We start from the raw sequence: 65826 nt of genomic DNA, 5'->3' as shown, positions 1-65826 counted from the left end.
TCTGACCTTGGAACCATACACACCTCTCCTGGATATGTCCTGAGCAACATTCCTCCTTGGACCTGCAAGGGACTGGGTGGAGGCTTCCAAGTTTCCTTCCAACCTACCCGCCTCTATGAACAGGTGAGGCACTCAGACTTACTCTGACAATTAAAATCCATGTCACCATTTCTAAATTTAAATTATTTCATGTTTTTCATCTCATCTTTGTTAACACCATACAGATTCCTGGTCTACAAGCAGTCTTCAGACTCTAGGAATGGAAGAGCAAATTGCACTGGGGGCATCTTCTGCTCTTCCCTGTTACCTTGGGCCTATTCTGTTTGAATGACCACTGGGCCATTCTGAGGCAAACTACTTGGACCTGTCTTAAAAACAAATGGATCTGGGGTCCTACAACTCACCTCAGTTTCTTCCCACAGATTTTGCAGCAGAAGCATGAGTTGTGTAAACAGACTTTGTCTGGGAAAACATGCTCCATAGAGTAGACAGGCTGGAGGCATGAGGCACACACCTCTTTCGACATGGGCTGAAGAAGGAGAAATTGAAGTTAAAAAACTGCAAATGGTGACCACTTGGAAATATGTGTGCAAGCTGATCTGCAGAATCTGCTGCTTGTGTTGGATTTTCTTGATGTTTTTTAGAGATTTGTTGGAAGAGTTCAGGCTTCTGGCTGAGCTAGTAATCTTGGGTAGGTCAGCATTAATGTTCAGTTGGGACAAAAATACAAGACAGCCTTGTAACACTCATGAGAGAAGTGATTTATTTGATCTGGAGCAAATGGTTCACTCAACTGAGTCATTTAAAAGACTGACTGAGCTAAGAAATACTGTTCAGAGGCTCTGACTTAAAATTCTGGATGGGCAGCTCCTGAAATCAAGATACCATATCTAGCTGCTCACATGAACGACATAATCCAAACCCTAAAAAGATCACAGGTCCCAGTGTTAAAGCTCCAACTGCTCCATAAACCATGTGGTTTACTCCTGTATGTTGACTTGTGCACGTATTTTCTGCCATGACCTGACGGTTCAAACACCACTTTGTGTAAAGAGCCCAAAGAATCTCTCTGGAAAGCATTGACTACATCAGCTACATTATTAATGGAGGGAGAAAGGGAATAAAGAAGCGTGGATATCAACCTATCTGCAAAAATAGCTCCAGGCTTCCTGCATGGCCAGAGGCTGCTGGCAGCATTGTAGTTATCTCTGTGGGCTGCATTTTGCTGTGGTGCAAAGCAGAGGCTCAGAAATGCATCCGATTTTATTGTAACTCTAATTAGGTCAGTGCTCCAGGTACAGATATTTCCTCATACAAGGCTCTCTCTGCCTTTTTCTTGGGTCTGTTTTGCCTCAGTTTGATGTGATAGGGTTTTACTGGTGTTCTCTTATCCCTTTGACTTTTCATTCAGCGTGTGCTCATCCTGAGTTTCTGCATTGTCAACTCAGAGAATAGACAAGTTTAATTTTGGCTGTTACGTGGTGTGGGCTGATGGCCAGATTTTAGACTTGAGTAGAAGAAGCATCAGAAATATATGGTGTGTCTCAAGATGAGTTGACAAGGGAACTGGAACCTTTAATTTGCAGCAGACAACTGGTGTTTGTGCAAATGATTTAATTACCTTTCTTTTTTTTTTTTTTTGGCTGAACATATCGGTAATGTCAAGTCCTATTTGTTTCTCTATGACAACGCTTCTGAGAAGAGTTTAATGTCCTTTGGTTTTCTTCCCTGTGCCTAGATGGATGTATCCAAACAAAAGCCCCATCTTCCCTGCAGTCTTCAGTGATCTCAACACAGCTCTGCTTTTTAAAGTCCTCTGCAGAGTGGATAGCATAGTCCTGTAAGTATGTATGTATGTAATGGTTGTCTACACTCTCAGTATGCACAGTGGTCCAGGTAAGGGAAAATAGGTGATACATCTACCCTAAACCAGGCCTACGTAACTGGACATGAATAGCCAGTTAGGCAAGATGAATTTCACCAATGTGACTACAGAACTGGGCTGGTGCCAATGGGAGAGCAGTGCTGGTGAGGCTGAAGCTGAGACACACTTTTGTTCAAAGATAAGAGCTAGATCTTCCAAGTGGAAAACGGTAGCAGAAACCACGTTATTGTGTTTCTCAAAGAAAAATTGAAGCTCTGCATCTTTGGCATAGATGTTGGCTAACTAGAGGAAATGAGCAGGCTGTCTGGCAAAGAATGGTGAAAGGTGATGGGCAGCTGCACGAACACAGCATCACTTGTGATAATGGGGCAAAATGCCAATCCTGGCTGTAAGAAATCTCTATCACTAGATTGACTTTGTATTCACTTACTTTGATGTATTTTGTGGTATGGATCATGGTACCTCTTGGTACTCCTGCAGGCATTTTCTTTGACAGTGATGAGCTCTCAGACCAAACAAAGTTTTTATTTTGACAGAAAAGAAACTACTGATGTGATTCTGCTGTGTAAGAAAAACACTTTCCTTTAATTGTGACTGAGGAAGGAAACAGTTGTTTAGCAAACAAAGAGTATCTTTCTACTCTTTTTTTTGGGGGGGGGTGGAATGAATGTATGTACTCCTGGACTGAGTTCCAAGTGTAGGGTAATCTTTTCTAGGGGATGCAGGCTCTATCTTTTATAGGGGAAGCACCAGGGTGTATGTTAAATGCTCACTCTGATGATGCATGACAAATAGATTTAGTTTTCAGAGGTATTTTTACCAGCCCCAGGAATAAGCATTGCTAATATTTAGGAAGACAGAGAGGTGATTAGCAGCCATTAAATGCCACTGTGGGCAAGGAAATTATCTTAAGATTTCTTTGAAAACATTTATGGAGTGTTGCTGGAAGGCTCCTTCAGTGCACTGCTGATTACTGCTGTGCTAAAGGTTGCAGCTGGCATATGCCTTATCATCTGCTGTTTGCTTGTTTGCGTTCTAGATGCATAAAAATTTTTAAGGTAGGGAAGATTAGCCTGAAAATGCTGTATCATGCATTGTGTTATCAATGGATGGAGAAGACAGCCAGCTCAAAGCTTTCATACCTAAGATTAAGCATCTTAACAGGGACATGTGGCTGAAGTAGATTTGGGACAGGTCATACTTGATGTAGGCACCTCAAGTGTAGCATGTTTCATGGTTACTGCTTTGGGAGAACTGGGTCTGCACTGAATTTCTCCTGTGACCACTCAAGGAGTTATAGCGAAGGCAAGATCATCTGTCTCTTGTCTGCTGGTACAAATAGTTTTCCCAGCCAATTTGCTCTTGAAAATATCTACCTAATGCTGTGTGAGAATGCAGTGATTCACTAGGATAAAGAATGGTGAACAATATCATGTCTTGTATCCAAAGATCCTAGAAAACTATGACAACTCATTTGGGATTTGGAAGTTTGTATGTACTCTACTTGTTTATTATTGCAAGGTCTGAAGAATGGAGCTTGCAAGCTTCAGATTGTACTTGAGTTTCAAATCTCTGCATCTGTTTTTTCTTCAACTCTTTCAGCAGTTCAAGAAGCCATGTATGATACTGAAATAATGCAGCATCTGTGCCCTCATGGTATCCTGACTAATGAAAATACCATGAAAGAAATACATCCCAAATGAGCTTAGCCTCATAAATGGCTCCTTGAGACATTTAGAAACACTGTAAAACCCAAAGTACAAACAATAGAATCACTATTTTTAAGCACTGGCAGTGCAGGATATTTGGGTTTATTTGAGTTCCTGTGGAATCATTTTCTTTGCCCAAGGAACCTGTTTGCAAACCAGTAAAAGTGTTCTAAAAAGAGATGAAACAAACCTGGTACTGGCATCGTGAGACAAGCTAAGGGTAGAAACAAGCAAGTATAAGAAGGTTGTGTTGGATAAAAATCAGGAGAACCTCTGAATTGCTGACTCTGCCATTTCTATTAGCAATCCTACTAAAACAATTGGGAAGGTCTAAGCAGTTATTTGATCTGGTTCCCTGAAACCAGATACATTCAGTTTATGATGATCTGCTCTTTTACCTCAAACTTTGGTGTATTCTTTGGTGGAACTGAAAACCACATTCTTAGTTTTCTTTCGGCATATGCTACTTTCCAGCTTTTGGGGTCCTAGAAGCATATTAAAGTGCCCTGGGTATATGCCTGCATTCTTGGAGGAGAGCAGAAATTCTACAGATCACACCTTTTTTTTCTTTATTATTCTCAGGAACGTTTCTGTGGGCCAAGAATTTTCTGACAAAACGACCAGGAACACGTTAGGAATATGTCATCAGCCACTTCCATTCAAGGTTTATCGCTCTCAAACCCGGACTCTATAAGAACGATGATAGAACTTCTCTATTTCCTTCAGTTACCAATGCCAAAGCATCAACAGAGAGGTATTATTTCTCATTTTCCATGATTTCCAGGGAGGTTGAAGGGGCGCTGTATTATTTAGCTTTAATCTACCTGCCTGGTCTACCACACCCTGAGCAAGATATGGCGTGGGATAATATCTGCTATTTAAAAACATAGCTGTGAACTGAGTGGTATGAAGTGGTACACTCTGAAACTGTTGTCAGTCATCAGTGTGAGAAAGCACTTCTTGGGGTGTACATCGAACCCCGTCTCAACTTCACTATGCTCCTGGATGGGGTGGTGTGTGTTATATTGTACTCAACTCAGTTTTTAGATGTGAATACAGACACTGCTTGCCGCAGAGCTGAGAGTCCACCCATATTGTAAAGAAGACATAGATTTGTGATTTAGATTTAGTGATTTGGAATGGCCTTACTGTGCGATTTGACTGGCTCATTTAAGTGTTTAATTTCAGGGGACTTTGAAAGGAATCGAGCACTCAAGAAAAGAAAGCCAACCAGACAAAAGTATTTTTAGAGGTAATGTTTACCTTCAGAATGCAGCAATAAAAGTTAAAAAAAAAAAAAAAAAAAAAAAGCCACGAAAAAAATCTAAAATCATGAGTTGTGAATGTACAAAACAAAGTCATAATAAAAAGAAAATTGCTTTACAAGGTTGCAAAAAGAACTTAAACAGTAAACAGGTATGAAAGCATGGAAAATCTAAAATAAGTTTTTTTTTTTTTTTTTGTATATATCGAATAATAAATAACAATTCTGAAAATAAAGGAAAGCAACAACCATTCTTTCTCACCTGGAGCATCTTTCTTTGAATCTTTCTTTGGAGAAACAGCACTGATAATAGCTGTGGGGTTTGATGCAACAATTTTCAATAGCATCAAGTAGTTCTAGGAAACGTACTCTGCTAAATTCCTCCCCCACCAATAACAGTGTCAGCCATTTGAATTTTTTAATTTATTGTCTAAGAAAAAACCCATCCAACCCACCCATCAATGTCAATATGTGTACTTATACATATTTGTGTGTTTATGATGCCCTTCCTGGCAACTCTGTACTGAAATTAAATGCAGAAGATAATACCAAGTGTTTGTTTGCCAACGACCAGATTGATCTCTTCTTGAACTGATTCTATCTATCTTTTCTTGTCAATTAGTTCAGAGAAGCCTAATGTAGCCCCTCCCATGCCCCAAATCATACTGCTGGGGAAGGAACTGCCCAAGATGCCCATGGATGGATGTTTCCCTTGTGCTTCTGGCAGTGTCAAGGCTCTGGGTTGTGGTGCAGCAGCAAGTCTGCTGGGTTGTTCAGGTGAGGGCTGTTGTTGAGGCAGACTGCATTTGTCCTGTCTGTACAAGAACACCAAGACAAAGACCCTGAGAAGTCTTTAGGGTGAAGATGATTCCCTGTGTATAATGTAGATAAACCAAGGAGAATTTTTTTTTATTGCAGACTGTCTTTTTCTTTTTTATATAGTTCTCTCTTGCTCTTCAGGATCTCCTATTTATTTAGCCTGGAGTTACCAAAGGTGACAAAGACCACTCCTGTCTCCTGGAAAATGCCATTGTGGATGTTTTCACTTGGGCTCTTCAGGTAACTTGGAAACACGGGTGATGCAGATACTTCATACTGGGGATGCAAGGCCACACCACACGTGGAGGATGTTTGTGTCTCAGATTGCTTGGTGACTGTGGTAGATGAAGTGATGATTTTATTTCCAAACTGGTCCATTTCCTCATACTGCTCTGTGACAGTCCGGGTGGCTCCATAGAGCTTGGACCCATCGGGCCCTGTCTTCAGCTCCAAGATGCTTTTCTGCCTCCGTGGGTTCTGTGGGCTGGGGGTGCTCAGGGAGCAATAGCCTGGAAAGCCTCCTTTCACCCCACACTGGCAGCTCCCTTTGGAGGCATCTGGAGGACACTTCTCTTTCTCATTGACCTGATTGTTGGTGTTAGCAGGGGTGTGCTGTTTCACTGAGCTCTCCCCAGCATTTGTTTGGGTGGGCTCCGGTCTCTTCTCAAAGGGAGACGAGTCGTGCCCAGGTGATCCAGCTGATGGATGGTTAGTGGAGTTAGAACTCTCCTGAGCTAAAGCATCCTTCTTTCCTGGAGTGTCCGGACGATCTGGGGAAGGGATGTCTCGTGGAGAATGTGCTGTCCTGGGTGATTCTGCTGGTTTCCTGGCAGCAGACTCAATGGTGATGTAGGAAGGTGAGGAGGGAGAACTGACACGAGGATGAACTTGACGGGGGACCTCCAGCTCTGACTTGGTTACCTCAGCCTTTTCTGCCACCTTTGCACTTTCTGCAGATGCTGCCTCCCCTGTCTCCACCATGGTTTCCTCCTGCCTGGCTTTGCTTGAGACAATACTGATTTTGCGGATATTGCTGCTGCTTGTAGAGCTCTGGGTGCTCCCCAGAGATTCTTTGAACAGACCAGAGAGCCCAGCGATGTCTGACTCAGACTTGAGACTAGAGACAGAATAAAGAGCTTTCTTGATAGCCTCCTCAATGTCTAAGAGTCGGGCAAGTGTCTGCTCCTTCAGGTGGATAATCTCAGCACTTGCTCGCTCCAGGTCCCCAAAAACCATCTCTACTGAGGAGACACTGTCAGTGTCATCCTTGGCCTGTGCCTCAGCCCCATCTTGTTGTTTGGCCTGGAGGGCCTTCTGACGAACCACCCAATCAGGGATCTTCTCAAAAAGGCTCCTCAGCGATTTCACATCCACTTTGCTTGTTTCCTCTTCAAACTCCTTCACCCTAGTCAAGATCTCTTGCAGCTCCTCTTGTCTCCTGAGATTTTCAAAGATCTCCATAGCCTCCTTGACATTGCCTTTCATTATCTCCTCTTTGTGTACCGACAGCCTCTTCCGACGTTCATCTTCTGTTTCTCTCTTGGATTTTTCTCTCATAATAACTGCTGGCTTCTCCTGAGCAGGTGCCTCTGCCTCCACATCAGGACATTTTGGTTGCTCACTATTTCCCTGTTGCTCCTCCTTGGAAGCGTTCTTTGGCTGCTGATGGAAGGACACTGAATGACTTGTTTGTTTCCTTTCATTCACTTGCTGCATGACTCTCTGACTTTCCCATGATGAATAAGCATTATACACACATTCCCTTTCCACCTTGGTTGAGGCATTTTTTGCAATGTCATCTCCTCTCTTTGGAGGAGTGACATGGTCCACAGAGGAGGTGCTTGGCTCAGTCTGTCCTGGCATTTTAGGTGTCTGTGCTCTACCAGGACAGGCTGGATATGATACTGAAGAGAATCTCTCCTCTTGCTGGCACATCTCAGAATGCCTCTGAACTACTTCATGGGAGCAGCTTATTGGAGCTGCTGCTTTCCCATTCAACATTCCTTGCTTGGCTTCAGAACCAACCTCTCTATTTTTCACTGGCTTTGAAGGCTTAGCTGTGTCCAGTTCAAACTTGCCTTGTCTTCCTTTGCTTGCCTTGTACCTTTCCTCTGCCATCTGAAGAGGGGTTTTGATAGGATATTTAGGCAGCTTTCTCTCAGGGCCCTGAACTGTGATAGATTTGTCCACGGATGACTCCAAAGTGCAGCATTTTTCTTGACTCTCCCTGTGGTCTGATTGTTCACATACTTCTGTGCAACTGAACTTCAGCTCTGCAGGGGGAGGCTTTGGCTTGCTGATCTCCCTCAAGCCTGGAGGTTTTGGAGGCACGGGTGGAGGGATAGATTTGGTTGATCTGTTTGTGCTGTTATTTGTAGAAGCAGAATATGCCTCATGTAAGAGGTGCTCGGGTTTTGGTGGGGGGACAGGTTTTTTTCTCAGTGGGGCAGTAATTTCTGGTTTTGGAGGAATCTTAGGCTTCTCTGCAGAATTCTGGTCGCTGGGTTTGCAGGACAGAGAAGGGAGGGAAGGAAGAGGGGTCTGGAGTGGTGAAAAACATCCTGGGGCTTCATCTTTGCTGGTTAATAATGGAAGGGCACCTTCTCTTGTTGCTTTGGTTGAAGGTGGATAATGTTCTGCTTTCATCACAGCAACTGGGGGAGGAGGAGGAAAGTCATTATCAGCTTGTGACCCTGAAGCCACTACAGCTGTCTGGTTATTATTGACTTGAGTCTCACTTTTCTTTTTACACACAGAATAGGACTGCCCTGCATTTCTGTATATCATAGCAGCTTTAAAATCCCCTTTGGAGACATTAACGTTAGACTTTTCCAGTGACTGAAGTGTGGCTTTTAAATTACCACGGACAACGTCCTCCTTTTCTACCAGGCGCTGTTCTGTGGCGGCACTTTGCAGTGCTCTGATAGCTGTCTGTACATCCCCTCTGACAACAACATCTCTTTCTTCTTGCACTGATTGCTCTTTGTAATCAGACTCAACGAAAGGGTTTAAATAGGTTTTCACAGGTGTGGCAGTATAAAGGCCATCCTTAATGCTAACATCTCTACTAGGCACAACTTGGTTTTCCTGGCTCAATAGTTGTCCTCCCTGTACTTCCTCTGAAGCACTGACCTTTTTATGTGATGCTATACTCTTCTGAGACACACTTGTGTGGGTCTGGGATGCCTCCTGGACTCTAGTGGTGGTGGTCCTGATGGCTGTGCTGGTGTTCTCCCGCATGGTAGATGCAGACTCTTGTTGATGTACGGTTGACTGAAGGGTCTTTGTCTCCTGCTTACTAGCTACCTGCTGTCTGCAGGCCGTGTGGACTTCCTCCCTGTTCCTTTGTAGCTTGCTTTGAACGTGGTGTTGAATGTTTCTCGCTTCTGCTGTTGCTAGCCTCAGGCTTTGCATTGCAGCCTGAAGATCATTCCCAAGGGCCTTCTCTTCTGACTGCTTCTGGCTGGCTTGCTCGGTCACCAAACTCCGCTGTTCTCCAACCACTTCACTCCTCTCAGCTGTCACTTTGGTCTGGGCTATGCCTTGCATCGTGGCTTTGTGTTCCTTCAGACGTGCAGAGGTGGACTCTTCTTTCTCTGTATTCTTGCTGACATCTGCAACCCTTTGAATTGACTTTGTAGTTACTTTAAGGCCCCCTGACATGATTTCTTCCTTTTCCATCCCCGTGGGCAGGTTCTGGGGCTTCCCAAGACTTTGCACAGTGGTGCCTGTCACACCCACTGCACGCACAACCTCTCTCTCTAATGAACCCTCCTTGCCTGTGCTTTCACATGCAAATACCTTTTTTGCTCCCTCCAGAGCCCCTGTCTTTGCCTCTGCCATTACTTTCTCTACTTGTTCTTTGTTTGCTAACACATGTGTATTGGTCCCCTGCAAAACCCTCAGGGCACTTTCAGCTGTCCCTTGCTCTGCTTGGGCAGAGATGAGGGACTGTATCTCTGACTCCTGCTGAAGGTTCTTCAGATAGTCCAGATCTCCCTTCTCAATGCAGCTCGCAAAAAGCTGGACGTTCCCCTTCTCGTTGTCCTCACGCTTAACAGTTACTGTAGCCTTCTGCTCCTGAGAAGAAGCCATCAGGTTCCCTATCGTTGACTTTACATCCCCCTTGACAACTTTTTGCTGGACAGAATGGAACAGGAGGGAGTAGAGGGTCATCTTCACTGATTCTGACTTTGTCTCTTGTATGACCATCCCCTTTTTGATGGAAGCATCTTGACTAAGGAGGCCCTGGAGAGCCTTAGCTACATTTCCACTCAAGTCCTCTTTGCCTTTAATAGCTTCACTCTGGTCCAGAAGCTGCAATGAGCTTACTTTGATCTTGCCTTCTCTGTCCTCCTCCACCAGCACACTCTGTGGTTCCATGTTGGTTCTGTGCAGGAGCTGCAGCATGATCCCTTGTAAATGGCCTCTCACAATCTCTTCTTTCAGGATTTCTGGAGCACCTGGGCTACTAAGCTGGTACTTCACCATCTTTACACTCTCCATATCATTGGCTTCAATGAGGATCCCATCGTGCTGAATAGCCTGGCAAGTACAGAGTGTCTCCAAAGTCTCCCTCATAGTTCTTTCTTTCAGTTCTGTTTCCCTGCTGCATTCAGAAGCACTGAATTTATCCAAGGGCGTGCTCTCAAAGAGCCATGTTGTGCTTTTCACATCTGCACGAGGGATTGGTTCTTGGGTCTCAGTACTGACTGTCACCTCTGGGTCCTTAAGAGTGTCCATGGGCTGGGTTTCAAACAACCAGGTGCAGCGTTTGACATCTCCTTTCTGGCTGTCCTCTCTCTGCACTGTATTGATAGATGAGCTTCTGTCTGCATCCCCATAAAGGGAGTCCACAGGCTGGTTTTCAAAAAGCCAGGTAGATGTCCTCACATCACCCCGCTGAACATCACTGACACTGACCATCCTTACATACTTCTTCTGGCCCACTTGCTGGGACTCAAAGAGCTGCTTGTTGGTCTGAACATCTCCCTTCTGCACATCATCTACTGTTCTGGGCACAGAAATCTTTCCTCCAGGGAAAGAGTCAAGAGGCTCTGTTTCAAACCTCCACCGGGCAGCCTGGACATCTCCTTTCTTGATGTCCTCTTGGGTGACAGCCCTAATCACAAACACTTCTTCTTCCTTTTTGATCTGATCCAGGGGCTTAGTTTCAAACAACCACCGTGCACCTTTCACATCGCCTTTCATGATTTCTTCTTTCTGCACTGAAGTGACCTCATGATACCCCCCCTCTTTGTCCTGGATAGCATATAAGGGTTGGCTTTCAAAGAGCATTGTGCAGGACTTGACGTTTGCTTTGCTCATGGTATCTTTCTGGATCTTATGGAGCTCCGTCTCATCTACTTTGTCATGGATTTGGTCAAGGGAGTAGGTCTCAAATATGAACCTTTTGCCTCCAACATCTCCACCCTTAATATCCTTCTCTGGAGGGATTTCCTGGATGCCTTCAGAGCTGTCCTTCAGGGTGTCCATGGGGTAATTCTCAAAGAGCCAAGTGAATTTGTGCACTGATCCAGCTTCAATCGTCCCATCGTCCTTGATGACCGCTGTTGGTTTTGTTGTTGTATCTAAGGGCTTAGCCTCGAAGAATTCCTTCACTCTGGACACTTCCCCAGACTGTATCTCCACACGGCTAGAGTATCGCAGGGTTTTCTTTTGGTCAGCTTCACTGAAAGCACTGCTGCCCAAAGGTTCAGTCTCAAATAGATGCCGGACAGTTTTGACATCAACTCCCTGTAATTCATCCTGACTGTATGCTTTACTGACTCTCAAATACTGCTCCTCTTGACCTTTCAGGGAGTCCAGGGGTTGAGTCTCAAACATCCACGTGTATGATTTCACATCAGCTTGGGGCACACTGACATCCTCTTCTTGCTTCTTTTCAGCCTTCTCATACAGGGTGTGCATGGGCTGGGTCTCAAAAAGCCACCTACATGTCTTCACATCCCCCCGCTGGGAGATTTCCCGCTTCACTGAGGGGTATTCCTCACCTTGCGTGGCTTTGTGATGAATGACATCCATAGGTTGAGTTTCAAAGAGCCACTTGGCTGTTCTGACATCACCAGCCACCACCTCCTGTTTTGTGATCCCCCGTATTATATCCACTTTCTTGGTGCTTTCATCAAACTGGTCCAGTGGCCTGGTTTCAAACATCCATTTGTACTTCTTGACGTCACCACTAATGACTTGTTCTCTGCTTACAGATGTGACTTCGTGAAAATTGCCAAAGCTATCCTTGATGGCATAGAGGGGCGTAGTTTCAAATAGGATTTGATTAGCTTTGACATTGCCAGGTGGAATCTTCTCTTCTTCCTTGGTGACGGGCTCAGCATCAACCTCCTTGATGCTATCTAGGGGGAGAGTCTCAAATAGGGTCTTGAAAGATTTCACATCCCCTTTAACCACTTCTTCTGTGCTGGCAGCTGAAACTTCTTCCTCGAATGCCTTAGAGATACTGCCAAGGGGACAGGTCTCAAACACGTGTTTTCGTTGTTTCACATCTCCCTTCTCCTCTGCTGAAAGCTCTACTTTTTTCAAATGACCCACCTCAAAATTGTCTTTCAGGGTTTCCATCGGTTGAGTTTCGAATAGCCAGAGTGTAGATTTCACATCACCTCCAATGACTTGTTCTTTGGCTGCAACACTCTCTGAAGCTTCTCCTTTCAAAGAATCAAGGGCCTGGGTCTCAAAGAGTAATCGCTGTTTACTGACATCTGCCCCTGTAACAAAATCTGTTGAAGCTTTGAAATCCTGTTCTTCAACAGTTATCTCTCTGATGGCATCCAGAGGCTGAGTTTCAAATATCCACCTTGCTCCACTGACATCTGGCCTTGCTATTTCTTCCAATGAGATCCCACGGATTATTTGTACTTTAGAAGTGTCCTTGTTGATGGTATCCAATGGCTGAGTCTCAAACAGCCAGCGGGCTGTTCTGACTGCATTGCTCTGAATTTCTTCTCGGCAAACAGACTTGATTTCATGGATGTTTCCCGTTTTGTCCCTAATTGCACAGAGGGGCTCTGTTTGGAAGAGCCTGATAGTCTTCTTGACATCACCTTTTAGCTCCTGGATTTCTGACTTGAGCTGCAGGATGCTCTTCTCCTCCACGGAGCAGCAGCGTCCTATAGCATCCAAGGACTGGGCTTCAAAGAGTTCTTTGGCACCTTTCACATCACCTCCCTGGACCGGCTCCTTGAGAACTGCCTCTTGCACTTCAGTTTCATCTGAGTACAGTTTGTTTAATGAGTCCAAAGGCTGGGTTTCAAAGAGCCACCGGGCAGTATGCACATCCCCTCTGGCAAGGTCTGTCTCTGATAACTTTGCTGCTGTTGACAGATAGTCCCCGTTGACTGACTGGTTTTCAAACCTCAGAGATGTACTTTTCACATCCCCACCAGGAATTATCTCGTCTTCCATCATCTTCTTTGTGCCTTGATGGTCCCCAATAGAGTCAAGTGCCCAGTTCTCAAAGATCCAGCGCATGGACTGAACCTCTCCGGGAAGAACTTTATCCAGGTTCACAGATCCCTGTGCATTGGGATCTTCAGTATTAAGCATTTCTGCCAGGTCCTCAGTCACAGCTTCTTCCAAGTTCTTCCTGAGCTCAGGATGCATGTGTCTGTAGAGCCTCTTTAGCTCGTTTACTTGTCGCTGCTGGTAGAACTTGGAGAAAGCTTGCTTAGGAGGAGGCACAGGGAGTGGGTTGGGATCCTGGCTCCCCGGAGCGATGACTTGGACTGAGCCAGGGATGGGAGGGGGAGGTAAGTCATCTTCCATTTTCTTGATGGCAACTTTAGATGATTTCTGTGTCTCTGCCATCTTTAGGGAAACAGTTTTGAAGGTCAGAATCATCTCTTAACATCCCAGCCCATTGGCTGTTAGTAGTGTGAATGCCAAAAGAAAAGACAGCCCAACAAGGGAACTCCATGCACCTACTGAGCTCCATACCTTTAGTTCAGTAGCACACAGCACTCCAAAGCATCATATCACTGCACACACTCCAGACTTGGTGTTAGCTCTGGTTCCACAGCAACGTGCTCTAAAGCAAGGCCTCTTATCCAGGCATGTGCGGTGGTTAGTCTACAGTCTCAGGTGTCAATCCAGCTACAGCGTAACAGGGAGGCCTGATTTGGACTGTCAGCAAGAGAGACAGACCACAAGAATGACATAAAGAAGGCTTATCATCAAGTAGCAAGATAAGAGTTAATTTCTGCCTCCTAATTCCAAGTGTGGGGCAGTGAGGGAACTTGAAAAGAGTTGCAAACAAAGGTTATACTCCAGGAGAAAGTCAATGAGGTATTTATGAGGAGACCTTGAGAGTAAAAACGGTGAGAGAGAACCAAATAAAAGTGTGAGAGTGAGCTGGTGAGGACATCCCATTTTTGGGTAGGCAGCTAGCATGATGGGTTTTTGGTACTGCCATGGGCTGCCCATGGAACAGGACTGTGGACTTTGGAAAGGATGTTTGATTCCCCGTTGGACTCACACATGTACCCCACATCATCACTTGCATAGGAGTAGGTGTACAGTTCCACAGTGAGAGATTTAAAATAAAACTTTTTTTAATTTCAGACTTGTAGAGGAGTGAGGCTAACTCCTGTGCCCTCAAACCCGCTCACATTTAGGCCGTTCTGTAAAAATGAGCAATTCACTTGCTACAGAGCCAGAAGCCAGTATATCACTGCTACATCACATCACAGTGCAATGGCTTTTAGCTCACATTCTTACGAGCCTTCCTTCTGGGGGTGATTCTTTGTGAGTTCTGGCCCCTGTGCCTATGAACTGTCCCAATTTACATTTAGACTCACTCAAACTGAATTCAGCTGGATTTCTCAGCAACGTAGGTACAGCAGAAAAGAGAAGGTGCAGTCATGACAGTTGTTCTGACTGCCATTGAGCCTCACTTTCAGCATTTTTCTCCTTATCTTGGGAATTTTGAGCACAGAACAGCCGAACTGAGTACCTGTGGACTGCACTGGATTGGCGTTTTTCCAAAGGGAAGGTATTTGAAGCCTATAATCATTATCTAAAAAGAACCATAATCCTGGTGGCTTTCCTTTCAGTAAACAGATCTGCTGATCCTTGGCATGCCTTTGGAGTTACGTCTGTAGAGTTATGCCTGGAATATTATTAGTTGTTGCTCAAAGCAATGGCGCGCAATGTTATTTTGCTCTGTTAACACACAGATTGTTCTCGCTAAAAATAAGTGCTGAACATTAGTAAAAAAAGAAAAGAAAAAAAAAACAACAACCGAAAACAAACAAACAAACAAAAAGACCCCAAATCAAACAAACCCAAACAAACCAGAACACCAAAACCAGCAGCAAATGTAAAACGCAAATTAACTGTACAAGCCAATGTACTTTGAATCATCAAAGGTGCTTTTTTTGCTGTTTTTTTTTTTTTTTTCTTTTTTTAATCTATAATCTTCTAAACATGGGGAAGGGCTGAGCAGCTGGTAGCTATATTCAGTGTGGAAGCACTCCTCACTGCCTGGCGTGGGTATGTCAATTGCACTCCACCACTATCCGCAAATATTTGGTTAGATAAGGGTGCTTATCTCTAACATTTCTTACCTTGCTTGTTTTCTGGCTGTTGAGAGATTGAGTGGAGCTGTCCTTCACAGTTCTCTGGAAAAGATAGGGAGAAATGACATCAAACTGCATAGGCAGACACATACGACAACTGGATATTTATATGTGTGTGCCTACTACAGAGAACTGGAAACCAATGGCATTTTGTTTTTGTGGGTTTTTTTGGTTCGTTGACAGCTCTCAGCTGGGAAAAATCAATCTTACCCCAGGTTGAACAGACATTTTTCCAAAAGCCTCAGTCAACAAAAGAAACCCAAACACATTTGTTCAGAGTCAGGGGCAAAAAACCAAAACAAGCACTGATTTCTCCAAAGCTTGATTTGCCTTATAGTTCTGTTGGTACGCCAAGATTTTTAAGACAAAACCAATTTACATTGCAATGGCATTACAAATCAAAATTCATTGAAAAATTTTTTTTGAAATTATTACTGGAAGGTTGGACTAGAAGACCTCCGGAGGTCCCTCCCAACCCCTACGGATTCTCTGGTTGTGTGTGATTCTGTGATTATTTTTCTCAGACTTTTCTTTCTCTTTCCTGAACACTTCACGGCAATGCAGATTTCTTAGAAAATTTTAATTAGTGCAGATTCTGGTGAAGAAATATTTCTTATCACCCTGTATGGCCCATCACATCTTGCTGCTGGACAGGACGCGTGGTTCTTGCGCAAACCCGGTCCAATATGAGTGCAGGTCATGGAACAGCCTTTAAAAGAAGTCTGAACCTGCTTCATTGCAGCTGTAATTCCCCACTGATGGTCTATACTTAATTATTTTCAGAGGGGAGTGCTTCAGTCTGGGCTCTTCCAGTTCAGAGCTCTTATACTTGTTGAAGAGACTACAATTCCAGTCAAGGACCCTGCAGATGGCTGGGAGTGGAAAGGAGTTATGAATGAACCTGCACAAGTCCAGGAGAGAAAATGGATCTCCTATCACCCCTGAATGACCAACAGAGCCAGGCAGGAGAGAAAAATATAGCTTAGTGCCTCATAACACGTACAGCATGAATTATCCTATGATCCTGTTATTAGGCAGGTCATTGCATCCCCTGCTGATGTTTCCTTTTTCTACTATATAAAGTGAATCTGGGATCCACTTATGTATGTTAGAATGGGTATAAAAGAGGGATGTACATGTTGCTGCGTGCTGAATATTTCCTAATGGATGTAATTGTGCTTATACATGCAGATATTAGATATCTTATTCATGAATACACTGTAAGCAGGAGCTATTGGATATAACGTGTGTATGTGCAACATGAATATCACGTGCATATCAGCAATGCAATTAATATCAGGATGATAATGTGGTATTTTTATATGGTACATTAATATGACATTTAGATGGCATATTCCATGTTATAGTCATTCTTGGAAAAGAAATGCTGTGTTCCTGCAGCACTGTGAACCCAGGCGTGTATTCCCTCACCCTCCCACAGCCTCTGGAAGGGATGGGACACTGTTTGGATGCCGTGGTTCTTACCGGTGATGTGGTGCTGCCTTGAGAAGCAGCAGCAGCAGCTGCCTGGGAGAGATAATGAGCTGACAGCTCCTTCACAGACAGAGAAGAGGACCTCCCTTGTCGGTGGTGAAGTAAGCGCCTAGTGCTGTCTGATATGTCTAAAAATGACCGCGTCCTCTCATCTGAAACAGAGACAGGTAGGCATAGTGAGCTGTGTGAAGCACTGGTGATGGCATGGTGAGAGGCAGGACATTTCTAAGTGGGTCCTGCTTTCTGCACACCCCTTCTTTCTGGAGTCCCCAGCAAGGTGACTGTCCCTCTCCCCGAATTTAACATCATACTGTTTTTGGTTTAGGGAGAAAATGTGGACATCTGCACTCCTCTCATGACTGAAATGGTTGGTGAGACTTGAGAGCAACCCAGCAGGCACACACCTGGTGCTACTGTCCTACCGTGGAGCTCCCCTGGCACACATCCTGCACCCATCCCTGCATCCCCAGCCAAGGCCATCACCAAGACAGAAGTGATGTGAAGGATGTGAAGAAACTACAGGTGTTAAACTTGAATCAACTTCTACTTCTTTTCTCCTTGACCACTTCACTCTCCCAGCAGCATGCCTTGCAGGCAGCTGTACCCATTCATCTTCACCCCTTCTCCTTTCAGGAAACCAAGAGATGATGAGATTACAAGATTTGCCCATGGCCGTAGCATGGAACGAGCTCTTATTTTAGAGTGGTGATGATCTGAGCTAGCCCCCATAGAGCCCCACTAGAGCCCAGCATGACATTCCTGACATATCCAAGATATCTGGCATTCCCCCTACTTTTGTTCAGATGCCTGCCATGGAGATGACTCCAGCTGGGGATGTCTCTATCTGGTTCATGGAGGAATTGACTATTTTGAGAAGAGGTGATCTATCAGGCAGACAACCTGAGAGGTATGCAAGGGGGACCACTTGCTGCTGTGCTCACACACACTTGGATGATACTCAGCCCAAGCTCACCCAGTGCACTCCCTCCCATGGCCTTTATCCCCTAAACAGCAGGAATTTCCCCCCTGTACGTATATGCTGCACCTCAGTCCTCTGGGTTAGTAGGGGCTGCCATTTCTCTGTTACTACTGCAAAAACACCAGAAGGTTCTCCCTTTATTTGCAGGCTTGCACTGATGCGTTTGGATTTAGTGTGGTATTTGCAATGCTTTCTGTTTGAACAATGGGCTCTCTCTCCACAAATCCAACTTTTGCACAGCCAGGGAAAGGCTGATGTACTTGTTAATATGTGCACATTGAAAACACTGTAGCAATTCTGGCATTCTTTGCCCTCAAATCTCAGTCCCTAAAATCATGAGATTTTGTAAATAACCGACTTAAGGACTCCTTTCTTTGTTTTCTGGGTTTTGAATTCAGATTTTCCAGCTTTTCTCTGAAATACTGAAGGACATTTGCTTTGCCTTCATTTTGAGGTCACAACACGTAACATCGTGCACTAACAGGATCCTGGGAGCTGGTGCTTCAAAAGAGACACTAATTCCTATGGGTCAGACACATCAGTCCTTAGCACTGAACAAACACTGAGATAAGAGCAGAAGGACTCCACTGAGATGCTCAGACACCTGCAGGTGTCTCTTCTGTCCTTGCTTCCAGCTGCTCCTGCAGATGCCAAGGCATTTTGATGCAAAGCTGAGGCTGGATCCATGTGGAAGCAGCTGGAAGCAGTGCAGATGTTGGTGCTCAGTTCTGCCAAAAGGGCACGGCGGCACAAGGAGAGGAAACAGAAGAGATTTCCTTAATATATTTTTTTTCTTTCTAACTAAGTCACAGTGTCAATATGGGACTTCTTTCCCTGATTTCTACTGTCGGTGGGTCAGACTGTGAATCAAAATGAATTATTCAGCTATAGCCAGTGGAGACAGTGGCACAGCTGGTCCCAGTCTGGTACATCTTCAGATAGGCAGCGAGGCTGCAAAATGAATTAGTCTCTGATTATGTCAGTTCTTCTTCACTCTGGTCAAGAATTTAACTGGGTCTCTGACTTTTCAAGATGTTGAGCACTCTGGAAAAGGGGAGGAGAGGCATTACTGTGACACCCACTTTTAGAGGAGCTGGTGCTGATACCTCTAACACTTGCCTTTCTACCTGCTGTAGAAGACTTCCCCCTTCACTAGGAGATTTGAGGCACACATTTCCCTCTGTGAAAAACAAAAATGAAGCAATAGCAAGCAAAGGTACCCGGGATTTCATGGTCTTTCCTTGCCATGGCCATTCCCTATGAGAATAGCACTGAAACGTGTGCTGGATTAGAGATTAGAATCATAGAATCATTTGAGTTGGAAGGCACCTTTGAGCTGCAACTCCCTTGCAATTAACAGGGATGCCTACAGCTAGATCAGGGTGTTCAGAGCCTCATCCAAACTGACCTTGAGTGTCCCCAGGGATGGGGCAGTTAGCTGCCATGAATAGGTCTTTGAAAAATCATGCCAGAGAATCTGTTTTCTCCTACAGTTCTGAATTTCCTACCGAAGAGGTAAAAGGGATCCAATCCACTGGGAAATCAGAAGCTTTCTTCCTTGCAAGGTGATGAGGTTTGGTGAAACTTCTCAGTAAGAGCAATGGGACGAGCTGCAAGAGACAGCCTTCCTAGCTTCAAAGCAGAAAGAAAACCAAGCATAGTTTTGCAGCCTCACTGCAAAACTAGGGAAATGAGCATAAGCCCTCAGCAAAGCCATGGTCAAAGTGAAAAAGCTCCTAAAGGCTCCCTGTAAGAGCTGGGAGCTCTTCACAGCAAGGCTGGGACCCTATATTTAACCACTTTAGTGCTGAAAACTTTGCAAAAGCTTCTCCATATCCTAGATCTGGGCTGGTAATGTTCTGCAAGCTGGTCTGTGATGGTTATGGTGACTGATGTTATTTGTGTTGGCCCATGGGAGGGAGGAGGGGGGATGCTGCACAAAGCACAGCAATGTGCCCTCCAGCCAAGAGCAGGTGATGGAGCTGGATGCAGCTCTCTGACTACACAATGGAAAACTGCTTCAGATCTGCTTCTTCCTTCATCCTTTGGCTCAGATGGATGAAAAGCCACAGGACTTCTGTTTTAATGATGGATATAATTAGCTGCGCCGCTTCAGAAGGCTCTGCCCGATGAAACAGGCTGCTGCCACCCTCCAAAGTACTAATTATAGATAGCAGAGGAAGAACAACACTTAATCTCACTAACAAGAGAGCCAGGCTGTTGTCTCAAGAGTTTCCCAGCAAAGGATGCTAAAGGGTGTTGTGAAAACAGGGTAAGGGTGACACTGTCTGAATTGTTGTGTGGGAGACTGAGAGCATGGAGACCCAGTATGAGAACCGTGTTGGGCTCCATGTTTCTGTTCTGTTGGACAAAAGGGCTCTGTTGGCACCTTGAGTATTCCCTCCAGTCCATCAGCTGTGCCCAAGGGTGAGCAGGGAGGGATGGAGGTGGTTTCTGGGGAGAAAAAGAGCTCCCCGCAGCTAAAGGTGTGGAGGAAGAGCCTGACCCTCCTGGCAACAGACTGGTTTTCAGAGATATTCAGCCCCGCAATGGGGAAAAACCATTCCTCATCTCCACTTTTTCTCCCTGACCTTCCTAGACGCAAGAGGAAGAAAGGGAAAGGAAAGAGAATGGGGGAAAAGATTCACAAATTAATCCAAATATTCAATCACTTCCTCTTTGGCTATTACCCATAAGTCACCAACAGCTCTGTCTCCTGAAGAAGATAATACTGCACCTCTCTTTGTTTCAAAATGTCTCTGTTAAATCTGACAGCCAACTCCCAGCAAATGGAAAACAAACTCCTAACAAAGTGCTTCATCCCTCCTTCCCCTGAGAAAACCCCATCTGTCTGTTAACACAGCAGCTCTGCTCACTCTGCTTTTCGTTTGAATTGCTTTATCCTATAGAAAAAAGCATGCTACCCACCTGTTGGTGTCTGCCACAGCTGGCACTCTCCGTAGCCTGGCTCCCACCTCCAACCCCAGTGAGCTACTGAGTGCCTGAGTCACCTATTAAAAAAGGAAGCTGCAAACTCAGCACTGATCCCCTGGGCTGCCTGGCCAACCACATGTCATCGGCTTTGCTCCCAAAATCAGCCGTCCTGAGCAAACACAGCTGCTAAGCAAAGCCCTTTGTGTAGGCGGGTGCACCCCATGCAGGCCCACTCCTGACATCCCATGGGGTTGTGTAATGGGACCTGAGCTCAGCTCGGCTTGCAGGGAGCTTGCAGGAGCTGGAGGCAGAGGGAAAGGCTGGTGGTACAAGTTGTGACACAGTCCTGGCTCCTTGTTTGCTTGCCCATCCTCGTTGCTCCTCTGCCAACTAGCTTTGTGTTAGTTATGCTCTACGGACTTGGCATGCTGTATGCCATGGGACATGATACGGTCTGCATGCCCCTGCCATGCCTCTACCTGGTCACCATGAGATGCAGTGCAGCCCATGGTGCAGGACCCAAAATCCAACTCTTAGAGGTTAGTGGCAGCGAAGAGACCCATGTCCCAGAGCTTCTGAGAGCTGTGAAAGCAGGGCAGGAAAACAATGGTTCCTCGCACTGTAGTAGGGATTCCATTTTCCAGGAGAATGGAGGTGAACCAACATGGAAATGCTCTTGGGTTTGCGGCACTCTGAGTTGACTGCAAATTTGGGACAGTCTTCCTCGTTCCCTGGGATGGACTGTCTGCTGGTTATGACATTTGCTGCTAAGGACCCCTCAGCTGGATGGCCATTACCAAGAGGTCCTCTGTGTGCTGGATGTGCTCATATTGGTGAGACCTCAGCAGCTCCCTATCCTCTCCAGGATCTGGAAGCCCATTCCTGCAGGAGAGAACCCCATTCCTAAGCACCTCTATCCCTACATGTGGGAACTGCAAGTGCCAAATCACACCCACCACACTCTCTTCCCATCTTTGCCTCTCAGAGAATCTATTCTGTGACAAAAGAACCTCTTAAATCCCGGTGAGGTAATTTGCACAGCTGGATGAGCACCCATAAAAGCTGTCTGAGAAACCAGTGCTGCTGCTTAATCCAGGAGCCCAGCAGCCCATTGGTGGTGCTCAGTCAGCAGAGATGGGTTTATATCTCTGCACCCAGCCCGTGAATTCGTGGCCCTGGTCCTGGGAATGCTGAGCTGGAGAAGATGCACACCAAAGGGAGCAGAGTGGCCTTCCTGCCCCAACTTGAGGCTGTCAATGGGTGAGTAGCTTCAGGTGCTGTGGGGATGTTGGGATGCCAAGGGTTAGGGGAAGGAAGGGCACTTATTGCCATTTCTCATTGGATTTATAACGTGCTATGAGGCTTTAGTAGGTGCCAAAATGCCATGTGTGTCTTTTTCTGAAAGAAAGGTGAAAAATCATGAGACAGAGCTGCAGTGGGCAGCATTAATGGGATTTTAGGCAGCCTCCAGAAAAAACGAGGACTGGTGATGCTCTGAAGCATTCTGTTTACCCTCATGGGTGCTCCCGGCTCCCAGATCACGCTTTGCTCTGTTTGCAAACCACAGTGTTTTCTCTCATTTTCAGTTCTACAAAGGACGGCGAGGATTCCAAATTCAAGCCTTTTTGTTTTACTATGAATTGGCTCATTATGTGAAAGAGCAGTAATTGTAAATGTTTTTTTTTGTTAAAGTCATCTGATTTTTGGTTGTTTTCGTCCAGGTCACCTGTTTATATTATAACTGCGTGTGCTAGCAATTGACTTTTAGAAGTGAAATTTTCCCTTGCTCACCAGAGGTAAGAACATCACTGATCTTATTTAGATAACTAACAAAAATTGTATGAATTCATAACACTTTTTTTCCTGATTCCAAACTTCCACAGGTTGACTTTTTCCTTTAAAATAAGTGGGTACAGCATATAGTGAAACAGATCCCTGATTTGGAGGTGGGGGGCATGTCCGGCATAGTTAATAAATACAATGACTAATGCACAAAGAATCATAGAATGGCCTGGGTTGAAAAGGACCACAATGCTCATCCAGTTCCAACCCCCTGCTATGTGCAGGGTCACCAACCAGCAGACCAGGCTGCCCAGAGCCACATCCAGCCTGGCCTTGAATGCCTGCAGGGATGGGGCATCCACAGCCTCCTTGGGCAACCTGTTCCAGTGCATCACCACCCTCTGGGTGAAAAACTTCCTCCTGATATCTAACCTAAACCTCCCCTGTCTCAGTTCAAAACCATTCCCCCTTGTCCTATCACTATCCACCCTCACAAACAGCTGTTCCCCCTCCTGTTTATACACTCCCTTCAAGTATTGGAAGGCCACAGTGAGGTCTCCCTGGAGCCTTCTCTTCTCTAAGCTAAACAAACCCATCAAAAACTATAATCCATTCTTTCTTTTAACTAGAGCAGATGTAACTAAAGAATAGCTTTGCTGAAGAGAAAATAAGATTCAAAAGAGTATTTCTTACTTTAGGAATAATTTACTAAGTTATAACCAAACAATGCATATGGTACATGTGTATAAATCTGTGATTGCATGTGGGAGGTGGGAAGAAAAAACAACTACTGCATCAAAGGTCCCTGATTTTAGACACTTCTAAGACATTTGTGGCTCTTCTATGTCAGCTGGACTTCCCTTTTCAAGAAGCACTTCACAACCCTCAGGTAATCTAAACAGCTCCCAGGAAAATTTAGCTTCAGGCAGAGCTGAGTGTCTGCCAGAGGCAGCTCGAGGCTATTTCTGGCCCTTGCAAAAAATCCAGGAATGTACAGGACACTATTCCTGGCACTGAAAGACTCCAAGAAGCTTCGCCCAGAGACAGCTGCGGGTTGTATTGCTGCCTGGGGACACGGCCTTGCCCAGTGGGCCAGCTGCTGGGAGCTCGTTGTTCCTTGCCTTAAACCTCACCCCGCTCAGCTCCCCCACTCTTTTGGGGTGTTTGGTCAGGTATTGGCATGGGCTGCCCAGGGAGGTGGCAGAATCACCGTCACTGTAGGTGTTCAAGAATAGAGTAGGTGTGACATGGGTCTAGAGTGGTCACAGGCACGGGGTGATGGATGGATGAGATGATCTTAGTGGTCTTTTCCAGCCTTAATGATTCTATTATTCTATGGGTTGACGGTTGGACTCAATGTTTTTAGCAATCTTTCCTAACCTTAATGATTCTAAGATGCTATGGGTTGATGGTTGGACAATTTAATCTTAGAGATCTTTTCCAACCTTAATGGTTCTAAGATTCTATGAGGTGGTGATAACCACCACCACTTGCTATAAAAGAAGAGCTTCTTCTGTTCCCCTCTTAGTGTTCACCCATCCTATCCACACCAGGACTACTTCCAGCCCTAACCCCTCTGCCATGCTTTACATCCCATGAAGCACATCTCTTTCCCTGCAGACTTCCATGCAGGATGACAACGTGCGACAGTGGCTTCCTCCCCAACAAGCATCCCCTATGGAAAGCAAAGCAGAGCTACCCACCAAAATAACCCACGCCTGGGGAGAGGGCTTCTTGGCATGCCGCAAATTCCAGCCCTTTTAAGGGAAGCCCTTTCCAGCCACTACAAAGCGATACCTTGGGAATGTCTGCCATAAGCATCACTGCCCACACCTCCCTTCTGGGACTGGGGCTGTGGCATGCATCCATAAGTGTTTTTTTGGCCATGCCATGGAGTTGATGTGGGAGCATTGCAGGGATGCTGTGCAGCATGAGCCTATCTCTGCATTCTATTCTTGTCGTGGAGTTTCTGAGCTGCTGTCAACTCTTCATCACTGACAGCCAAGAAATCTGAATACAGTTTTGGAAGAAACTGTCACGGCAAAAAAAAAATAAGAGAAATAATAAAAAAAAATCTCCACCAGTATCCTCCAAAGAGAATATCCTAACTCACTTCTTGATATTGAGCTTCCCTAGCATTTCCATTTGCTTCTGAATGAGGCAAGCTGCCAGTGAAAGTAGGGGGAGGAGAGGCTTGGCTTCAAAAGAGTAAAAGATCAGGTTGTAGGGTACTGAATACAAAGCTTCCTGCTGCTGTGTTTGGACCCAGACCTGGGGTTTTTGCTGGTGGTAAAGAAGGATTTCCAATCTCCCCAGCAGTAGAGTTGGGGCATCTTTGTCTGATTTACCCCAGAAAAGAGGCTTGTGTATCCTGTAAAATACTGCATCTATTCAAAGACTGAACACAGCCTTCATGGAAATTTCTACATTTTTCCACCCATGCTGGATTCCTTTATTGCCATGAGTGGGATTACCTAGTTCTTTGCCTGGACAAGAATACAGGTTCTCATATTTTGTCTCTTCCCATCAAGTGATGTCTGTATCCAAGACACAACCCTATCTCTCTTACTCCAACCCTTTTTTTCTTTCTAGTAAAGTCCTGAAGCTACTTTGAATATTTTCCAGTGAAGAATTTGGGTGAAAACTGAAGAGTTGGAAGGAAGTAGAGGAAGCTATGGAATTTCTGTTCTGGCAGCGATCAGCAGAAAGTGTACCCCAGAAGGAAATACTAACCATAGCCAAAAGCACGTGTACAACAACACCGCATTTAACTCAAGCTGTGGGGATCAGGCCCTTCACACAATGACTGAGCACTGAAACATGGATGTGAAGTCTTTTCCTTCCGGCTACCACACAGACATTCAATGGCTGAATAGCTCTAGCAAACGAATTACCAACTATGAGACTTGGGGGTAGACACACAAGTTCTATCTTACGAAGAAGTGCAGGAGTCATTTTCCATGCCTGAGAGCAAATAAGCATGGTATGGCTGTATTTATGCTCTTAATCCATCAGACCCCCTCCTGAAGCCCTTTGTTTGGCCCAGGGTCACAAACACATTCCTCAATGCTCCCTGGAGCTGAGAGCAGAAGAGAGAGGGAGAGAAATTTCCTCCTGAACAAATCCTTCTCTACCTCCTGTTCCCCAGGGATGTAAGCTGAAGTGAAGCTCATTTTCCTCTGAGGTCCACATTTGCTGTCTACTCTATTGCAACTAGTAATGAACACGATTCTGACCTGGAATATGTTCTAACCAACCCTACAGTGCCTAACGGGTTGATCAGAATCCTGTATGTATCCTCTCTTGTGCTGATGGAGTCCCAGTACCTCACAGCATTTTGGGGGCAGGCTGTAGACGCTGAGAGTGGAGAGTAGCAAGTAGACGCATGAGTTTAAGCCTCAAAACTAGGAACTTCCATGTTTAGGGAAAAGGGAAAAGCATGTACAACACTCTGCTTCCATATCAAAGATACCCAAGCACCCAAGACAGCAATGCAGAACCAAAATGAAGCCACCGTTAGTGGTGCAGATGGTGGGATTTACCGAGCTGTGGGCCAACAAAATCTGCTGCCCTCCCCCCACAGCACAAGGTCCTGAGCATCATCATTTGCCCTACATTTTCATCATCAACCCAAGCTTTGTATTCATGCAACACCTCACCCTTCTCAAATCGACCCCAGAATTACTTACAGGAAGGTCCCAGTAGCTGTTTCAAGCTGCAGACAGTCCCAGTGGAAAACCTCTGTGAAACTCACTGCCAGGCAACTCTTACAGAATCCCAGAGGAGCCCTGCTCCAGTCCCCACACCTCGGTCCTATTCACTGCCTCCCAGTGGTCTCTGGCAGCTGATTTTATCACTGAGCACTGGGCTATGTTGAGAGGATGAACCACTTGGTTTATTTTTAGGGGAGGTGAAGCTGCTCTTCCACCCGGCTGAGTCAATCATGAGGTGGGGAGGTGGGGAAGTCTGGGGGACTGGCTTATTTTCAGAACTTGTTCATTCAAAATACCCCTGGTGTAATTCAGTACGGGACAAGGGATGCTTCCAAACTGCAGTGCCACAGGGAAAAGGCATTTCCCTGATTCAGTGCCATGTCCTCAGGCTGTGATCTGTACTGCCTGACCCCCTTTGCTTTGGGCCACCGCCAGAACTTTAAGAGAAGGCAACAGGTATTGCATTTTCTAGTTCCTCATTTCTTCCTTGGCTCAAATATTCTAGTGTTGAGAAAGAAAAGATTTTAGGAAAAGGGAAATTAGAGGAAACATGTATGCAAAGGAGGATGACACGCTCCCTTCTCCCAGATCCTTCCTTGCTAGGAGCTGCTCTGGGCAGCGTTTGGGGGTCCAAATGAGGGCTATGAAGTTGGCAAAGAGTCAAGAAAGCAAGATGTCTGAGGAGTGCCTGAGGTCCCATGGTTTGTTTGGCCCAGAGGAACAGGTTCCCCAGAGCAGTGCTCCCAGGCCATGCACATGCCCCACACACCCAATGCCAGACCACATGGGACTACACTGATGGGGCAGAGAGCTGCACAGAGGTGAAACTGTGCTCAGCCAGGCACTGTAGGGGTAAATATCATACAGTTTTAACTGCCTGCATTGAAACAGGCTTAGCTTTCCCAAGTTTCAACATGAACAGAGGGTGGGGATACTTCTCTAAGCTCTTTCTGCCTCTCTGTAGTGTGCTTGTTGTACTGCATATAGCAGAGTGATGCTCCCATTCCTTAGCCACATGAACATCACATGAAGGGTAGATGTTGCATTGAGTGACATGGTTTAACAGTATGGTGGTGATGGGTAGATGATTGGATCCAACACTAATGATCCTATGATTCTATGATCTCAGTAGTGCTGTGCTGAGTTGGTAGTGCACGATCTTGGTCCCCAGTGGACTCCATGTACTTTGCTTTGATGTGTCAAGCAGATCTCCAGTACCAATTTTCCAATTTGAGTTCCCTCCCTCTCAACAACTTACAGGAAGTTTACAGGAGTGTTTGGAGGGGCTCTTGCCCCTTTGCTTCCAATGTGTGTTTACAGGTACATGGGCAGAATGCTATATATGGCAGCCAGGCTGCAGGTAGATACGGGAAGAGATTTGCCCACCACCATCACATCACATTATATCACACCAGAACACATCACATCCAGCTCCATTTGACCAGTGGCTTTCACAGAGGCTCCTGTATGGACCCTGGTCCTCCCTACCATATCCCAAACCCTAAACTTACAGCAAAGCTGGAAATTACCAGTCCTCTGCTGTCTCTGTTAAGCCTCATCTCCGTGAACACCACACTTCTCTCTAAAATAGCATCCATTTTCTTTGCAGCTTCCTTTAATAAATGAGGATCAGAGAAAAGAACTCAATTAGTATGAAATTTGACTATTTCCAGGGGTGGGGGGGAGGAGGCAAAAAACTACAGCCACACTTGTTACTGCTGCATTCTGAGTAGGAAACCACATAGCAGGTGAGGGAGGTAATGCTGAGCAGTTGGAGAGGTGGAGACCCAAGTAATTAATCCAGAAAACAGGGGACATTGTCAGGAAGGTAACAGACAGGTCCTTGATCACCAGCTAGGCTGTAAGCCTGGAGACAGCTGGGTCTGCCATGCACAGCCAGTAGCACGAAGCGTGTGGCAGAGGTGTCAGCAAATACAGCAGCAGGCAAGGGACAGAGTGCATGGAAGAGCAAGGCTTATTTATTTTGTGTGGGTGGAGGGATGTAAAAGCAGGAGGTGAAGGGCAGAGCAGATCAGTGCAGCCAGCACTGTACACACCTGTACACGTCTCGTGCTCAGTGTGAACCTGGCAGAAGTGCACAGTGCGTGTACATACAGCATATATTTGCCTGCCTCTTCATCTAGCTGCCACATACAACGTGTTTGTTGATGGCCTGTGAGCACGCAGAGCCAGCTGCTCGTGCTTTCAATGTCTACCTGTCCATCCTGAGGTAATAGACCCAGTGCTGTATGTGTCTCCCCATTATTGTCTCTGTGGGGTGCACACACATGAGCCAGGGAAGTGCTTTTCTCCTTCTGTCTAGAAAAGCAGTAAAAGTTATGGAAAAAAAAAAAAAAGAATAAAATCCAAGGGGCACGGGGCCTTTTTGAGAGCATGGGAACATGCAGGGCTCAGCAGCAGGGGATGCAGGGCTTTGGAGCAGGGAACAACCCTGACCTCCAAGTGGGGCTGACTCCTCTGGGAGCTGAGATAAGAGGACAGCAGTAGGGCAGCAGGGGAAAGGCTGAACAGATTAGATCAGGTGAGAGGTCTCTGTTATGTAAGTGTGGGTTGTGGTTAGCAGGAAAGCCAGCTATAGAGAATTCCTTTATCTGTTTGATTGCTGTTGTAGCTGGAGCTGCGGCAGAGCTGTGCCAGGTGTGAGAGGTGATGGCTCACACTTGAATGTGAGTTTTCTTTCTGGCTTAGTTGGAAAGTGCTTGAAGCTGGACAGATTGTCAGCTTGCAGGAGCACTGACGTTCAATCCCCTCTTGTCACAGTCATGCAAAGCAGCTGGTGAAAGGAGACTGTGCTTTTAGGGATTATTTGGGCTGCAGGAATCTGTATCGTGGCAAATGGCAGAGCTGCCTTGAACTCAGAGCCATCCCTAATGCAAACAGAACCTTTTATCTTAAATCAGCATTTCTCCCCCCATACTTTCAGATCCTCCAAGCCCACGCGCTGTCTGGCGTGCTTCAGATAGGAGGTGTTGGCCGCAGGACCCCAGTTCGTGGAGACAGTGAAGATGACAGCCCGCAGAGGACACTGTGTCTGGCAGGCTCTGTGCAACAGTGTCCTTGCAGAGACATTTGGGACCGAAGGGGAAAAGTATTGTTGTCACTAGATGGCACCGCACCGCCTTGCACGAGACTGCGTGAGTGCTGCGAGGGTCAGGCACACCTCTGTCCCTGCAAGCAAGCCTTGCAGCCCAATTTGCAACGATACTCTGCTGATCACTGTTCAGTTTAATCTCACTACTGCTAACTACAAGCCTTCTGGACCCGTTTAACCGGCGTCTTGGTGATAACCTTCGTGGCAGCTTCCTCTGGATCATCTGATAGCATTAGTGTGGCTGGGGAAGAAGCCCAGCTGGCTTAGCTGCCTGGGAACGGGCTTTCCTAAGGGACGTAGGCAGCTTTGCTCTTTGAGCAATGCTCAGGACTCCCACAGTGTCTCAGAGGTGACTAAACTGCATTTGTGAAGAAGTACAGCAACTGTGCTTTGATTTCATGCGTAATTGCTCATCTTGGAACTGTTGCAGGCACGTGAGTTTGCTGATAAGCCAAATGCCAGACAGCAGAGCTGTCCTGAACACCACCAAGCTGCTGTTCACCATACCACAATGGCCTAAACCCCCAAATTTGCTCTTTGCTTAACCTTATAAACACTGTGTGGCTTCGAATCATTGGACACTCTGCCTTCCTCATCTCAGGTCATCAGCCAGGTTCCCATTCTTCAGTCCCAAGAAAATGGCTGTGAGGCTGTCCATGGGTGATGGTGAGGAAATTCCTGTTGGCACATGTGGAACATTGATGTTTCCCACTGTGGAAGTGGTCAAGTCCTGGATGAGTCATCCCAGGAGAGATATGGGATAGCTGGTTCCCAGATGTACCTAGGAAGCATTACAACTATCTCTGAACCAAAACCCTGTCTCTGAGCAAATCCAATGCCTACATCAGAGGTAGCTCTCATATTCCCAGCTCCTTTCCTGGCTGCAAGTGCCCCTCCAGAAGGATCCTACGCCAACACTTCCCAAAGAAGCAGTGGCCAAGAGGACATGAAGTCTTTGCTATTGTGGGGCTCTGAGTCAGAGGCTGGAGAGTGGTGTCAGTCTCTAAGATAAACCATGAATCATCGTGCACCAACCAGAACAAGTGATGTTACTCACTCTGTAAAAGGCACACTGCAGCTAATTCTGTGATTGTATTTATCAGGATAGCGTGGTGACTTCACATGTTTTGATATTAAAAAAAATTATCCTGGGAACACTGTGGAAAGTTCAGCTCCTTCGTTTGTCTGTGTGCTCATATCAGAGACTTGTTTTCCCACGCAGCTGGGTAATTAAATACAGTGTCTGATATCCAGGCAGTGCATGATTTACTTTTCCTCTTGTGTGAAAGAAACAGTGCAAAAAAAAGAGAATAGAGCCTAGGCAGATGGGAGATGTGGTCCCTGGTTTCCTGATCCAGGTCTGAAGCAGTCAGGGTGCTCCCCTCTTCTCAAACCCAACTACTAAGCACTGCAAGAGAGCTGTGTTTCTCTGTACCAAACCTGTAGAACCTTCCTGGCAGCTAATTTGGTAAAACTCAACCTTTTTCCTCTCTCTCTTCACTGATGCCTCTTGCCTTGAAATATCCCTGACCTGTCATAGTCCTGATGATACCACAGAATTAGGGATCACTTATGTAGCCTATCTCTGGCCAAAGATGACACCACTGCTGCCAGGACCTAGGCTCCTTACTTGGGTACAGAGGGACCTCTCTCTTTTCATTTCCTCGAGGCTGAGGTGCAGGCAGATATTACTCATTCCAAACTAAACACGGATGTAATTCTGCCCCAGTGTTTAATCCCAGCTATTTTAAAATGCTTGGAGTCAGGATGGCTCTGTGGACTCACAGGTTCCAGCTAGCTGGGATGCGCCAGCTCTGTGCAATAGGACCATTCAGGGATGGAAGCTGCATTTGTGGGGCCATCTGCCCTCTGCACCACGCTCCCTGTCCTTGTCTGTACTCCTGCATGCCCAGTTCTGGCAGCGCCTACTGGTCTCTGTCACAGGATTGGGTGGGAAATACAACTCAGCGCAAGGACCAACGTGTTCCCTTCCCAGTTACAGCTGGGAGTAGAGTAGCGATGATGACGGGTAACTGAAATAAATCCAACTCACCACTTCTGCCCATGGCTGAGTCATTGGCTGTATCTGTCACTGAGGAGATGATTGTCTGTCTGTCATGGGAGATCCTTCCTTCCTGTGTAGGAGCAACAGTGAGTAAAGAGGTAAGTTCCCATCGGCAGAGGAAAGGAATGGCTCAAAGCCGCAGTGCAGGGAAAGTGAGGGCACCAGAGGTAAAAGTGGGCCTGACACTGCATCCATGTGTGTGGTTGGGGTTTCTTCTTGTAGGTCTTAGCCAGGCTTGTCCTTACTCTGATGCCTCCAAGCACTGTTCTCCATTCTTTGCACAAAGCCTCCCTCTGCTTCCAGAGCTAAGAAGCAGCATTTTCTCCACCCAACCTCATTTTTGAAGACACTGTTGCTTTTCCTTGGGCGTCAGGTTAATTCACCTGTTTCCTTCACCCATCTCCACAACATGGGGCTCTCAAGCCCAGTAATGATTGGTGTTGCCCTTTGCTGTACCCGTAGGGAAGAGACCAGTGCCTCCTGTGGAGCAGTAATCACTGGCGTGATATATTATGGTGAGATGGACCTGACCATTTCAGACAGGTTCTTATCCAAAATTAGCATTCCATATTCCTTCTTAAGGAAGATGTGTTTGGGAATCTCTTGCTGGTTCTGCCAGCCGTCGGTGGATGATGAACCACAACCATGAAACCCAACCACTCACAAGGATGATTCTAGTCACCCAAAGAAAATAAATTTCGGAGGAGCTTTTAAAGAAGAGAACCTACAAACCTTTGTGGCAGAATCCTTCCAGGTAATGATGGTAGGACTCCATTGTGCTTTCTTCTGCATGCTCTGAAGAGATGGAGAGAAGGAGGGCTCTTTATGGAGGTTGGTGTTCCTGCTGAGGGGTCGGATTGTCGTCATGATCCTGGTGTCAGCCTCTCTATTCCTCAAAATGCTGTGGAGAGATGATGTCTTGAGTGGAGCAAGAGGTAAAGTCTTACTCTGTGCAGTGGTTTTTGGGGTGTCCAAGTTGGTCAGGTGTCCATTGAGATTCCTTGTTGTGGTACTGGTTTTATGGATAGGAAGATCCTCCATGGACTTGCTCCAGAACACATCACTGGAATGGCTTTGAGATAAGGTATGCTTCTTTCCCATTGGATTGACATTACTCTGTGGTGGATATCTTCTCTCCATGAGCTAAAACAAACATCAAGGCAGGTTCATAACTTACTTCAATAGTAGATCAACTGAATTTTTAGCTTCCTACTTTTCTACTCCAGCCATCACATTTGTTGACCTCTTAACTTTTTGAGGTGAAACAGTGTTCTGTCACTTTCTGCTCTATGTTCCCTGAAGTAAAGGGCAGGGACATGAGCAAAGCATGCTCCAGTTTTTTTCTGAAGCATAGGAGTTTCTGTCATGCCTGTTTCCAGAGCATTCTCCTAATGTGCCCGTGGTAATGCAAGAAAGATTTTCAGTAGCAAACATATGACCACTGTTTGTCTTCCCTGTCAGATAATTGTCTTATCTCCATCTCCCTCTCTATCAGAAAACTGTCCTGGAAATAAAATTTTTCAGATTCTGCCTTTAAAAAAAACTTTTTTTTTTTTTTTTTAATTCCATCTTTTAATGAGATGCAAGCCAGCTTTCTGGTCCATGAGAACCAACTTTTCTCAGGACCATGCTCTGTTCTACTTTATCTGAACCTGTGTCTCTCACCTTGGGATGTTCTTGCTTGGACATGCTGCTTTCATAGTCCAGGATGCTCTGGTACCTGAAGGGCAGACAGAAGATGATGATGAAGAAACTACTTTCTTTCTCTTCCTCACTGTGGAGAGTACACTTCCAGCTTTCTTCAAAGATTCTGCCAGACAGATTTATCTTCAGGATATTTGGAACCAAATTGTCCCAAGGGAGAGTTCAGGAGACAGTTTTGACAACAGCTCTACCACTCATATGTTGAGGGATATGCACTGCGGGTACTGTTGCTAATCTTATTTATCTCATTCTTGGCAGAACCGTGATCTGATCTCATTTATGGGTTGTAACCAAAAGAAATCAGCTCTGAAAGGGCTTGTGTTGAAATGCGACTCTCCCTGGAGCATTTTGGTTAGAAGAAGTTAAAAGAAACCAAGAGGGGATGAGAGACCCATACCCCCTCTTTTCTCCTCAATAGTTCTTCTCTCCATCTCCTGTTGTTTTCCCTTGTGGCACCTCAGAGATTATGCAGATTAAAAGCTTCAGTTATCCACCTGGTAATATTCCCATCATTGGGGTCAAGGGCAAATTCCTCAATATCATTGTATTTGGGCAACTTTGTTGAGTAGATCTGGATTTTAAAGCAGGACTTGGTTTCCAAGCTAAAATCATGCATCAGTGATATATAATAGCTAATCGAATCACAGAATCACACAGTGGCCAGGGTTGGAAGGGTCCTCAAGGATCATGAAGCTCCAACCCCCTGCCACATGCAGGGCCACCAACCTCAATATTTAATACTAGACCAGGCTGCCCAGGGCCCCATCCAACCTGGCCTTGAACACTTCCAGGGATGGGGCATCCACAGCCTCTCTGGGCAGCCTTTTCCATCACCTTACCACTCTCTCTGTAAAGAACTTCCCCTTGACATCCAATCTAAATCTTCTCTCCCTCAACTTCAAACCATTTCCCCTTGTCCTGCTGTTATCTACCCTTTCAAAGATTTGATTCCCCTCCTGTTTGTAGGCTCCCTTTAGGTACTGAAAGGCTGCAATGAGGTCACCCCGCAGCCTTCTTTTCTCCAGGCTGAGCTCAGCTCCCTCAGCCTGTCTTAACAGGGGAGGTGCTCCAGTCCCCTGATCATCTTCGTGGCCCTCCTCTGGACCCTAACAGCTTCCTGTCTTTCTTGTACTGGGGGCTCCAGACCTGGATGCAGTACTCCAGGTGGGGCCTCACAAAAGCAAAGTAGAGGGGAACAATCACCTCCCTGTCCCTGCTGGCTGCCCCTCTCTCTTTTGATGGAGCCCAGGATACCATTTGCCTTCCGAGCCACAAGGGCAAACTGCTGGCTCATGTTAAGTTTTTCATCTATCAAGACCCCCAGGTCCTTCTCTGCAGGGCTGCTCTCAAGGACATGGGATGCTGTACTTGGGAAGGTCCTTATCTGAGTGAGAATTATGTGTTAGGGAGGTGGAGGATGGAGAGCCCACCCTGAAAAGCCACAGGTCTACAGTCACCTGCAATGATAGATCAGCAACCCACCTGGCAACCAGTTCAGAGACAGACACAGATTTCCTCAGAGGAATTGCTCTGTGCTCTGAGCTGCTCCTTGGAGAATGACACAGAAAAGGAAAGGACTGAGCTGATCGCAGCTTCTCAGCTTTTTCCATGTTCTCTGTCTACTGGCACTGGAACAAGAGTGTAAAGGTTATTGTGCTGGATGTGAAGACCTGTGGTAAACAAGCCAACACTCAGTGCATCCGTCTCCACTCAAAGGGTCAGTGCAGCAATAACTGGCCATGAAGAAATTCTGTCTTCACTGAAACATCTTCAAACCTCATCACATGATTATAAAATAGGGTTAAAGAAGATACATTTTAAGTCAAATTACTTCTAATGCGGGGAATGGGTCTTTTCCACCACTGCCTACCAATTTTCTTATTCCCTTTGATCACCCTGTCCATATCTCTGACAGAGGAGAGGAAGGAACCAGAAAAAGATTTGCTTTAACTTATTTAAAAATAATTTGATGGAAATTATGCATGTGCATCATAAATGGATATGGTTTTTTAAATGTTCCCAGAGTTGCATAGATGTGAACCAGCTCTGAATTCAGGCAGTAACTGGAGAATTAAGAACCTCTTGCCCTCTTCTGTCAAAAAAAGTTCTTATTTTCCAGGCTTCAGAAATGCACAGCAGAAATCTCAGGCACTGGATTTGCAATGGCTGATATGACACTTGGAAGTACGCTGGGTCATCTGGGTCTCATTTTCCAAATTTAGACAGAGCCCTAGGGGCTGACTAGTTATATGTAATTGCTCTTTAATTACTGACACAGACATCCAAACTATGGGATTATGAGATACTCGTACTTAGATTTCGAAAGCATTTGCTTTAAAAGCTATGCTGCTTGTATAATGTGTTTCATAAGTGATTTCTGTTGCACTGGCCTTAAATTTGGGCTGTGCCTCGAGCTTTTGTCCACTCATCTCTGAGTGACCACAGAATCACAGAATCATAAAATCATCAGGGATGCAAAAGACCTCTGAGACCTCCTCCTCCAACCTTTACCGCATCCCAACCATCACAAATAAGCCACGTCCATAAGTCCAGCTCATTTCACATAATGTTAGAAAAGAGATGGTTTTATTAGATCACAGACACCCTTTTCCCACAGTCTGGGAATCATTCCTGTTCTTGCAGTTGTGGCTAATGTTAAACAATCCCAGTGAAGAGCCCCTGACAGATTCACATCGTGGTAGAATAAGCCCATTAGCAGGGAAGTGCTCCCCATTCTCCCCTTTATAATGCTCTTTTCCTTAATACAGTAAGCACAGTAGATGGAAATACTCTTCTCAGCCCACCCTGAACAGTTCCCACAATCAGCACAGCATCCCCCAGTCACCAAGGGCTTACAGGATATTTGCTGATATTAATTCATTCCATCTACTCTTATCTGGGAGAGTTTATGTGTAAAATCACTTACATGCTAGAGTGCTTTCCTCCAGCCGAGATCTGCCATTTGATAGTCTCCTTGGGGCTCTTCAGCACCACGCTTCTGACTCCATCCTCTCCCCCTCCTTTACAAGACAGGAGGCAAAGTCCCTTGGCAAAGCTGCAATTAAATATTAAAAGATGATGTGCAATTGGGGCCAGTGTGAATTGGAGAGCTAGCACTTAAGAGTGGAGGAGATGAAGCCTTCTCCCTGCTCCACTTAACATATTGCCAATTATTAAAGTCTCATCCATCCCTATAAAAACACCAAGTAAGTTTAGGGCACAAATAACAGTCTACATCCAAATCAAAGTTCTAATGTGGGGGTAAATCTGCTGGAATCCTTGTCCAAGGTGAAGCAGAAATGAACTTGGGGATTTCTAAATGGATGATTCTGGCAGAGGCCATACATTCATCCTCCAAACCAAAGAGGTTTCTCTTGTGGTCCCCAGTGACTTCGCTGGGGAGGTTTTGTCTGAGCCATAAAAGAGGGCAATTCTCCATGTTGTTAAAAGCTCTCGGGTGTGCATTGCTCCTCCTGACAAAAAGAGGTGGCCAGGCCTTCAGAGAGGATGGGTTTGGATGAAGCTAATTGAAATACTTTACTATCAGGGCAAGACACTGGGATTATTTGAGGGGATCCAACCAGGGTAACATATAAGTCTAATTGAAGTCAGTATTTAGCAAATTTAACCTGTCTCAAAAAGCATCATGACCACAGACATAACTGCTTTGGCACCTCACAGTGGAGGGCTTTTTATATGGAGTTGGAGTTATATGGGGATTTGTTCTGTGCATGCTGGCAGGTTGACCAAGCAACAAAGCCAGTGCATGAATAAGAACAGATAACAGTGTGTGGGTTTATAATGAACAAGAAGGGCTGCATTTGCCATCAAAACTGGAAAATGATTTACCCAGAAGTGTCTGAGCTGAGCAAGAAACCTTTGATACTAGGAGTGAGTTAGGGCAACACAGAGCTCTGGATATATGCTCTGATCACCTGTTGTTACTTTATGAAGTAATAGCTTGCAATTCTCCATGAGTTCCAATTCAAATCTAACCAAAACAACTAGAAAGCTCTCTACTGAGCTTTTATTTCAGCACTTAAAAAAAACTGAGGAACATGAATGATTTTCATCTTCTCTCCTGTGGGTGCAGTGAGTCTGATTCCTTATGCTCTCAGGTATGTTCACTGCACTAGTTCACTAGTGCCTAAGGACCAGCCTAGAGCACAGCCCTGGCTCTATACATGCTCAGATGTGTACAAGGCTTGAACCCTTCATTCTTCTCCTGTGCCCCCAGGGTCTCCCTGACCTGCTGGTTATTCCTCCTGAATGAGATTTGGTTCTTGGAGCATTGTGCAGGATGCCTTGCACCATTTCAGATTGGATATTATTGGAAAAAATCTCAAAAGGAGTGATGATGAAGTGGCACAGGCTGCCCAGGGAGGTGGTGGAGTCACTGTCCATGGAGGTGCTCCAGAACCATGGAGATGTGGCACTGAGCAGTGTGGTCAGTGGACATGGTGAGGTGGATTGGGGTTGAATTATGTGATCTTTGAGGTCTTTTCCAACCTTAATGATGCTGTAATTGCATGATTCTTTGATGGGAAAACATCAGTGACTTTAGTAGTTCCTGGGCTACCATGAGACAGATCTGATGGAGGAGGGAAGGGTTTTGGTTGAACGGGCAAAGCAAGACTCTGAAGCTGTGAAACTTCCTTTTTAGTGCTTTAATTTAGAGTAGAAGAATTGGGCTGACAGCGTGAAACAGTGAACATTGCTGTTCATCCAATAGTGAGTAATAGAGGCTGTTAAAAGATGCGTGAGTTATTTCAGAGACTACTCAGTTCCTCTCTCCATAAAAAAGGCTGCATGAAGCAATTCTCTGCGTAGCTCCCAGGCACACTCACTAGATAAAGTGTATTTTGAAATTGTTTTTGCCAGGATCACAACGCCGAAGGCTGGTTCTTCTGCTGCTGTCTCTGCTGAAGGCCTTGCTTTGCTCACAGTGATTTTAGTCTTCAGCATTAGCTGTGCACTAGGTTTGCTCTGTTGGCAAGCATCTGTGGGAAGGCAGGAATTAATTGTTTGTGCTTTTGTGAGCTGGTATAAGGTGGGTCCCATAGCTTCTGAAAACAGGACAGTTGTCCTTGAAGGAAAAAAAGGGCCAATTTCTTTCTCCCTTTTAAACTCACAGTAGCTAGAGCTGAAAGTAGAAAGAATCATTGTATATCCTGAGCTGGAAGGAACTCATAAGGATCATTGAGTCCAGCTCCTAGAAATGTCACCGTTTCTCTTTTTATTGTTATAGAGAGCCAAATCACTCACTTTACCCACAAACAATGAAAATCTACCTGCAGAAAATGAGAAGGGAGCTAGAAAGTCCTTCAAATGCTTGCATGAGTTTGAGCAACTCTGCAAGGTGGCAACTATACTTCTTAGAATCACAGAATCGCAGAATCATCAAGGTTGGAAAAGATCACCAAGATCACCAGGTCCAACCCCAAGTCATCCCCAACATGATCTCTAACCCACGTCCCTCAGTGCCACATCTCCACGGTTCTGGAACCCAGTAACCCTATCACCTCCCTGAGCAGCCTATGTCAATGCATTACCACTGTCTCTGAGAAGAAATTTTCCCTAATATCCAACCTCTCCTGATACAACTTGAGACCACCATCTCTCATCCTATCGCTGTTACCTGGGAGAAGAGACCAGCCCCCACTTCACTGCAACCTCCTTTCAGAGATTTGTAAAGAGCAGTAAGGTCTCCCCATAGACACTGACACCTCGTTGTCCTGTAGTTTTACTCTGAGCACTATGAGGCTCTACCAGGTTCCCAGAAAGTTATTTCCTGGCCACCACACTAAAAAAAAACAAAAACAAAATCAACACAAAACACCCAAGGTTTTCTTTTGGATTTTATTTGCAATTTGGCTGGATGGGGCTGAGCAGGGCATTAGACTGAAAGTGTGGACTGGTGCCACTGAGCTCTACAGTGTGGGCATGGGCATGGCATGGGCATGGGCAGGCAGCACACAGGAGCCATGGGAAGGAAGCAGAGGGGGCATGGGCAGGGGATGGAGGCAGATAGCAGGGAACTTTGAACAGGGACCTATTAATGGTTAACGCAGACAATTATTTCTAGCTGTGTCAAGTGAATTGACCTAAGCCCACACAAGATTTGTGCTGACCAGACAGGGCCTGTGTTTTATCTAACTACCTCTATTTATTTTTTCTCCTTTTCTTTTTGCAGTTGTATAATGCTGTTGTGATAGCTGTGTTCCCACTATAAACGTGTGTGCTCTCCTTTCTTTGCCTCCATGTGCCCAGCCATTTCCAGCTGAGCTGTGTGGCTTTGCTGCATGCACATTTGTGCCCTGTTTGTCACATGCCTGGCTGTGGGGATGGTGCAGGGTGTGAGTGAGCATAAGGAGGAATAAATCAGTGTGGGTTATGAATAACAATCTGCTATTAGTTATAAACAGATTGATGCATAAAAAGTTTCCTGCAAAATACTGGTTGCACTGTGTCTTCTCTGGACTTGATCCCCTGTCAGAGAATTCTTAACTGGCTATAAACAGTGGAGGAAAGAGCCAAATTTTGTTTTCTTCCCATTTTTGGAGGGCACAGAGAGCTGTTTGCATCAGGGTTGTAAGTGTGGCTGCACAGCAAGTGTTTAATCCCATTTCTCAAGGCACCATGCGGGGAGATGGTGCTGGCAGAGTTGATTCCTTCCCTTTGGTCTGCTGGGCAGGGCTGTGCACTAGCAGTTTACTAAGGATGGGTGCACTGAAGGAGGGAAAAAGCCCTTGCAAAGTCTCCCGCATCGCTTTCCCTCCATTCTCCATCTGTTTCTTATGGAGAGTATCTGGATCCTTGCAGTCATTTCCATAATTATTGGTTTCATGTTAAGTAACCAAAAAATTATCTATCAAATGCACATGTGGAACTAATGGGGCTTATTTGAAAAGACCTGTCTTTGCATTTACAGCTGGCACATCGCTTGGTCCATTTTAATGATCTTCCATGGCACTGACACATGTTGGGGTGGGAGCTCTCACGTGTGCTTGCCCCAGGCTCCTCCCATGTCCCAGATGGAAATGAATGCCTGAGTGGCTTGGTGAGGCTCAGTGCTGCATGCTCCCTTCGAATGCCCCTTCCTAAATAGGACCAGGTTGTTTTTCCTGTTTATTCAATGTAGGAATCAGACTGGAAAGCCTGAGAGATTGTTTTCTCTCGGGAGAGCTCAGTGAATGGCTGGATTTTGTGGGGGTTGGAAATATCGTGGAAGAAAACTTAGTAATTTCCACTTCAAAAGATAGGATGTCTCTGGATTCCTTAAGGAAAGAAAAAAATCCCTAAGCTGAAGTTTTTCACGTTCCACGGTCTCAGGTTTAACTGGAGGTTGGGTTGCAGAGAAGTGAAATGGTTAAAGATGTAGGGTTCAGGGTGTGGGAACATCTGAGGGTAAATTCACCACTTCCCTGGCCTCAAACCTTGCCATGAATGCATTGAGTCATCAGTATCTTGGATTGTAGTGAAGATGTGGTCCTCTATGACATCACTGTCACTGCAGGTAAGCTTATTCACCTCTACATGTTGTGTGAAGTACCCCCTGAGCTGTTAGAAGATGAAACACTGGGGCCAGCATATGCAAAAGATCTCCAATGGCCTTCATTTTAAGATTTTAGGGTCTGATTTTGAGAGTAGCACCAGCATAGCCTGTAGGGTCTGATGAAATTTATGGGTAGAAAACATCCTGAACTTCCATTGACAAGATTATGGAGATGATCAACATCATGTAGATACCAGACAGAGGAATGAGAACTCAGGTCCCATGATATTTTGAAGATGCCTCATCTCTGGAGGTGCTTAAGGTGCCCTGGGCAGCCTGATCTGGTTGGTGGTAACCAGCCCATGGCAGGGGGGCTGAAACTGGCCGATCTTTGAGGTCCTTTTTAACCCAAGCCATTCTTGTGACACACAGCAGAGGAAGTCACAGTGGGTCTGTGTTTCCTGTGTTGTCATTGCACTCAGCCACTGCCTGGAGCAGAGCAGACCTTGGACAATGTGGTGATGGCTTCCCCTGGGTATTGCAATCTTCCCTTCAAATAATGTCCTGCCATTACCCCCATCATGGCCAAAGGTTGGATGTTAGGAAAAAATTACTCTCAGAAAGAGTGGTGATGCATTGGCACAGGCTGCCCTGGGAGGTGGTGGTCACCATCCCTGGAGCTGTTCCAGAGCCATGGAGATGTGACACTGAGAGATATGCGTTAGTGGGCATAGTGGGGTGGGGCTGATGGTTGGACTAAATGATCTGTAAGGTCTTTTCCAACCTTAATGATTCTGTGATTCAAAGCCTGCACCTCTGTGGGCTCATTGCAATGCCCACAGCGTTTTGTGGTCTGTCTCAAAGCACTCCCTGCTTTAGGATGTGACTCATTCCCCAAAATGGTGCTTTGCTCCATCTCCCAAATGGACTCAGTGCCCACACTGAATCTGCCTCTCCTGACACCAGAGATGTGTCTGTCCATGTTGTGTAGACCCCGTGCCCAATCTGGGGATGAGGATGTAGGCTCATCCTGTGCACTGCTTTTTCTTTTTCCATCTTTTGTCTTTTCAATATTTTGTGTATAAACCATCTTATTATCACCATATGGAACTGCAGAATCCCTTTGGGCTGGCTGTGTGGTTCATTCATGGGTTCTTCCCTACAAAACAGAATGATTACCTGAGACTGTCTCACAGAAGTCTTTGGAGGTGGATGTTTTTCCACCCTCCCCAGCATAACGAGAAACCACAGATTGCTCAGCCTTTAGTTCCTCATTGAAAACTATCTTTTCTTTTCCCCTCTGGGAAGCTCTGAAAATTAAAACCAGCAAAAGTACATTTCTTGTGAGGAGGAAATATTTCTTGGCTGCCTCTAAGTTGCCGTGGGGCTTTGTGAGTGTGTGTGACTGCAATCTGCAGTCAGCAGAGCCTGTGCTGTTGTGCTCTGTGGGCACACATCAGAGCTGGGTGCAGCCATCAGATGGGACAAATGCTTCTGCTTTCCACCTTTCTTTTGTGAATGGAGAATAGGCACTGCAATAATATATGCTTAAAGAAGGGGGAAGGCAACAGTAGTCCATCAGCATCTCTGCCCTCTCCTCCCTGACAAATGCACCCTTGCATACATTCTATAGCTTGTGTGAGGGTTCCCATGCTGAGTTCCCCCCTGGAACACGGACAGGAATCATACAGAGTTTTGGGATGGAGAACTGGGAGTGCATCAGAATTGCATCAGAATTGCACTGGTCTTGCTTACATTGAGATTCACTCTTGCTATCCCCAAATTCACGTTTTACCAAGCTTGGTTTGACTTTCAAGGTCAGACAGGAATGAGCTGTAGGTTAGAAGATGCAGATATTTGCCATTTTGCAGTGGACTGCAATGGTTTATTGGCTGTAGGTGGATTGGCTGGAGATCCATTTTATTACACATCAGTGCCCACAAATCCTCATTGAGGACATGTATTCCTCAGCCCTATGGTATTTATTCTGAAAATCTTTGCATTGCCAGCTTGCAGATAAACAGATCTGACTTCATATCTGCATGATCCTCTGTAAAGATGCAAATAAGGAGGAAACATTTGCATAACGATGTGGGGATCTGAGTGAGATTTATTCAGGGTTATTATTGTTGTTATTACTAACTGGAGATTGCTACAGCAAGGCTTTGAAAGGGAGGAGAGGCAGTGTCTGGAAAAATACGAGATCTCTTCCATCAAAGTCTACCTGTTCACCTCATCACACCAATAACTGGAGAGCTTTTACTTGTTTCATAGGAGGATCTCCTCCTGGCAGAGCTTGTTTCGGCTGAAAGGAAAGGGGACTTGGTACAAAACAGGCTGCTCAGGGAGGTGGTAGAGTCCCTGGAGGTGTTCGAGAACCGTGGAGATGTGGCACTGAGGGACATGCTTGGTGGGCATGGTGGGGTGGGTTGATAGCTAGACTTGGTGATCTTAGAGGTCTTTTCCAACTTAAGTGATTCTATGATTCTAAATGAAGAGAAGACCCTTCTGTGTCTATGAGTAAAGCAGTTTGAAAGGTATGTCCTTGCACCAATGCATTTTACCCCCCTGCAAATAACAGGCAGAGCTCTTTCAATACCATAAAAATCCAGTGAGTGTGATGTTCCTTGGCCCATTAGCCTATTCTAAACATATCCAAGTAAAGAAAAAATAACCTTTTCTCCTGTAAGGAGAATCACAGAATCCTGGAGTGGCTGAGGGTGGCAAGACCACTGGTTCCATCCGTCTGACCCAGCAGAGCCAACCAGAGCAGGGTCCCACATCCAGGTATCTTTTGGAGATCCCCGAGGAGGAGACCCTGCAGCCTCTCTGGGTTGCTCAAAATGCACAACCAGACCTCCATCCACGACAAACAGCATATTAAAGGATTCAGACTCTGCCTGCAGCATCCCACAGCACCGCGTTGCTGCGAATCCCGCTGCATTCCCTGGCAGCTGTCGAACGCGTGGAGCCCCGGGGACATCTCTGGGGACATCCCTGCTGTCTGTCTACAGCAGCCTGGGGATGTCTGGAAGCGTGTCGGCAGGCGGGATGCATTCTGTGCCCTCAGGAGCTTCACGTGTGTCTGACAAGGCAATTCCCATTGGGAACTGCAAGCACGAGATGATGATGGAGAGCAGGCAGCGAGCACAGCTCACACGTGGTGCTCTTGGGGTTCAGTGCTGCTCTCTGCTCAGTTTCCTTCACTGAGGATTGCTGTGGAAATAAGCCCTCAGCTCCAGGGGCAAGAAGCCCTGTTGTGTTTCCCCCTCTCTTTGTTTGTGACCTCTTTTGTGCTTCTGAGCTTAGTTTCTTTGTTTACAGCCCTGATCTCTGTCTTGTCTTCATGCCTATATCTGTCAAGCTGTTTGCATACAATTTCCTTAATACATGTGGTTCCTCTCTCTATGATATTGTAGCCCCTTTACACTGTGTAGCACTCACTGCTCCTGTGATTTCACTCTGCTGTGAAATAGCCACGGACACCTCCTGACACTCTGAGACTTTGTCTGTACATCTCAGGGCCAAAAAAAGCTAAAAAGCCTGAATGGGCTTGTTCAGCCTGCAGAAAATAAGGCTGTGGGGTGACCTCATTGCAGCCTTTCAGTACCTAAAGGGAGCCTACAAACAGGAGGGGAATCAAATCTTTGAAAGGACAGATAGCAGCAGGACAAGGGGAAATGGCTTTAAGTTGAGGGAGAGAAGATTTAGATTGGATGTCAAGGGGAAGTTCTTTACAGAGAGAGTGGTGAGGTGCTGGAACAGCTGCCCAGAGAGGCTGTGGATGCCCCATCCCTGGAGGTGTTCAAGGCCAGATTGGATGGGGCCCTGGGCAGCCTGGTCTAGTATTAAATGTGGAGGTTGGTGGCCCTGCATGTGGCAGGGGCATTGGAGCTTCATGATCCTTGAGGTCCTTTCCAACCCTGGCCATTATGTGATTCGGTGTGATTCTGTGAAAAGGCATAGAACCTTAAAGACACATATAGAGGCTCATGGGTTGTGCTTGCACAAGGTGTGTCCTGGGGCAGGGCAGCCCGGCCAGAGCACTTTTCCACACATGGATGCTGTACTTTTCCCTGCTGGCCTTGTTCAGGTGGTAAAAGCCCTTCTAGAAGATGCCTTAAGCCAGTTCCTCAACTGCGTCCCATTGTGGAAAGGATATGGCATGCAAAAATAAGCTTGCCACACTCATCTCCCACTGCATTTATACTGAATATGGGGCTTTTCCCATCTCCCACCCTTTCATAGAACCATCGGATCGACTTTGAGTAGGAAGGGACACTTAAAGGCCAACTAGTCCAACTCCTGCACTGAAGCGGGATAAGTGCCATTCTGGTAGCGATGGTGTTAGCGATTTGTAGGAAAAGGTCAGAAGAAGAGCGTGCACGACCGATTTCCAGCGAACAAAGATACCTGGTCTCCTCCGAGAACACTAGAGGGCGCGTCCACCTTATTTTTGGGAGCGCTCCTCTGCAGGCGTTTCTCGCTTTTCCCCCCAGAAACTGGAGAAGGTTGTGTGAAGGTCTGTAGAAAAGGGAACTTTTCTCCCATTACTGAATCCAAGGGAAGTACTTTTAAAAGCAGGAGATGGGAGCCTGAAAATGGAGGTGGACAGGTTTGGTCCTCCCTGCTCCAGTGGGCAGCATGCAGGAGCCTCGATATCCCCTCCCTGTGCTGGCTCACTCTTAGGATCCTGGTTTTACTCTCTCCTGTGATGCTGTTTCCAGACAGGCTGTCCCCAGAGGAGCAGAGTTAAGGGACACCTGTACAACATAATTGTCTCTTATTGCAGCTATGAGAGCCAGTACTGCAGTAACACCTAATTACTTGTTCATTAATAGAGCTTATTTAGCCACTGCCCAGCCTTCCTTAGGCATCTTGCTCCCATCACTGGTATTTCAACATGAGGGAAGCTTATTGGAGGCCAGGGATGCTGTTGCTACAGAACTTGCAAAAAGGAGCAAAACATTAGTTGAAAGAGCAGGATTGACCCAAAGAAGAGCATAGAATGTGCTGCCAGCAACATCTCTTTGTACAGCCTTCAGGAGAAAATCATAGAATCATTAAGGTTGGAAAAGACTTCTAAGATCATCTAGCCCAATCAGGACACTGGGGCACTATCCATCATGACAGCAGGGCTCTGGGTTTTCCTAGGGCTGCACAGTCTGTAGGATGTAGGGAGTGCTTGGTTGTTTCTTTCTTTTTGTGAGTGCTGGATGACATTTGATGCATTACTGCCTCTTATTATTAAAAGAGACTCTTGAGCTGAGATGCTTTAAGATATCTGTCCTGGAGAAACTGCTATATGGGGGGAAAGGCCTTGCCTGAAAATCAGATTGTTTTCTCATGTGCAAAGCTGTGCTCTGGAACAGGATGCTCCCCAAACACTAGTAACAAATTAAAGCATTTTTTAAAGTGCTACAGTTTAAAGGAGTGACCAAATCCATTGGAGGAAGAAGGCAAGAACTCCCTGGGCAGCTTTCATGTGGGGCACCCATGAGGTGGCACTGGTGTTGGTGTTTAAAACTCCAAAACAGCATTTAGTTCTCTGTGAGCAGAGAAATGTGGCAACATCCATTTCACAGAATCACAGAATCACAGATTCTGCTTCTTCATAGAAGCAGAATACTTTGCCCTCATGTTCTCTATTGGAAGGAGAATATTGGAATGAAAGCATTCCAGTGCTTTCATCCCCTTTTCCCCAAAGAACTTGTCTGAAGTCTTCTTCTTTCTCATAAAACTCTATCATTTACAACCTTGACTCCAAAACCATGCATCAAGGTGCCAGAGAATTTCACAGGGGAACCTACACCCAATTATCTTAGTGAGCAGGATCTTTCAGGTCCTTTTGGTGTTTTTTGGAGTCCTTTGGGGGTCTACATGCCCCACTTCAGATACTTCTCCAGTCTTGGCCTTGCAAATTTTTCTTGCTGTTGTTTTCACATATTCAAGTTGCCATTTCCCACTGTGCTCCAAGCTTGCACAGGAAAACATCCCAAATCAGATCCCATAAACCCATGAGTAGCATTGCTTAATGCAATCCATTTTGCAATGTTTCCACCCATATCTGTTTATCCCCCTTGCCTGCCTTTCACAGCAGGGTGGAGGCATTTACTCCACAGCTCTTGGCAGTTACAACCTCTGCATTCACAGGGACATGCTGGCCAGGCTCAGCTGAGCACGGATGTGAGAATGTATTGCAGATACTCTCCACTTTTTCTTGACCATATAAGGGAACATTGCCCTTCCTAATGCTGTGGAATGGGGGTAGAATGAATAACTTGAAGGATTAAGAATGAAATCTGGAGCCTTTTCCCTCCCTGCTTGCAGGCTTATGGGTTGGAATGGATTGTTACCATCTGAAGGCTGGTGAAATGTATTGGCTTTTGGTGGCTCAGTTTCCCAGGTTGATTCTGGCAGTTTGTTGGCAAGTTTGAATGGGTCTGGGGATCCAGCCTTGAAGGAGTCCTCCAAACCAGGGCTGGAGAACAGTGAGACAACACACACGCAAAGGCTGCTGTCTCTTGCTGCATCCTTGCTTCGTGGCTAAATAGGGCACTTGAGTCTTCAGGGCTGAAGTCCATCTGGCTCTTCACAGTCACTTAAGCAGTGTTTTCAAACAGCAGCTGCCAGGGCACCCTCGTCTGCTGCCTTTGTGTGCCAAGATAGAGAAGACCATCCCGTGTCTGCAAGGGTTGTTAGTTCAGTCTCTATTAGCTGTTTCCAGATGCTGCTTTCAGCCAGGAAAGCCTCATGAGTAAAATGTGGGTAAGGTGGTCCTGCAGTCCCTGGGAATTTGTGCAAGAAGGAGAAGTCATCTGTTCAATGGGGAGAAGATGAGAGATGATTTTAACAGCATCTTGGTAGTATGTAAGCTGCAGATAAGTCCTATTCTTGCTGTTGCATTGATGCAGAAGGAAGCACAGCGTTGGGTTGACTCTTTGAAATGGCCTCCAAGGTTCCCCAGGAGAAGTGGAGCTTGTAGGCACTGTGTTGGGTTGACCCTTTGTCTAAAAAAGTCTTGCAGATAGCCCATGGCTATCAAGAAACTGAGCTATGTATGCTCCTGGTTCAAGGTTAAGGAGAAGCCCAGGGCACCTTAGATTTACCTTCAGGTCTGGCTACATGGCTGCAATGTCCATTCTGGCTGGTACTGCCAATCTTGCAGTGTTTTGGTTGAAGCTGGGCCACCATCCTCTGGTTGTATTTACTCCCCAGCCCTCTCTCCTTTGTCCTGTCAGCTCTCCCCTCCTGGGAGTTGAACCTCTTTCCAGATGGCTGGCTGCTCTCCCAGAAGCAGCACAGCACCATTGTAGTATGTAATTAGGCTGGAATTCTCCTTCAGCCCCCTTCATTATTTCAATTACACATATTGTTAAATATGCAAGAGGTTATAAACCCGAGCAGAAAAGGGCCCTCATGCTTTGCCCCTTTTTTCCCCAAGATGTAGTCTTTTAGTGTTTCACCCAGCAACACAGGAAAAATATCAACAATAATAAAGCCTAGCATTGAATGAGGGCATGTCTTGGAAAGATGGAGTCATGTAATCTTTCTAATGAATGAGATGGGGCAGAAGATGAGTTGTGTGAGTTTACCAAGGCTACCTGACACAGTAACAGTAAAGAGACCTAAACACAAGGATTTTCAGGAACAGTTCTAATCCTTAATCCTTCCCCCATTGGGCAGCTCCTAATGAATCTAGTGTATGATCCTGGCCATATTTTTCATAGAGAACTATGAAAAATATCCTGTACCTAGATATCTAAGTAGTAGAAAGTGCAGTTTAGTAGTGCAGGCCTTGGCTTTCAATTTAGTGGCTAAAATCCAAGGAAAGCAGGGAAGCATTTTGGAAGCTTGGACAAATCCTGCTGAATGGGCACTTTGGAGGCGGCCATCTCTGAGTCTTCAAGACTGGTTACTGCAGTCAGTACAGAAAGCAGCAACTGCTCAGCTTCATAAGAGGGTTTGACTTGGTGTAATGTAGATCTCTCCAAAGAGACTGGAACACTTAAAGGGAAGACCATCTTTCCTCTTTGCTCTTCACCGTATTTTAATTTTTACCCAACACAAGAGCTCCAGTTGCCAGTCTGATCGTGGTGGAGGCAAAAAAGCCATTTGTAAGGGTCTGAAGGGTAATAGGTCTTTTTAAGAACTTTCCATTTTGACTGCAGACTGTAAATGCGTAGAAACACATAAATAAAAAGATAATACAGATATGGGTAAAGATGCCTGGGAATGGCCAGACCTCCCTTATTCCCATTTGCTTGGGTTTGCCCTGTCTTCTGCACCAGAACAAAAACAAAATCCCCAGAACATCAGACTGTTTCAACATTATCAGATCAGCTCTCTGTCTGCCTGACTCTGTTATACTCCATCATGTGCCACTTTGTCAGTGTTGATCTAATCTGTATCAGAAAGAAGACACATAATTGTGAAGAGAAAGCCAAAGTGCTGAAGGGTAATCCCCACACTACTTTTTTCCCCATGTAGCTTTCTGCAGCAGTGACAGCTTTTGGATTACAGATCCAACTCTATGCGTATCAAGAGAATGTCATTCATAAAATCAAAGATTATCATAAAATCATAGGACTGTTTGAGTTGGAAGAGGCCAACTCTCTGCAGTGAACAAGGACACCTACAGCTCGATCGGGTTGCTCACAGCTCCATCCAGCCTGACTGTCAGTGTCTCCAAGAAATTCTCCAGTATCTCCCTCTACAAAGTACATCTGAAATCCTCCTGAACACTCGAGCTGATCCCTCTCCTTATGTTCAACCAGGACTATTTGAGGACACAAGGTGCTGGAACCCCTTCATGGTGTTTGCTAACAGCTCCATCTCTCTGTCCCCTCTGCCAAGGGTGTGAGTCTGTCATGTTCCTGGTGAGACAACTCAGCTGCAACAGGGAATATTTTCAGCTCTGGTGGGTGTTATCATGGCTGCTTGGTCACTTACTGCTGCATTCTGAGGCTTATAATATTGCTCATTAGCTCATGGCACGCAAATTGTCACTTCTGTGCTCTTCAAAATGTCCTTACCTGGTTGCTTCTCTGACAATGAAATCCTCAGCATGGGCAGCTGAGACTTCAACACATCCCCACTTGGATGGCTATGCATTCAGGATGTGTGCCATGTCGAGCCATGCATCTACATACAGGTGACTCTAAATGCTGCCTGGAGCTCCTGCAAGCAGAACCTAAAATACAACCCGATTCAAATGTCTTAGCTTGAGTATTTCTTCCCTTATCTCTGGGTTTATTTTGCTTTGCATGAGAAGAGTCTCACTGAATTGGATGAGCTTGCCTTGCAGTAGTGTTCATTATAGCCTTCTGCTATGTGTAGGCTACTGCTGGAGCATTAAGCTCTGAGTATGTAAGCTCTAAGTGGTGTGTGGCTATATTGCATATCACAGCACTCTTCTGTTCTGTAGCTGGGCCCTGCAGAAAGGGAGATATGGGTGGAAAGCCATGAATAATAATGCACATTTATTTTCCATTGGTACAGAACAGATGGGTTTTCTAGCATCCTTCAGTTATATACATCATCCAAAGCCCAACACAAAACGACACCTCACTTTTTTTCCAAGAAGAAATGAGGTTAGAGAATTTTTAGAATGCTTTTTTTTTCTTTTTTTTTTTTTTTTTCCTTTTTTTTTCCTGTCTCATACAGAGTAACATGGGCAGCTTTGTGACATGATTATGTCAGGGTCATTGTATTGAACTTAAGTGGAGAACAGGCTGCTAGTGGGACCTTTCTGTTCAGGCAGTGGCAGGTCCCACTGTCCCCTAGATGGAGAATTAAGGATCAGGACATTGGGTTGTGTGTGGCAGAAGAGGAAGCAATGGAGAAGGAAGCTGGAGAGGAAGAAATGGACCAAACCTGTCAGCATGTTTTAAGACTCACTTACCAAGTCTCACTCTTGGTGCATAAACCTGACAATATCTGGAGCAGTGGCAGTTTTTGAAGGGTTGCTTTTTGCTCTTTCTCACCTTCTGTGGGGTGAGATAGCCAAGCAGACTATGTCTTGAGCAATGGTCCCTGTGATGTATTGTTTCCTTCTGCCAGAGAGAACCATCAGTGGGAACCACCAGCAAATCCTACTCAGTACAGAACTAGCAGAATCTCAAAAGCAAGAATCTTTGCCAAAATCCCAACCATTCCCTTTGACTAAAACCACACTTTATATTTTATTTGAAAATTTTCAAGGCAGGGAACAGAAAATAAAAATAAAATCAGCCGTGCATCTGTTCCAGCTTGGTGTATTTATGCATGTATATTTTACTTTTGAGATACTATAAGTGGTTTAGGACACGAGGTACAATTTTTCAGTTCTGGGAAAGTGCCCATGAGAATCTCAGTTCTTATGGCCCTAATAATTCTTAGGACTGAGATGTGGAGTACCCGAATCTGACTGAGATGTACCTAATATCTCAAGGAAATTCCTGGTACCTCCAGGAAAAGAAAGAGATTCAGGAAGCCGTGCCCTGAATATTTTTTCCCAAGCCATATCTGGTACTATTTTCTCTGTTACAGCTCCTATTGCAACATTTATGAACATCTCATAAATGGGGATGAATATTTATCAAAGGGTGATTGTACATCTTGATTTGGCTGGTGATTTTCCCAGGAGACTGATGACATTCCCACCATCCTGAAAATAACCTATGGAGTATTTGGTTTTAATTGGGGCATGGGTTTTCTACTGTATTGTTTGAGCTTACCCCTGGGAACCAGCCCGTCCTGAGGGATGGGGAAGTGACACAGTGCTGGTGTTGGCTCCATTTCTAGGGTAATCTGATGAGGTGAGTGCCCCATATCATGGCTTCTGGTATAGATGCATAGTCCCTGTATAACCACTTTTTAATACTTCTTGTAATTTGTTATATACCAATCCATAGAGATTAAACTGCTTGGAGGCCTCTTTTCATTCAACAGTGATTGTGAGATTTTGCCATGGAAAAATCAACCCAGGTAGATGAGGGAAATGACCTGGCTCTTTCTACCTATGTGGGCTGGGAGCTGATGAAGACCAAAGTGTCTGAAGTTGATGTCTTCTTCTAACCTGGCCTTGAGCATCACCAGAGATGGGGCACCCACAGCTCTCTGGGCAGCAGTGCCAGTATCTCACCACCTTCACTGTGAAGAATTTCTTCCTAGTATCTAATCTACATCCACCCTCCTTTAGTTTAAGAACATCCCCCCTTTTCCTATCCCTGCACTCCCTAACAAAGAGTCTCTCCCCATCTTTCCTGCAGGCCCCACTAAGTACTGGAATGCCACTACAAGGCCTCTTCAGAACCTTCTCTTCTCCCAGCTCCCTCAGCTTGTCTTTATAGGAAAAGTGCTTCAGCCCTCTGAACATCCTTGTGGGCCTCCTTTGAACCTGCTTCACAAGTCTCTGTCCTTCCTATACTGGGGACCCTGACTAAGTCTGCTCTCCTTAGCTGGAGGCAGCTGGAAAACGAAGCCAACTGAGCTGCTCCTGAGGAGTGGTGTAGGGTTTGGGCTGTGTACATCCTCTCAAGTACCTGATGAAGAAGCAGAGGTCCTAAAGCCATGACAATCACAACAGAGTTCAGCCTGCTCACAGCTACAGAGAAACCACTGACTTACAATGGGGATTCTGCTGCCATCCATCAAGTGGTATCTCAGCTGTGACTACCTGTCAGAGAAATTTTACTGCAGATGCTTTATCCCCCTATGACTTGCAGTGGACACCTTGATTTATGGCTTCTAGCTCTCAGCCCAGATGGAGCAGTGTTGCAGTGGTATTGGTTGACACAGGCTGCACAACCTGGGAAACCGCTGCTGTGTCACCCAGTAATGGGAAGGCAACAAGAACCATCTGCTCTCCTTTTCCCCTGTGACCACGGTGACACAGAAGTGCTAATCTGAAACAGAAGAGAACCAGTCCTGTGGACCAACTCTGCCTGTGCATCACCCGGTGTGCAGCCACAGCCCACTGATGCCTTATGTGTGGGTCTGTAGCAAACTACCCTCATGAACTACAGAAAGAGCTCTGCAAAAAGACTCTGGCTGTCTTTACCACAATCCCTGTTTCACCCACTGCATGGGCTGGAGCAGGTTAAACAAATGTGGATGTTCAGGGCAGGGGATTAGGACAAAAGCACCCAAATTCACAGCCTTGTGGGGCAGGTGAGAAGCTGATGCATGGTGTGAGGGTGGTTTAAGTTACCTTCTATGCCTGCAGGAGCTGTGGGCAACTGTGTTCATCTCTCAGTGTAGGACAGGAGCTAAATCAGAGAGCAGCTCTGGAGGAACTAACATGAAATATCAGATTGTATTGGTAATCAGTAAACACTACATCAGATAGTCAGCGTATGGAGAGCAGAAGCTCGATTGCCATTAAAAATCCCCATCTCTTTATTTTCTTACCCGAGATAGCACTGACACATCCTGGTGCAGGGCATGAGAAGGATTTTACTGGCATGTGCTTGGGAAATCTCATTATTCATGAATGACAGAGCGAGGCAAAGGGAGTGAATTATGCTGGCCTTTGCAGACAAGTGGCAATAAAATAAGTTTATGGTACCGCCTCCTGCACCATCACATATTTATGTTGCATATTTATCTTGCTTTGTTAGCCATTTGTGCTCGCTTGTCTTGCAAGGCCATCCTGCATCCTTCCCCCTGGAGTGGGAAGGGATAGATTCTTATATCACAGATGGGCAGCAGTGACCTCATTCCATCTCCATGGAGACTTCTAGAAGAAAGTCCTTTTTGGCATCACTGGGGGCCAAGCCTACCTATCCATTGGCTTCCTCCATGTTCAGGCCAACTGGAGGCTCTTGGTGGGGTTAAGCCCTACCTCTCTCAGCATTTTGGGCCACATCCTGATCAAAGAACAGACTACAAAGATCTTGATGCCATGACTGGAGGAGCTTTGTACTCGGTGAGTAACTCTTCACGTAGAGTGGCTGTGTAAGCCTGCCCTAATGCCACTGTCTGCTGAGTCAGCTTGAACACGGGACTACATATGATAAGAAGGTAAAAATGGACTCCTGGTTTTCTTATGGATTAGTATCTCATGATTTCTTTTTTAATTTTATATTTCGTGTTTATAATTGCCTGTATAAAGAGCTTCCACTTGCCTTGACCATACCTTCTCCATACCATGCCTCTTCTCATATTCTCATGGCTTGCCACTGATGATATTTGATTGTAGGAAGCAACTCCTTTGGGTTCCAAAGTAATTATGGACAAATGGATTCCAAGAAATTAATTTCTCCTTTGTTTTTGTTCACTTAAAATAAGTGTCTATGCAATATCCTCCCCTGTGCCTGCTGACAGGTACAAGAGCTACTCTGTACAAGAACATATGCAGATACAATTGCATGCATGCTCATCACTTGCTAGGACTAGAACAGAATGATATTTTGCTTTTTAGGGTAAAAAGGTACTTCCCCCCCCCCCCTTTTTAGAATCATAGAATCATTGAATAATTAATGCTGGAAAGACCACTAAGATCATCTAGTCCCACCATCAGCCCATGCATTTGCCTGCTCTAGAACATGTCCTCCAGTGCAACATCCACCCTTTCCTTGAACACTTTGAGGGACAGTGACTCCACCACCTCACCAGGCAGTGTGTTCCAATGCATTATCACTCTTCCAGAGAAGAAATTTTTCGTAATATCCAAACCTGAACCTCCTGTGGTACAACTTATGGCCTATTCATTCTACATATTTGTAGATCCTTGTAATCACTACTGACTTTTTGGAAAAAAAAACAACCCTACATTCCTGTAAAGCCAATTATGTTGCCACTTGTATCATCACATGTCCTTGGCCATAGACAGTTTTGTTCCTTGGTATCTGACAACAGGAGGGTTTTATCCTCTCATGTAACGTCCAATTTTTGGCCCATGATGTGCAGAAGACAGGTGAGTGCAGCCCTTTGTGATGTCTGACAGCAACGTGCAGCCTCTGGTCTATTCCAGCAGTCCTCTGCTGCCCTGTCTGAAGGACAGGAATTTGCACATTCTGCACATGAATTACTTGCAGAAGGATGGATGTTTGCAAGATGCAAAGTAGGGGGCACTAAATTGTGATAAGCAGAGCGTTCTATTTCACTTCATGATGGTGCAGTGATAACTCCTCTCCACGTCATCTTTGCTTCCCTTTCCTGAGTTATTGGCACATATTCCCCTTTCCTGCCAGCTTCAATGGCTGTTGCTAACTCAGCCAGAGCCCATCTTTCAACCCTGAATAATCAAGTGAGTGGGACAGCTAGCAGAAGGACAATCTCCCTTGAGGACATGATGGCCCTGACATACAAACACATCCAAATACAGACAGTGAGGTTGAAGGGAGCAGACCAGGTGGGCAAAATGCCCATGCTGGTGCACTGTGATTTTACAAACAAGATAATAAAAGGTAACAACATCTCTACCGCAGTGCTAATCCTATGTGACTGCCTGCCTCAGCCTTGTGTGCTCAGTCTGACTCTGCTCTGCTCAGCCTGTTGGCTTCCCTTCCCAAGCCTTCTATCCCACCAGCTGAGAGTGGGAGAGGATGCTAGAGAACTAAATTTTGCCTTTTTCTTATCCAAAATGCCAGTGCTACAGCAGTAAGCTGAACTGAGGATTCCCAGTCTCTCATCTTCTTAGCAAGAGGCAAATCCATCAGCAAGACCAAGCTCTTAGATGGCCTGGGTTTATTGGTGTTTGAGATAAGAGACTGTCTCCCTCCTACCCAACAGCCTGACACAAGGCTCAGATCCTGCTAAAGTCTACTCAAAGGTGGAACAATACCCTGACGTTCAGAAATATCACAGTATTTCCCTGGTGTAAGAGTTGTGGAAGATCCAAATGGCATCACTAGGTGCTTTGATACAGTTTTGATCCTTGTTTGATGTCATCTCTGACGTGTTGCACACACGTTTGATGGCTTCAGCAAATTCTCCACTGAAACACGTCACGTATGTGCTCAGCAGGACTTAACCTACACACAGCAATTGTTTATGTGTTTGCAAGTTCCAAGTTCATACCTTTCTTAACGAGTGCTTTGAGGCCAAAACACACTGCTGACATCTTAGCAATCTACCTGGCTCTCTGGAAATTCTTAGTGTAAGAATGAAGCATGCTGACTTGGGGATGGAGAAAGAAACACAAAAGGTCTTAAGATTTCACTGATTTCTCCTGAGACCCTTTTCTGTACACAAAGTGTTTCCTGCTCTGTTCTTGGAAGCATTACCCTTGGCTGGGTCTGGCCTTTAAAACATTACCAGCTGTATGCAAAATAGAGTGCAAAGTGCCAAAAAGCCCTGCGGGCTATTTACATTTGGCTGGAGCTTGCTGTGTTGGCCAAGCTACAGAGATACTTTGTTCATCAGCCTTGCAAGGAAAGCAGCTACTTCAAGCTGTTTGGTGCTGTTTATACAAAGAGTTACCATGGAAGTCCCTGTACCTTGCAGCTTTACACACTCACTTGTCTGGGAAATATTTTTCTGGGACCTGGTTTGCCTCCCTTCTCCCCTCCCTTTTGGCTGGGTATTGGTAGGAGATTCCGGGATAAGGTGGTTGGGTAGATGTTCAGTGCAGACTGATTTTTTTGTCTTGAATGAAAGGTTATTTGGAGTTACGTGGATCTTTTCTTGATGCAAGCACAAGCAGGTGGAGCAATGAGGTATCTGCTGGATTGACAGCAATGTTTTTCCCAAAGTAAATTTGGGGAAAAGTAATATGAAGCAAATGGAAAGTGCTTCAATGACAAGCAAAATGGTAACTTGTCTTTTGAGTCCTTGGGTTATCAGCTCCACTTAGCAAGCATATTTCTTGCCATTTTCTTCTTCTTTTGTTTGCTTACCTGTTGTATTAAGAAGAATTCTCAAAGCTGAGGACTTGTCACTAATCACCCCTTACAACTATGCGCCATTGGTAGGCTGATTGATGGCATGGCTGGGTGCAAAGGCATGGCTGGAGGGCCTCTCCATCTGGCTGCAGGTTTCCATTTTAGGGCATGCACATCTCTGTCCTTGGAACCTGTGCTGGGCCAGGCTAACAAATTGTTTTCTTGGCCTTGTACCAAGTCCCATGGTCATCTCAAATGCTTGATGGAATGGTTTGACCACTGCTGCAAGAAATCATTATGAAATGTTAGGAATGGAGACGTGCAAACTTCACCATCTGATCATAGAATCATAGACTCAGTAAGGTTGGAAAAGTCCACAAAGATCAAGTTGAACAATCAACCAACACATCACCACCATGCCCACTAAACCATGTCACTGAGTGCCACAGCTGTCCTTAATGGTGAAGCACAACTTGCTGTGTCCAAGTCTGACTGAGATCAGGAGGACTTTTGACATTAATTTTTGCAAAGCAAAGATTTGTCACTGAGAAATTCTGCTGTTTTGAGCAGGTGGAGAGGCCACAAAGCTAAACCCAGCAGGTGACCAGAGGTCTCAGAGCACAGTTGGCTTGGCTGGAGCTTGGAAAGTGCAGCTACACTTGTGAACTAAAGGCTCTCCTGCTGCTTCAGCTTTCGGACATCCTTAATAAGAAAAGTAGAAATGGTTGGGAAGCAAAACAGCAATGTATCTTCTGTCAGTATGCACTTGCTCTCCACTGAAGAGAGTCAGCCAAACCTGGAGTTCATTCTCTCTTGGCCAGTATTTAATAATAACCCTGCAACAGTTTCTTTCTTTCTTTGCAAATTAAGAGTGGATGAATGGCCTGGATAAAATTAAAAATGTCTACCTGAATGGCTGGGTTGAACTCTTTGAAGTTTACAAAGTGGTAGCTCCAGGGACCTTCAATTGCAACTGGGGAATTTTTGCCACTGTCAGAAGGCTGAATAGATAGAAAAAGCACGTGCATGTTGCATGCTGCGGGTTAGGGGATCAGCTTGGCAAAACTCAACTTTATTTCTGTATCTTCTGTGTATAGAGAAGATAAAGGCACAACTGGAAGTAACAGAGCTGCTGTAATGAACTACCTGTCCCCTTACAATCATATAATCACTAAGGTTGGAGAAGATTCCCAATATCACGTAGTCCAATGCCAAGCCACCCCCATTGTGCCCACTAATGATGCCCTTCAGTGCCACATCTCCATGGTTCTTGTATGCCTCCAAGGATGGTGATTCTACCACCTCCCATCACTATGTTCTTCTGCACTGTCCCATGAGTGAGTTTGAATGTAGAGCTCAAACCAGAAAGACCTGAAGTGAATGGCTGTCAGCAGTGACTGCTTAAAGTATGGCCATTCAAATGTCTTTGTGTCCCCACAGTCTCAGTTAATGTGGACTGAGCCATTGACTGCTCCAGTTTTGCTGACATTTAAAATAATCCACTGAGGTTAGTAGAGACGATGTAGACCAACTTAGTATTAGATGCAGATAGTATTAACATTTATATCCCCTCTAGAAAGGCTGAGGGAAGCACAGGTTGCCTTCTTAATGAGGTATTAAAAAAAATCTCCAAACAAAACAATATGTGTTTGATAGCCTGGGAGATCTGACTGTTGGTTTTAAAAGTCATTCTGGGCCCTTATATAACAGCATAATTAGTTGATACTATAAACTTATTATGTACCTGATGGAACACAACAGTTCCTTTGAAGCAATTCTGATCTATTGTGTAATTATATAATTAGGCCACATGCCATACTTCAGAGATTGTGCAAAGGGGGAAAGCTTTCCCTTTCAGAGTAACCAAGAGCCTTGGTGGCTATAGGCATTTCTTTTCCCTGCTGCCTTGCAATTTAGAAAATGCAGAACTCTTAAATACATCACTTCTCTTTGTCTGAGTTAAGTGCCCCAGGAGGCTCCAAGAGGGTCTGCAATTTATTGACCATAGAGAGATTTCCTTGGACAGTGCAGACCTGCTCTGCATGCCATCAAACGTGATGGGATCCGGGACCTCTGGCCACAATGGAAAGGAAGCAGAAGTCAAATAACTTGCTAAGAGTTTTTAAAATAATCTTGTTGCATCAGGTTCAGGCTTTTTAGCAGGCAATTCTGATTTATAACAGCTGGCTTTCCACTTCACTCTTATAAAAGCTTTTACATATTTTCCTCTTTGGGTAGATGAGACAGCTCTGTGTATGACAAATGACAAGAGCATCTGAGGATTTAGAATCTGGAGTGTCTAGCAGCAGCTCAGTGCTGTTTTTCAGCCAGATGCTGACTGGCACTGTGCTGACAAATAAGGACTGATGGGACGAAATCAAGCTTGGTGGGCCCTGTCTATGGTGACACACAAGAAGAAACGGCTAATTTGTTGAGTTTGATGCTCCAAATTAGGTCCCCAAAGTAGGATGAGCACCTCCAGATCTCAGAGCCTGATCTTGCAGTACTTTGGCATGGGGTGGGATAGAATCACAGAATCATAGAACAGAGTGATAGAATGGGACATCACAGGCTGTCCAGATTCAGACAATGCTCTCACACATATGGTCTGATTTTTTTGGGTGGTCCTGTGTGGAGCCAGGAGTTGGACTTGATTATCCTTATGGGTCCCTTCCAACTCGGAATATTCTGTGATTGTGTGATGAGGCAAGTAGAGATTTTGGGAAGGATGTCCTGACCATAATACCAACCTTCAAGAAGAGGATTGCTTCAGGTGGAAAGGAATGTTATTCATGACTCCCAGGCTGTAAAAGTGATGATAATGTTGGAGTCTGGGGATTTCTGACTGACTGGAACATACTTGTTCCTGGAGTAGAAAGAAGAGTCTCAAAGGAGTTAATCCAAGATGTGACTTTGTGGAAGGATTTTGAGAAGGTATTGTGACAGAGCTTAGGACTCCCTGGAAACCAAGCACTTGCACTACATCCTGTGTTTGAGAGCTGGTCCGAACTCTAAATAAAAGGGATTGCTTCCCTTGATATCATTGCTCTGGTGGGATAAATCCTCAGTCTTGATAAGAGCTGTCAGCTCAATCACCATTCATCACACGGCACAGAAATGTCATTTTTAATGATCGGGCTTCCTTTTGGAGGCTGTACTGGAGTGACTCCTTGACTTAATGTCTCTGAAATTGTGCTCCAAGGGGGTCTTCTGGTAGCAAAGTCCTCATTTCTTCATTACTTGGGCACTAGGGGAAGAAGGTCACGTTCCACACTCTATTTTTAAGAATGTATTTGCATACAGCTGCAGTGGGCTGGATTTTGATACCTGGTATAAATCCTGAACAATTTAATTAAAGACAGTATGTTAAACCATGCTATTTGTGAAGCCTACCCCTTCTGAACACAAAGTACAAAAGGACAATTGCAGGGCTCTTGCAAAACAACAAATAAATGCAAAAATTCATCTGGGAGCATTAAGGAATTTTTCAGCAAAGTCTCTAGATCCAAGATTATTTTTTCCTCATGAAAAGCTACATTATTTCCCCCTTGCTGTAGAATAATATTTTCTGTTATTGAGAGCCATGCAAATTAATCATGTGAAGAAATCAGACCTACCCAACAGACTGGAATGTATCATGAGATATATATATACACACACACACCTGTAGATGTACAAGTAGAAACTACACAAAAAAAAGATGTTAGTCAGAAGATATAACTTTTAAAACTCTACTTTTCCTCAAGTATTTTCCACATTATCCCCTGCTGAGCTGCCATGGCTGGAGGACCCTGAAGACGAAATCAAGCATAAGGTTTATTTTATATCATTTTGGCAGCCCTATGGGGACCTTTGTAGGCTCTTTTTTTGAAGTTGTTTGCAGGTTTTCTTCTACCTCAACAAGGAGAGTCCTGAATGGAGTGTGTTTATGTGGGGTAGGCAGATTGATTCACTTGGCTGGAACGCTCTGTCCAGCTATGCTCACCCCCTGATGGGACAGCTGCCAGCTCAATGGGGTTGGCTTGGACCCTGTTGGAGGATCAGAGAGTAGCTGCGGGCTCTCTTGGAACCAGCTGTGCCACTGTGCCAAGCAAATCTCAGCTCAGTAGAGAGTCTGGCCTGCAACATGGGCTGCACGGTGCTCCTGCCAGCTGAAATGCTGCCATGAGGTTGCTTGCTCCTTGTTTGCCCAACAGCCTCCGCAAAGCTTAGAAAAGCTGAAAAAATGCAATGCTTCATCTTCTACTTGTTTCTGCTGTCAGCCTCTAACTTAAGGCTTTAACATTCAATGACAGATACAAATGCTTGGTTTTTATGTGGCCAGGCAGCAGACACAAGCTCCTTTGTGCTTACACAGAGTGGAGATCACGGGATGAAGATTTCAGCTCTGGATGTTAAGGACTGTTGATTCTGTCAGTGGTGACTCCACAGGGCAATGGTGTGGTGGGATGTGGGGTATGGATAACAGAATGCTGCTCCTGGCCCTTATTATTGAATTAGAAACATACAATCACTGAGGTTGGAAAGACCATTGAGATCATCTAGTCCAATCCCAACCCACCTCCATCATGATCACTACCCACATCCCTCAGTGCCACATCTCCACTATTCTTTAACACCTTCCAGGACAGTGACCCCACCACCTCCCTGGGCAGCCTGTGCCACTGCATCACCACTCTTTCAAAGGAGGATTTTTTCATAATATCTAACCTGAATTATGATCATAATGTTCTTACTTTAATTCTTGTTCTTATTCTTTTTATCACTGCTGTTAGTATTGCTATTCCCATTGCGATTGCTACTGGAATGGAGAGACCGCCTCTGATTCCACTACCTGTTCAGAATGAAGACAGTTCTTCCACAATAAATAATTGCACTGTACTCAGATCTAAAGCCAAAAGGTGGGAAAATGCAGGGTTATGGTAGCTGTAGAGATAGATACGGGAGAGGGTCCCATCCAGAGACAGGAAGATTTTCGTCATCTATGGTCTAACTCCCTCAGAGGGACTTTCTCTGTAGGGCTGAGTTTTCAACTTGTGTTGTGACATCACATTAGTGCATCTCTTCCATATTTCTCCAAAATCACAGGTGCTAGGACTGGTTTCCTCCGGTAACATTTCCTTGCAGAACATGTCCTTGACTCCTCCGATGTTCTCTTAGGGGACAGTGATGTTTCACGAGGACGGTCTCAGCAATCCCTATGCTGTTTCACTGGCTGTGGTCTCTCCATCTGTTCAAACCTTTTCTCTCCTGGTGAGAGTTTAGTTTTCCTTGCCTTAAAAGGAGGCAACTTTCACCACTGATGTATCTGCTTTCCTTTGCCCCTTGCTGCAGTTTTCATCAACTGATGGTACATCTGTATTCCTGGGAAACTAAGCTGTCCTCCACACCTAATTTCTCTCTGTCTCCCACTCTGCAGGCAGTGATGTATCTTTGCCAATTTATTGAAGAATTAGCTAGGATAAGAATCTGTGTACACTTTATACTTTACTTCCCAACACCAACCATTAATAATGAGCATGTCCTTTATGACCTAACTCTTGTTTTAAGTGAATGCAAAGTACTGTCTCTGTTCTTGATGATCCACAACCCTCACAGCCCCATATTGTTACCTGGAGTGTTTCCAAGTGTTTTGAAGCAAAGCACCAGAATACATCACAAATGAACCAGTTTTGCTTGTCTAAGTTTTGTCTCTGGGGATTTGGGAGGAATGGCAGGGGAGGAGAGGGATGAATATTTATTAGCTTTTAATCAAAGAAAGTGCTCTCTGTAACCAGACAAGCTACTGTCTGCATCTGATCGAAGAGACACATCAAGGTCCCTGATTCTTTGCTGCACTGTAGCTCGTGTCATTGCTAGCTATGCAAATGGGTTGCAAAACACAACAGGTCTGTGTTTGGATTTCCTTCATCTGGATTTTCCTGGAAACATCTGCCCAGGGTTTGCCTGGCCCTCCTGAATTCCTGGAGAAAAAAAGCTGGAAATCAACAGCAAAATGCATGTGCTGTGACCATGAAAAGTCCTGGTGACAAGGTGGGACTCTAATGTTTCATTCTGGCTCTGCTTTGCCCGCCTCGAGACCTCTTCATAAATGAGAGGATAGACCTCAACAGGGAGCCCAAAATTGCCAAGGCTGCATTAATAATACACTGTAACCCAGGCACCAGCTCTGCACCCATTCACAATGGTCCATACAGTTCAGTTGTCATCACGCTTCTTGGCACAGCTTTATCCTCTCTCAGATGGTGCCTGGGAGCTCTTCAAGGGCTGTGTGGGGCAGGGACCAGTCCCAGCAATCAGCATGATGAAGGCCACCATGGCTTGGAGAGGAGAAGAGGGAGCTCTGTTTATAGGCCTGCATTGCAGAAACAGAGTATCCTGATTGGAAAGGGACCCACAGGGATCACTGAGTTCCAACCCCTGGCTCCACACAGGATCATCCCAAACCCTGTGGTAGGAGCCCTGCTCTTGGGAGAGGCCAATCAGAAGATACAAGGAAACTATGCTGTCAGTATCAAAAAATGGCATGGCTAGGTTATCTCTGAACTGATGTCCTGCAGAAGCAGAGGATGTGAAAAGAGAATCATTGTGGACCTGACAGTGGCAGAATCATATTTCTGAGGAGTGACCATAAACAGCAAAAAAGCAATCAGTGCTCTACATAGGAGCACATGGCAGAACTGCAACCTTCTCTGTGATGGTGCAGGGGGAAATGCTCATTGACATTAAGAGGGAGGGGAAATTCGAAGCGAGTTCATAATTCATGCTGCAAACCAAATTCATGTACAAACCAAAGTGAACATTTCAGCATCCTTGTCTTGCAGGGGTGTAGCATGGCAGTGCTGGTGTCTGGGGTAAAGGTCAAGCAGCAGGCAAGGTGGTGGAGTCGTGCTGGGAGATGCTGGGTTAGGGGTAGGGGTAGGGTTAGGGTTAGAGTCGGGATTAGGCTTCTCTTCAGACTGGTGAGCAGCACAAATGATTGACTTGGACTGCAGTCATGGCCCATCCACAACTCACAGGAGATGGGACCAAGCTCCTAAGGCAATAAAGGCAAGTCCTGTGCCACTCACAGCCCTTCTCTCTCAGCCCAGCCTAAAGGCACTCCAGAGCTCTGCTGTCTCCCTTGCACGCACAACTGTGCTGGACAATCCGTTACTCACATCCTGGTGCTCACAAGCATTTTGATCCAATCTCAGTTTTCTGCTGCCTTTTCCCATGCTGCTGATCTTGACATCATGCTGCCTCCAAGTGCCTTCTGCAGAGCCACACCACAGCTCATCCATCTCCTGCCAGCACCGCTGTCTGACAGCGTTCACTAAACAGCAGCTTCCAGCCTCCAAACAAGGTTGTAAGGAAAAAGAGAGTTTTGTGGATCATGGAAAAATATCAGACCCTCCTGTCCTACTGCTATCCTTTTCTCTGCTCCACTCTCTCCCCTTCTGCTTTTCCAGTGGGATTTAGGGGCTCTTGCCTGTACTGTCAAGACATCACTGCAGCAGAGAAATGGAAAAAATCTGGGTTTTCTCATGAACCGTTGCCACATTTTGAAGTTTCACAAACAAAATGGGACCCAAAGATTCCCAGGGAAGAATTTCAACCTTTTATGTTTTGGTACTGCTCTCTGTTGGGGAGCTGCAAAGCCAATGGCATCAGCAGGGGATATTTGCCCTTGCATCCAGCTCCAACAGGCACCTTCAGACAGATGTTGCACAGATGTTGTACCTTCCCCCTACATGTATGGGATTTGCTAAAACTAGGGGATTCCTGCTGTTATGTTAGGATTTCTGGAGCCTGGAGATAGATAGAGATGAAGCTATGAGAGAATCATTGTGGGGACTGTATCTTCCACCTCATGTACCCATACTGGCATGGAAGAGCTTGCTGAGCCTGTACTGAGGCTATTAGGAAGTGAATGTTCACATTGGAGATTAGGAAAAATTTCTTCTTTGAAAGAGTGCTGAAGTACTGGCACAGGCTGCCCAGGGAGGTGGTGGAGTCACCATTCCTGGAGATGTTCATAAACCATGGAGATGTGGCAGTGAGGGGTGACTTGGAGTTGAAATTGGTGATCATGGAGATCTTTCAGGACCTTAATGATTCTACAGTCTGGTCTAAGCTCCAGTCTCAGCAGAGCCCTTTGATATCTACTTGAGATAATCAGTACTTTAGGAGGCATGTGCCTCCCATTAAATGGAGGGTTGACGATCAGGCTTTGAATGTCAGAGAGGGGTGCTAAGTAGTTTAAGAAAGTGTTGTAAAAGAGGCTGTTTTTGGGTTATGCAGTCTCTGATGTGATGGTGGGGCTCAGGAGTTATGCCTCATTTGCTAAATACTTAGCTATCTTCCTTGGGTTTTCTTGATAGGATTATTTTGACTAACAAATGTTTCAGCCAAAAACTTTTCTTGCATAAATTCAAGCTTTCCTTGGCAGTCCTTTTAGGAAAATGTATATTTTGATACAATGTTTTGACATAATGGGTTTTCTAAGAAGATAATTTGGACTGGGATGAAATGATGATGCAAATGCTGCAAAACACTAAGTGACCCATGGACAGTAGCACATACTCCAAGTAGGGTAGAAAGACATCACAAATACAAGGCATGTCTGTCTTAGCCTTGCACAGGGGATTTGCAAACCCATCCCTGTGGTGTGAGGGAGCTGTTTTCCATCCATCAGTCACAACAGCTACTGCAACCCTTGAGAAATTTCCATGGAGCCAAGGAAAGTGAGGTTTTGTCTTTTGTCAGGTTGCTCCTGTTGGGAAGGGAAGATGGCCAGTGGAGGAATGACGTAATTTGGGAGGATTGGGTAAAAAGATGTTGAAGGCTGCACATCCATCAGGGCTGGAGGTGATGTACAACTATAATTTCCTGCTGCTCTGGGGCAGTCATATCCCTGCACAAAGAAATGGGGACATGGGACAGTGCTGTTCAGCCCCAAACCACCATTATGGTGGTAATGGGTTGATGGTTGGACTAGTGATCATAGTGGTCTTTCCAACCTTAATAATTCTATGATTAAAACATACTTTTACATGGCCTGGCCACAGACTTTCCATCACTTGTCATCCAACCCTGTGCTAGTGCTCACGCTGCATCACTGGCACAACAGCCGCAGTGGTAGCCACAGCAGGGAATGTTAATGAAAATAATCCATCATCAGCAGGGCAGGACTTGAGGCAGATGGATGAGGCCACTGCAAGTGAGATTGTGCTCTAAGTGCGGGAGCTGCTGGGTGAAACATTTGCAAGCAGCCTTGTTTTCTCTGCAAAGCACTTTTCTTAATAGTCTGCTTTTGAATGGAGGCAATGAAGCTTCCCAGCAGAAGGGTTTGGTGGTGATGGGGGTTAGGCATAGGCATGTTGTCTGTTTCTCAGACATGCATAAAAGATTTAGCCTCTAGTTCTCTACATTCTTCATTGCAACACTGATTTGATGGAAAAGTAAATGT

At 45.5% G+C, this 65826-nt stretch overlaps 1 protein-coding gene and 2 long non-coding RNA genes across 3 annotated transcripts; 1 reads left to right on the top strand and 2 right to left on the bottom strand.

Annotated features, from left to right (window-relative positions):
* Positions 1-5312: 5312 nt before the first annotated feature.
* Positions 5313-26309, bottom strand: XIRP1 (xin actin binding repeat containing 1). Its single transcript, XM_031607833.2, has 4 exons — positions 26167-26309; positions 16774-16934; positions 15277-15330; positions 5313-13519 (listed from the first exon to the last, which is right to left on the bottom strand). Exon 4 carries the CDS (start codon positions 13517-13519, stop codon positions 5825-5827), a length of 7695 nt encoding a protein of 2564 aa, XP_031463693.2. The 5' UTR covers positions 15277-15330; positions 16774-16934; positions 26167-26309; the 3' UTR covers positions 5313-5824.
* Positions 26310-46290: 19981 nt separating this feature from the next.
* LOC116238260 (uncharacterized) lies at positions 46291-53234 on the bottom strand. Its single transcript, XR_004168922.2, has 5 exons — positions 52960-53234; positions 52760-52844; positions 50471-50621; positions 49602-49759; positions 46291-47384 (listed from the first exon to the last, which is right to left on the bottom strand). It is a non-coding gene; the product is annotated as an uncharacterized LOC116238260 (long non-coding RNA).
* Positions 53235-53319: 85 nt separating this feature from the next.
* On the top strand, positions 53320-57288 carry LOC116238251 (uncharacterized). Its single transcript, XR_004168921.2, has 2 exons — positions 53320-53476; positions 56946-57288. It is a non-coding gene; the product is annotated as an uncharacterized LOC116238251 (long non-coding RNA).
* Positions 57289-65826: the final 8538 nt, after the last annotated feature.

This window comes from Phasianus colchicus, chromosome 6 (assembly GCF_987193195.1).
Source record: "Phasianus colchicus chromosome 6, bPhaCol1.hap1.1, whole genome shotgun sequence".
Lineage (NCBI taxonomy): Eukaryota > Metazoa > Chordata > Aves > Galliformes > Phasianidae > Phasianus > Phasianus colchicus.
Note: the sequence above shows the minus strand (reverse complement) of the source record. Positions and strands in the feature narration are given on the sequence as shown.

Bases quoted from the DNA above. Each gene is read 5' to 3' on its own strand.
- XIRP1 (XM_031607833.2), bottom strand. From the start codon at position 13,519: ATGGCAGAGACACAGAAATCATCTAAAGTTGCCATCAAGAAAATGGAA.